At 45.7% G+C, this 72,089-nt stretch overlaps 1 long non-coding RNA gene and 1 pseudogene across 1 annotated transcript; one reads left to right on the top strand and one right to left on the bottom strand.

Moving 5' to 3' along the window:
• The first annotated feature begins 12,745 nt into the window (after nucleotides 1–12,745).
• LOC135054395 (5S ribosomal RNA) lies at nucleotides 12,746–12,864 on the top strand (annotated as a pseudogene).
• A 10,792-nt stretch (nucleotides 12,865–23,656) lies between these two features.
• LOC135049862 (uncharacterized) lies at nucleotides 23,657–28,174 on the bottom strand. Its single transcript, XR_010241501.1, has 2 exons — nucleotides 27,925–28,174; nucleotides 23,657–24,424 (listed from the first exon to the last, which is right to left on the bottom strand). It is a non-coding gene; the product is annotated as an uncharacterized LOC135049862 (long non-coding RNA).
• Between the last annotated feature and the right edge of the window lie 43,915 nt (nucleotides 28,175–72,089).

The following is a 72,089-nucleotide window of genomic DNA, read 5'->3' on the forward strand; positions in this document are numbered from 1 at the left end:
TCCCCTCATCAGGCTTTTGCAGAAGAAGCTGGAGGCATTGAAGAAGGAGCTAAAAGGGAGCGATTCCGCTAGGCATGTGGGACTTGTGGATGCAGCCCTTAATTCGCTTAACAAGGATTCACGGGTGGTCAATCTGTTGAAATCAGAGCACTACATTTTGGCCACCGTGCTCGATCCTAGATTTAAAGCCTACCTTGGATCTCTCTTTCCGGCAGACACAGGTCTGCTGGGGTTGAAAGACCTGCTGGTGACAAAATTGTCAAGTCAAGCGGAACGCGACCTGTCAACATCTCCTCCTTCACATTCTCCCGCAACTGGGGGTGCGAGGAAAAGGCTCAGAATTCCGAGCCCACCCGCTGGCGGTGATGCAGGGCAGTCTGGAGCGACTGCTGATGCTGACATCTGGTCCGGACTGAAGGACCTGACAACGATTACGGACATGTCGTCTACTGTCACTGCATATGATTCTCTCAACATTGATAGAATGGTGGAGGATTATATGAGTGACCGCATCCAAGTAGGCACGTCACACAGTCCGTACTTATACTGGCAGGAAAAAGAGGCAATTTGGAGGCCCTTGCACAAACTGGCTTTATTCTACCTAAGTTGCCCTCCCACAAGTGTGTACTCCGAAAGAGTGTTTAGTGCCGCCGCTCACCTTGTCAGCAATCGGCGTACGAGGTTACATCCAGAAAATGTGGAGAAGATGATGTTCATTAAAATGAATTATAATCAATTCCTCCGCGGAGACATTGACCAGCAGCAATTGCCTCCACAAAGTACACAGGGAGCTGAGATGGTGGATTCCAGTGGGGACGAATTGATAATCTGTGAGGAGGGGGATGTACACGGTGATATATCGGAGGGTGAAGATGAGGTGGACATCTTGCCTCTGTAGAGCCAGTTTGTGCAAGGAGAGATTAATTGCATCTTTTTTGGGGGGGGTCCAAACCAACCCGTCATATCAGTCACAGTCGTGTGGCAGACCCTGTCACTGAAATGATGGGTTGGTTAAAGTGTGCATGTCCTGTTTTGTTTATACAACATAAGGGTGGGTGGGAGGGCCCAAGGACAATTCCATCTTGCACCTCTTTTTTCTTTTCTTTTTCTTTGCATCATGTGCTGATTGGGGAGGGTTTTTTGGAAGGGACATCCTGCGTGACACTGCAGTGCCACTCCTAGATGGGCCCGGTGTTTGTGTCGGCCACTAGGGTCGCTAATCTTACTCACACAGCTACCTCATTGCGCCTCTTTTTTTCTTTGCGTCATGTGCTGTTTGGGGAGGGTTTTTTGGAAGGGCCATCCTGCGTGACACTGCAGTGCCACTCCTAGATGGGCCCGGTGTTTGTGTCGGCCACTAGGGTCGCTAATCTTACTCACACAGCTACCTCATTGCGCCTCTTTTTTTCTTTGCGTCATGTGCTGTTTGGGGAGGGTTTTTTGGAAGGGACATCCTGCGTGACACTGCAGTGCCACTCCTAGATGGGCCCGGTGTTTGTGTCGGCCACTAGGGTCGCTAATCTTACTCACACAGTCAGCTACCTCATTGCGCCTCTTTTTTTCTTTGCGTCATGTGCTGTTTGGGGAGGGTTTTTTGGAAGGGCCATCCTGCGTGACACTGCAGTGCCACTCCTAGATGGGCCCGGTGTTTGTGTCGGCCACTAGGGTCGCTAATCTTACTCACACAGCTACCTCATTGCGCCTCTTTTTTTCTTTGCGTCATGTGCTGTTTGGGGAGGGTTTTTTGGAAGGGCCATCCTGCGTGACACTGCAGTGCCACTCCTAGATGGGCCCGGTGTTTGTGTCGGCCACTAGGGTTGCTAATCTTACTCACACAGCTACCTCATTGCGCCTCTTTTTTTCTTTGCGTCATGTGCTGTTTGGGGAGGGTTTTTTGGAAGGGACATCCTGCGTGACACTGCAGTGCCACTCCTAGATGGGCCCGGTGTTTGTGTCGGCCACTAGGGTCGCTTATCTTACTCACACAGCGACCTCGGTGCAAATTTTAGGACTAAAAATAATATTGTGAGGTGTGAGGTATTCAGAATAGACTGAAAATGAGTGTAAATTATGGTTTTTGAGGTTAATCATACTTTGGGATCAAAATGACCCCCAAATTCTATGATTTAAGCTGTTTTTTAGTGTTTTTGGAAAAAAACACCCGAATCCAAAACACACCCGAATCCGACAAAAAAAATTCGGTGAGGTTTTGCCAAAACGCGTTCGAACCCAAAACACGGCCGCGGAACCGAACCCAAAACCAAAACACAAAACCCGAAAAATTTCAGGCGCTCATCTCTAGTTTCTACAACATAAAGCGCAGTGTCAAGGCGAAGATGGCCAAGGAGGCTAAATCAGCCCGCCAAACCGGGGGTGGACACCCCTTCCGTGCATCTTACCGTGATTGGGAGGAGCCTGTGCGTGCACTCGTTCCGCCAGAAGTGGTTATATTTTTTTATTTAAAAACAACATCTGTGCTTTGTCCTTAGTTGACTGAAATGTCTTGTAGCTAATTGTGGTTGTCAGTTTGTTCAATATTCTAATGTGTTGGTGATGTAGTGCAGGCCTGGCCAACCTGTGGCTCTCCAGCTGTTGTAAAACTACAAGTCTCATCATGCCTTGCCACAGTTTTGATATTAGGCAATGCTAAAACTGTGGCAGGGCATGCTGGGATATGTAGTTTCACTACATCTGGAGAGCCACAGGTTGGCCAGGCCTGATGTACTGTTATTCTCAATTATGTATTTTTTAAACCTTTGTATAGTTGTTTTTTTGTGGTTGCCTTGTCCTTTTTCTGGTGTTTTATGCCAAAAGTAAATGTTTGTAGGTGTATTTTAAAGAAGTGTTTTTTTTTTTAATTAAAAAAAAAATAATAATTTCATAGCATTTATATTTATTGTGTGTTGTTCAGGGTTGTCCTTTGTGTGCTTCATGTGTTTTTTCAGGCATATTTGGTTGTGATGTTTCCAAGTTTTCGCAGTTATTTGTGGCTAGTGTTTTATTGTTAGCATCAAAATTTGGGTGCTTAGCGTGCAATATTGTGGTTGTGTCAAGCTACAACGTTTTTTTTTAAGTTTTTTTTTTTACCGTTATTTGCGTCAGTTTATGGATTAGATTGCAAATTATACTCTAATTTAAATGATTCACACCCAATGAAATCAGGCTGAAAAGCATAAGCATTGTTTAGTTTACTTCTCAGCAGGTACCACATATGTTTACATCACAATAAGGAATTTGCATAAACATATCAACAAAATAGTATGTTCATAAGGACATTCTTCATATTTCTACAGTACGCCAGAGAAGCAGCACAGCCAGGCCTCATCCCACACTGCCAAGAGATGCAGATGGTGCCAATGCAGGTAAGATTTGACTGTAAACACATATTCTGCAAACACATAGAAACACAAAATGTTAATGTTTATCTTATCACATAGGCTCTTCTTCGGCAATTCCCCCTCCACTAAGGCACCCATCACAGGGCTCGGTTACTGTGGCTACGAGGCCACCCAAGAGACGGCGTCTTGAGGCAGAAGCTCCAGCACCAGCATCACCACCCCAACGGCGCATCTCCGCAGTGTCGGCCATGCCACCACTAGCTCTATTGGCCAGCCCACAAAGTGAGGAGCCACAATCCCCTCAGTTGTCTGGTGAGTAAACAACAATTACGTGGAAATAAGTTAACAAACAGTGGGGTAGATTTGTTAACCTGGAGAAGGCATAAGGAAGTGAAAAAACACTGATATGTGCAAGGTGAAAAAGGCAGCAGTACAAAAGAAACTCAAATGTTAATTTACATATTTGATCTGTTTGCCTTGTGCCTTTATCACCTTGCACATATCACTGGTTTTTCACTTCCTTATGCCTTCTCCAGGTTTATACATCTGCACCACTGTTAGTGCATAGCAAAAAATGTAACACAAATGACCAGTCATCCTTGCAATAATCAACAACAACAAGCAGATGGTGTTAAGGTATTTTTAGATTTTTAATTGTCAGATGTGATGTTGGCCATATCAACACATTTGTTTGTCATAATTTTTACCTAAAATTACTAGAGATGTGCACCGGAAATTTTTCGGGTTTTGTGTTTTGGTTTTGGGTTCAGTTCCGCGGCCGTGTTTTGGGTTCGAACGCGTTTTGGCAAAACCTCACCGAATTTTTTTTGTCGGATTCGGGTGTGTTTTGGATTCGGGTGTTTTTTTCAAAAAACCCTAAAAAACAGCTTAAATCATAGAATTTGGGGCTCATTTTGATCCCAAAGTATTATTAACCTCAATAACCATAATTTCCACTCATTTTCAGTCTATTCTGAACACCTCACACCTCACAATATTATTTTTAGTCCTAAAATTTGCACCGAGGTCGCTGGATGGCTAAGCTAAGCGACCCAAGTGGCCGACACAAACACCTGGCCCATCTAGAAGTGGCACTGCAGTGTCACGCAGGATGGCCCTTCCAAAAAATACTCCCCAAACAGCACATGACGCAAAGAAGAAAAAAAAGAAGCGCAATGAGGTAGCTGTGTGAGTAAGCTAAGCGACCCTAGTGGCCGACACAAACACCTGGCCCATCTAGGAGTGGCACTGCAGTGTCACGCAGGATGGCCCTTCCAAAAAACACTCCCCAAACAGCACATGACGCAAAGAAAAATTAAAGAAAAAAGAGGTGCAAGATGGAATTGTCCTTGGGCCCTCCCACCCACCCTTATGTTGTATAAACAGGACATGCACACTTTAACCAACCCATCATTTCAGTGACAGGGTCTGCCACACGACTGTGACTGAAATGACGGGTTGGTTTGGACCCCCACCAAAAAAGAATCAATTAATCTCTCCTTGCACAAACTGGCTCTACAGAGGCAAGATGTCCACCTCCTCCTCATCGTCCGATTCCTCACCCCTTTCACTGTGTACATCCCCCTCCTCACAGATTATCAATTCGTCCCCACTGGAATCCACCATCTCAGCTCCCTGTGTACTTTGTGGAGGCAATTGCTGCTGGTCAATGTCTCCACGGAGGAATTGATTATAATTCATTTTAATGAACATCATCTTCTCCACATTTTCTGGAAGTAACCTCGTACGCCGATTGCTGACAAGGTGAGCGGCGGCACTAAACACTCTTTCGGAGTACACACTTGTGGGAGGGCAACTTAGGTAGAATAAAGCCAGTTTCTGCAAGGGCCTCCAAATTGCCTCTTTTTCCTGCCAGTATACGTACGGACTGTGTGACGTGCCTACTTGGATGCGGTCACTCATATAATCCTCCACCATTCTTTCAATGGAGAGAGAATCATATGCAGTGCCAGTAGACGACATGTCCGTAATCGTTGGCAGGTCCTTCAGTCCGGACCAGATGTCAGCATCAGCAGTCGCTCCAGACTGCCCTGCATCACCGCCAGCGGGTGGGCTCGGAATTCTGAGCCTTTTCCTCGCACCCCCAATTGCGGGAGAATGTGAAGGAGGAGCTGTTGACCGATCAAGTTCCACTTGACTTGATAATTTTCCCACCAGCAGGTCTTTGAACCCCTGCAGACTTGTGTCTGCCGGAAAGAGAGATCCAACGTAGGTTTTAAATCTAGGATCGAGCACGGTGGCCAAAATGTAGTGCTCTGATTTCAACAGATTGACCACCCGTGAATCCTGGTTAAGCGAATGAAGGGCTCCATCCACAAGTCCCACATGCCTAGCGGAATCGCTATGTCTTAGCTCCTCCTTCAATGTCTCCAGCTTCTTCTGCAAAAGCCTGATGAGGGGAATGACCTGACTCAGGCTGGCAGTGTCTGAACTGACTTCACGTGTGGCAAGTTCAAAAGATTGCAGAACCTTGCACAATGTTGATATCATTCTCCACTGCGCTTGAGACAGGTGCATTCCACCTCCTTTGCCTATATCGTGGCCAGATGTATAAGCTTGAATGGCCTTTTGCTGCTCCTCCATCCTCTGAAGCATATAGAGGGTTGAATTCCACCTCGTTACCACTTCTTGCTTCAGATGATGGCAGGGCAGGTTCAGGCGTTTTTGGTGTTGCTCCAGTCTTCTGTACGTGGTGCCTGTACGAAGAAAGTGTCCCGCAATTCTTCTGGCCACCGACAGCATCTCTTGCACGCCCCTCTCGTTTTTTAAATAATTCTGCACCACCAAATTCAAGGTATGTGCAAAACATGGGACGTGTTGGAATTTGCCCAGATATAATGCACGCACAATATTGCTGGCGTTGTCCGATGCCACAAATCCACAGGAAAGTCCAATTGGGGTAAGCCATTCTGCGATGATCTTCCTCAGTTGCCGTAAGAGGTTTTCAGCTGTGTGCGTATTCTGGAAAGCGGTGATACAAAGCGTAGCCTGCCTAGGAAAGAGTTGGCGTTTGCGAGATGCTGCTACTGGTGCCGCCGCTGCTGTTCTTGCGGCGGGAGTCAATACATCTACCCAGTGGGCTGTCACAGTCATATAGTCCTGAGTCTGCCCTGCTCCACTTGTCCACATGTCCGTGGTTAAGTGGACATTGGGTACAACTGCATTTTTTAGGACACTGGTGAGTATTTTTCTGAGGTCTGTGTACATTTTCGGTATCGCCTGCCTAGAGAAATGGAACCTAGATGGTATTTGGTACCTGGGACACAGTACCTCAATCAAGTCTATAGTTGGCTCTGAAGTAATGATGGATACCAGAACCACGTTTCTCACCGCCCAGGATGCCAAGGCCTCAGTTATCCGCTTTGCAGCAGGATGACTGCTGTGATATTTCATCTTCCTCGCAAAGGACTGTTGGACAGTCAATTGCTTGGTGGAAGTAGTAAAAGTGGTCTTACGACTTCCCCTCTGGGATGACCATCGACTCCCAGCAGCAACAACAGCAGCGCCAGCAGCAGTAGGCGTTACACTCAAGGATGCATCGGAGGAATCCCAGGCAGGAGAGGACTCGTCAGAATTGCCAGTGACATGGCCTGCAGGACTATTGGCATTCCTGGGGAAGGAGGAAATTGACACTGAGGGAGTTGGTGGGGTGGTTTGCGTTAGCTTGGTTACAAGAGGAAGGGATTTACTGGTCAGTGGACTGCTTCCGCTGTCGCCCAAAGATTTTGAACTTGTCACTGACTTATGATGAATGCGCTGCAGGTGACGTATAAGGGAGGATGTTCCGAGGTGGTTAACGTCCTTACCCCTACTTATTACAGCTTGACAAAGGCAACACACGGCTTGACACCTGTTGTCCGCATTTCTGTTGAAATACTTCCACACCGAAGAGCTGATTTTTTTTGTATTTTCACCAGGCATGTCAATGGCCATATTCCTCCCACGGACAACAGGTGTCTCCCCGGGTGCCTGACTTAAACAAACCACCTCACCATCAGAATCCTCCTTGTCAATTTCCTCCCCTGCGCCAGCAACACCCATATCCTCCTCATCCTGGTGTACTTCAACACTGACATCTTCAATCTGACTATCAGGAACTGGACTGCGGGTGCTCCTTCCAGCACTTGCAGGGGGCGTGCAAATGGTGGAAGGCGCATGCTCTTTACGTCCAGTGTTGGGAAGGTCAGGCATCGCAACCGACACAATTGGACTCTCCTTGTGGATTTGTGATTTCGAAGAACGCACAGTTCTTTGCTGTGCTTTTGCCAGCTTAAGTCTTTTAATTTTTCTAGCGAGAGGCTGAGTGCTTCCATCCTCATGTGAAGCTGAACCACTAGCCATGAACATAGGCCAGGGCCTCAGCCGTTCCTTGCCACTCCGTGTGGTAAATGGCATATTGGCAAGTTTACGCTTCTCCTCCGACGATTTTAATTTAGATTTTTGAGTCCTTTTTTTACTGATCTTTTGTGTTTTGGATTTTACATGCTCTGTACTATGACATTGGGCATCGGCCTTGGCAGACGACGTTGATGGAATTTCATCGTCTCGGCCATGACTAGTGGCAGCAGCTTCAGCACGAGGTGGAAGTGGATCTTGATCTTTCCCTATTTTTGGAACCTCAACATTTTTCTTCTCCATATTTTAATAGGCACAACTAAAAGGCACCTCAGGTAAACAATGGAGATGGATGGATACTAGTATACTTATGGATGACGAGTGACTGACGACACAGAGGTAGCTACAGCCGTGGACTACCGTACTGCGTCTGCTAGTATAGAGATGATAATTAATGATATAAAAAAATATATATATAACTACTGTAGGTATATATAATATAATAACGGACCTGGTGGACACTGTCAGCAGACTGCTAAACTACTAGTATGAAGAAGATAGAAAAAAAAACCCCACCACAGGTAGGTAGGTATACAATTATGGACGAGTGACGACACAGAGGTAGGTACAGCCGTGGCCTAACGTACTGCGTCTGCTAGTATAGATAATATACTAAATATATTACTACTGTAGGTATATAATATAATGACGGACCTGGTGGACACTGTCAGCAGACTCCTAAACTACTAGTATGAAGAAGATAGAAAAAAAAACCCCACCACAGGTAGGTATACAATTATGGACGAGCACTGACGACACAGAGACAGCCACAGCCGTGGACTACCGTACTGCGTCTGCTAGTATAGATAATATACTAAATATATTACTACTGTAGGATTATAATGACGGACCTGGTGGACACTGTCAGCAGACTCCTAAACTACTAGTATGAAGAAGATAGAAAAAAAACCCCCACCACACGTAGGTAGGTATACAATTATGGACGAGCACTGACGACACAGAGATAGCCACAGCCGTGGACTACCGTACTGTGTCTGCTAGTATAGATAATATACTATATATATTACTACTGTAGGATTATAATGACGGACCTGGTGGACACTGTCAGCAGACTCCTAAACTACTAGTATGAAGAAGATAGAAAAAAACCCCCCACCACAGGTAGGTAGGTATACAATTATGGACGAGCACTGACGACACAGAGATAGCCACAGCCGTGGACTACCGTACTGCGTCTGCTAATATAGAGATGATAAAGATGATAGAGATTAAAAAAAAAAATATAACACTACTGTAGGTAAATATTTATATAATATAATGAATGACGGACCTGCTGGACACTGTCAGGAGAATGCGTTTATACTATAGAATTAAAAAAAAAAACACCACAGGAGTGTTTAACTTTTTCAGGCAGACAATATACTGGTGGTCACTGGCAGCAAAAGTGTGCACTGTACTCCTGCTATAACTGCACCCCAGTCTCCCCCACAATTCAGCTGTGTGAGCAGTGAGCACTCAGCACAGTCAGATAAACATAGATGATATATCATGCAGCACACTGAGGCTGAGCACAGATATGGTATGTGACTGTGTATCGTTTTTTTTCAGGCAGAGAACGGATTATAAATAAAACTGGTGGTCACTATCAGCAAAACTCTGCACTGTACTGAGTACTCCTAATGCTCCCCAAAATTAGTAAATCAAGTGTCTCTCTAATCTATTCTAAACGGAGAGGACGCCAGCCACGTCCTCTCCCTATCAATCTCAATGCACGTGTGAAAATGGCGGCGACGCGCGGCTCCTTATATAGAATCCGAGTCTCGCGAGAATCCGACAGCGGGATGATGACGTTCGGGCGCGCTCGGGTTAACCGAGCAAGGCGGGAGGATCCGAGTCTGCTCGGACCCGTGCAAAAAAGGCTGAAGTTCGGGCGGGTTCGGATTCCGAGGAACCGAACCCGCTCATCTCTAAAAATTACCAACATAAATGTTAAGTATCATCCAATTGTTTGGCATGGCCAACATCACCAGTTCTAAACATAGGGCACCTTAATACTTTTGCACCCATTGTTAATGTGTACATTTTAAACCACTATATTTGTTAACGTTTTGGGCAGACCACTGACTGGCTTGAACAATGTATGAGTGTATTGGTCAACACATTTATTGTATTGTGTGTGTTGTTCCAAAGGAAGCTTCATACCCAATATGTAAATGTTTTGTATTTATATTTTTGCGTTATTCGTGGTTGCACATTAATTATGGCTCATAGTACAATAATTAGCTCAAACTTTACCAAAATGAGTAGTGAACGTTAGATGCCACATATTTGTACAAAAAGGGCAACTACATAGTTTAGGCCACAATCTAATTCTCAATTGAAACATGAATATTATGAAGTAATGCATGTTGATGAAAACCTAAAGTAAGACCAATGCAAAATAATCTATAAATAGTGTCTGTCTTCAACCCCATACAGAACCAGCCATCATGACCGTGGATGACCAGCAGGAAACTGACCAGCAGGACACCTACACTCTACACCTGCAAGCCATAGATACGACCCAGCCAACCACGCCGCAGGACATACCTCAACCACCCCAAACATCCCACAGCCCCCAATTGATCACAACACCACCCCAGACACAAATGGAGACTGAGTTTTGGAACAGTTGGGCCACACAACAGGCGCAAAACTATGCGTGCCTGAAGACCCACAGCCAATACCTGGCAAGTCTGCCCCATCATCTGCCTAGACTGAGTCGCAACTCAGGCAGACTTATCGTTCAGGTGGGCAGAATTGCCAACTCAATGGAGCAGATGAGGGCAGACAACTCCTAAATGCAAGCCAATCTCCAACGCATCATGGATGAACAACAGCGGCAGCAACAAGCACTAATTCAGCTCATCCAAAACAACCAAATTATCAACGACAACCTGTCCCGAATAATAGCAAGCAACACTGCATCTAATACGCAACTGACTGCAAGCATCAATATACTCAGTCAAAGCCTTAATGTGTTAGCATCACACCAAGTCAGCTCTAGCTCGGGGACAACTACACCAAACCAGACCCCAGTTCAATCCCCAGTTAGACGCTCAAGTAGAACCAGGACCAACGAGTCAGCACAATCCTCGGCACCCAGCACACACAAAAAAAAAATAATCTGTCCTGCAGCGAATATTTTGTGAATTAGAATATTATGTTGATTTCCTACCCCAAAAATGGCTGTGTTGAAGGTAATAAATTGCTCACACGGAATATGTGTCTTGTTTCATTAGCTACAGAAACCACCTGCACATTAGTGTATAGGCCAAGATGTCTATTGGTCAAAATATATTGGCTGCCCCTAGGTGGCCATAGCTCAACGTGTGTGTAATCTATGGCACCCAGCACATTGTGCATGGCCAAAAGCTCAGAGAAAGATACCCTGAATGCATGCCACTGCGACTCCTGGGTAGGGAAGCAGAGAGAGGCATCTATGTGGCCATCCAAGACATACAAAACATGAGTGGACCTTCAGAAATTTAAGGTGAGTGTCATGACCTGTAATCAATACAATACTGTGTTCTATTACATTACAGAAGCACCACTTAGACATAGACGTGTATGTATATTTTAACACACCTGAATTAAATATTTCTAAAGGTGGCCTGTGAGATACTAATGACATCGACAGTCACAGGCTGCAAGCTGCCAGTAGGCAAAAAGTGCAACACAGCCAGGAGTTTGTGCAGGCCTGAGACAGAGCGAGAGCGTGCTGTCTCAGGGTATAGGTTAAGTTTGACAAGGGCAAACAGACAGAAAATTAAATTTACATTTATTCGGACCATCTGTATACATTGGTCAACAGGCAATTTGTTAACGTTTATTTGCACACTAAAAAAACAAGCCATGTCCAGCCTACGCGGAACCTGTACAACCTGATGACCATGTTAATTTTCCAGGACTTGGTTTATTGTAGCCTCATGGAGCAGTGTCAGGTATCCCCAGCAAACAAGAAAGCAGTACTACACACGGTAGCAGTGAGAGAGGAGAAAAATGTGTTTGGGACCCTTTTAAAGGACCAAAAAGTCAGGTGTGAGTAATGTTGAATTGGCAACACATGTAAACACGCTTCTCAAAAGCAGGTCTACTTTTTTTTAGGCTTTTTGTACGATTAGTATTTTTTCACGGCCGCACATGCATTTTCACGGAAGAGATTTCAAATACGAATGCTTAGTAAATGACCGAGTTTTATACCTAAACAGCTGCGTTTGACCGATGGTGAATTCATTCGTATTTTTTTCCTTTGACTTTCAAAAAAATACGAATGCCCTCATTACTGCCGTGATTTGAGTTTAGTAAATTCCCGAGATGACACTTTGAAGAAAAAACACCAACTCGGTCAAATCGGGACCTTAGTAAATATACCCCCTGTTCTCTTAGCTTATTTCAAGCATCTTGCAACAGTATTTTCATTGCAGCTTCAATTGACATTTGTTTATATCACAAAATCTTTCTTTTCTTCGTTGTGTTTTGCATACCTATTGATACTATATTTCTGTGCAACATTAGGAGTTCATTGAGTGTGTATAGGGATTATGCACACCCTGTCCTTTTACTTGTGATTTATCTCACCCTCTAACTATCAGCTATAGTCTCTATAGCCACTAATGGTTAATTAAGTATCTCTCTCATCTTCCTTAATACTTACCACAGCATTACCTATTAACCTAACAAGTTGTTGTTTTTTTTTTTTTGTGTGTTCATCCACACTGGTACCATTCACAGTATTTTCTGTGTGCTATTATTGGGATTTCCCTTAGTACTAGTGTTAAATTCCCATGTCAATAACACTTTCTTTTATGTCTTTTCTATTTCTATTTTTCCGGACTCTCACCAACGATTCAGAGTCTCCCATCTCTGTCTAACGCTGGCATTAGATCCATCTATTTCTTTTCCACTTCACTTTTCTGTTGCCATCCTCTTTCAATTTTCCGTGAACTCTCATCAGTGACTCCAAAGTGACTAAAATCACCCATGTACCACTCTACTACCATACCACACTGGAAACCCCCGAATCCATCCGATCTTGGAAGCTAATCAGTGTTGGGCTGAATCAGTACTCAGGTAGGAGACTCCTGAGGAAGATCCGGTGTAGTAGAGTATGATTATCATGTCCAGTGTTTAACACTGACAGCAGATTCACACCTTTCTCATTTTTTCTGCTCTTAATTTTATTCACTTATCACCTTCTTTTGGCGGCTCTTATTGTCTGACCGAACAGACGTCTTTGTATTATTGCGTAGGCTCAGGTGTGTGACATATATTTTTTTTTCATCATCAAATTTGATTAAATTATGTACTGGGATCAATCTGTGAATCTACCACATGCAGTATAATTCTCAATTAATTACCAAAGCATGGCAGACAGTAGTGATTTGTAAATTCTCACCAATCTTTATTGTCAATGTTGTTATTATCATTAATTGTGTTATCTTTAAATAATCAACCAAACTACTTATATATTTTACTAGGAATTTAATAAAACTTAATTAATTTTATATTCTTTTCATGATTCATTACTTCTATTGATTTGTCTATGATACAAAGAGTGCACCCACAAAAGAGTCTTTTCTTTCTCCTTCTGTGTCTGCAAAGCTTTACACTGACTCAGGGTGCACCACCAAATGTAGATCTGGATAGAAAATATTATTTTCTCAGATTCCATTATTCTATCTTGGTACTTAGAATTCATAATTGTATCTAGCCTGTGCGGTATGCTCCCATTGCTAACGTGTATTCCCTCTTATCTACCCACATTCAGTCCCTCACCCAATCCTGCTGCTTCCACCTCCGTATTATCTCCAGCATCAGCTGAAGCTAATATAACCCCTCATTCACCATCCCCTCCTCTCTCTCACCTGGAGCTGAAGCTAATAATACCCCTCATTCACCATCCCCTCCTCTCTCACCTGGAGCTGAAGCTAATAATACCCCTCATTCACCATCCCCTCCTCTCTCTCACCTGGAGCTGAAGCTAATAATACCCCTCATTCACCATCCCCTCCTCTCTCTCACCTGGAGCTGAAGCTAATAATACCCCTCATTCACCATCCCCTCCTCTCTCTCACCTGGAGCTGAAGCTAATAATACCCCTCATTCACCATCCCCTCCTCTCTCTCACCTGGAGCTGAAGCTAATAATACCCCTCATTCACCATCCCCTCCTCTCTCACCTGGATTACTGTAATCTATTCCTCTCTGGTGTTCCCAATAACCATCTCACCCACTCAGTCTACCCTTACCTGTGCTGGCCACCTCATTTTCCTCTCGTCGCTCTGCCTCTGCTGCTCACCTGTGCCAGGTACTCCATGGGCTCTCTATACCCCACAGAATTAAATGCAACTCCTCATACTCACTTACAAAGCCCTTACCCACTCTTCTCCCTACAGATCCCTTCTCAGCTCACCTTACACTCCCACCCACTTGTCTCTGCCAATGACTCCTCCACTGCTTCCCCCTGATCAGCTCTTGCCACTGGCATCTTCAGAATTTCTCCCCCTTTGTGTCCTCTTCTCCGGCAGAAAGGGGGTCATTTCCGAGTTGTTCGCTCGCTAGCTGCTTTTAGCAGCATTGCACACGCTAGGCCGCCGCCCTCTGGGAGTGTATCTTAGCATAGCAGAATAGCGAAAGAAAGATTAGCAGAATTGCTACTAAATATTTTCTTGCAGTTTCTGAGTAGCTCCAGACCTACTCCTAGATTGCAATCAGCTCAGTCCATTTAGTTCCTGGTTTGACGTCACACACACGCCCTGCATTCGGCCAGCCACTCTCCCGTTTCTCCAGACACTCCTGCATTTTTCCCTGACACACCTGCATTTTTTAGCACACTCCCGGAAAATGCTCAGTTACCACCCCGAAAGGCCCTTTTCCTGTCAATCATTTACCGCTCAGCAGTGCGACTGAAAAGCGCCGCACCAACAACAGCAAAACTGCTAAGTTTTTTGTTAAATAACTTTGCGCATGCGCGCTGCGTACCATGCTCATGCGCATTTAGCAACAAATCGCAGCATAGCGAAAATCGGCAACTAGCGAACAACTCGGAATGACCCCCAAAGACAGCTGTTGCTGCTGTAGTAGAGTTGTCTCCTCCCCTCCTATTATCTAGTACACGGGTTCTCAAACTCGGTTCTCAGGACCCCACACGGTGCATGTTTTGCAGGTCTCCTCACAGAATCACAAGTGACATAATTAGCTCCACCTGTGGACCTTTTAAAATGTGTCAGTGAGTAATACACCTATGCACTTGCTGCAGTGCCGTAACTAGGCATTTTAGCGCTGTGTGCAAGAAACGACAGTGGCGCCCCCCCATGTAAGACAGGGGCAGTGCGCGCCGTAGGCGCGTGAAAAATTTAGAGGGGCGTGGCTTCATGGAGAAGGGGCGTGGCCACAAAATAATAGCAATTCATACTACGGTGCACAGTAGTCTACATTATTCAAATTACGCTGCACAGTAGCACCACTACACCAGGTAGAGCCCCTTTTATACATTACAGCAGACAGCGTCCCCCTTTTGACACATTACAGCAGACAGTCCCCCTTTTTACACATTGCGGCAGACAGTGTCCCCTTTTTTACACATTACAGCAGACAGTGTCCCCTTTTTTAACATTACGGCAGACAGCGTCCCCTTTTTACACATTACAGCAGACAGCGTCCCCGTTTTTACACATAACGGCAGACGGTGTCCCCCTTTATACACATTGCGGCAGCCAGGCCCCCTTTTTACACATTACGGGAGCCAGTCCCCCTTTTTACACATTGCGGCAGCCAGGCCCCCTTTTTACACATTACGGCAGACAGTCCCCCTTTTTACACATTACGGCAGACAGTCCCCCTTTTTACACATTACGGCAGACAGTCCCCCTTTTTACACATTGCGGCAGCCAGTTCCCCTTTTTACACATTGCAGCAGCCAGTCCCCCTTTTTACACATTGCAGCAGCCAGGACCCCTTTTTACACAATGCAGCAGCCAGGACCCCTTTTTGCACAATGCGGCAGACGGTGTCCCCCTAAAAGAGAGAGAGAGAGAGACTTACCTGACAGGCTCCTCGTGCAGCTCCCTCGGTGCAGGCAGGTGAGAAGGAGGAGAAGGGAGGGGGAGCAGGGAGCCGCAGCAGCGCTATGTCATTGGTAGTAAGCGCCGCTGCAGCATCCCCCTCTCCTTCCGTATTGGCTGTCCGGCGCTGCTGTGGATGCTGGGATAGAGGAACCGCATCCCAGCATCCACAGCAGCGCTGGGCAGCCAATACGGAAGGAGAGGGGGATGCTGCAGCGGCGCATACTACCAATCAAATAGCGCTGCTGCGGCTCCAGTCCCCCTCCTTCCTCCTCCTTCTCTCCGCTGCTCAGCGCTTCTGTCTTCCCCTCCACAGCGCGGCGCACACAGCCGAGGCGGCATGTAATGAGTCAATTTGACTCATTACATGCCGCTGGCCGTTGCGCCCTCAGGGCAACTGCGCTGTGTGCCAAGCCCACTTGGCACACACGTAGTTACGGCCCTGACTTGCTGGGTTACCTGCAAAACATGCACTGTGTGGGGTCCTGAGGACCGAGTTTGAGAACCACTGATCTAGTATATTAGTAACGAGATGTGCTAGTCTGTAACCATGTTACATGTATAACCCCTATGGAGATTGCTGTGCAGCTCTGGCATGCTATATAAGTAAGCTGCCTACTGGCTCCAAGGCCTCAGACACATCCCCTCTTACCCCTGATAACATACACATAGGTACAGCACAGGGGGCAGGAAAGGTTATAATTACCCTCCTAACGGCTGAGGATTGCCCTGTGTATGCATCAGTGATAACCAACATAAACCTTATATAAAATAACGACACGGAGACATGAATTTGGCAGAAACTGTTATCTATTTATTTAAATGAGCTTTAAAGGCGTAAACTTAAAGCCATAAACCTAGCCGAGCAGAAGACATGAGTGGCCAGCCATGCAATCCTATCGCCCAGCAAACCTATAAGGGATGGAAAGAACCAGAGAAAAAGCTCAAACTGACACGTAAAATAGAAACAGTTCTGTTGGAAACATAATGAAATGAGGATCTGCCAAAAGAAAAAAAAATAGCATGGAAATTCCATGTAAACGAGCTTCAGGCCAATCGAAGCAACATATAGATACAATAGGATAGGAGGTAAAACAAATAAACGGGGGGGGGGAGGGGTCACACAAGTAAACTCGGCTAGAGGTAAAACTTAAAACCTGCTGAGGGACATATAATTAAAATCCAATTAGCCAAATCAAGTATAATTAAGCCAAATTAAGTCCGTCAGTCCAGGTAAAAAATTGTTAAATCCCTCTAAACTCCCACTGCCAACAGTGACGAGTAGCTAATCCCCGAGTAGGGAGGACAGGGGGAGACATACAAGACCAACAAACAGCGCAACAAGTCCTGCATGTACCTAAACGCTGCTAAGCCCTGCGCAAACTATCTAAACCCGCCGGAGCTTAGCCGCACCTAACAGCCTCTTGTCTAGTATACTTAGCAGAATGCTTCAATGCCCCGACCGCGCTAGTAGCAGAAGGTGTCAGCGAAGAGGAGGAGGAAGATCTATCATCATCGTCTGACTCCCCGGTGCCTCATCTCAGAGCCAAATTAAGGCTACGGGGGTCTGGGGAACTCAAGTGAAGTGGGCGCCCTGAGGACTGTGGCCGACTATTCACGATCCAACTGCAAGAATTACTAAAAGGAAGCGGGCAAATCCGCAGGGCCTGTCCTGCGCATGCACCCACATTTCCTGCGGGCTCCAGCAGAAAATGTGAACACCTCTGCATGTCAATCAGGCAGAGGCATTCGCGGGCGCGGGGTGTGTGTGTGTATGGTGTGTGTGTGTGTGTATATAATATGTGTGTGTGTCTGTGTTTGTATGTATGCTGTATGAATATGTATGCTGTGTGTATGTGTAGGCATGCTGCATGTATGCATGTATGCTGTGTGTGTTTGAATGCATGGTGTGTGTGTGTGTGTGTGTGTGTGTGTGTGTGTGTGTGTGTGTGTGTGTGTGTTTGTAGGTATGATGTGTGTATGTATGCTATATGTGTGTGTATTCATGATATGTGTGTTTGTAGGTATGCTGTGCATGTATGTATGTATGTATGTATATATGCTGTGTGCTGTATGGAAGTATGGTGTGTGTTTGTATGTATATATATATATATATATATGATCGCATGCTGACCACTGCCCATCGCAGGGCAAGGCCACCCAGTATGCTGACCGCCACCCACCCTCTCCCCTCGAGCAAGTTGAATTTTCGATTGGAAAGCAATTTCTGCTTGATCGCAAAAAATGGGTAGTCTCCTGCCGGCGCAGACCGCCGACATTTTTCTGATTGCAGCGGCTGTGTGACATCATGCAGCCATCCCGACTACGCCCCTGCCAAACTCCGTCCACCCCCCGTGGACGGAGTTTGGCAGGGGCGTAGTCGGGATGGCTGCATGATGTCACACAGCCGCTGCAATCAGAAAAATGTCGGCGGTCTGCGCCGGCAGGAGACTACCCATTTTTTGCGATCAAGCAGAAATTGCTTTCCAATCGAAAATTCAACTTGCTCGAGGGGAGAGGGTGGGTGGCGGTCAGCATACTGGGTGGCCTTGCCCTGCGATGGGCAGTGGTCAGCATGCGATCATATATATATATATATATATACATACAAACACACACCATACTTCCATACACGCACACAGCATATATACATACATACATACATACATGCACAGCATACCTACAAACACACATATCATGAATACACACACATATAGCATACATACACACATCATACCTACAAACACACACACACACACACACACACACACACACACACACACACACACACACACACCATGCATTCAAACACACACAGCATACATGCATACATGCAGCATACCTACACATACACACAGCATACATATTCATACAGCATACATACAAACACAGACACACACACATATTATATACACACACACACACACACACACACACCATACATACATACATAAATAGACAGCATACCTACAAACACACATAGCACGCACACACACATATAGACAGAGCATACCTAAACACACAGCATACCTACACATAGCATACACACACAGCATACATACATACATACTTACATACATACATACATACATACACACCGCATACCTACAAATACACACACATGCATACACAAACAAAATACAAAATTAACCAAAAGAGTAAGAGGAGAGTCACTGCTGGAGTCCATGTGAGCTGAGCTGCTACTGTACATGCTCAGTAGCTCCTGGCCTCAGCTGTGGGTGGGTGCAATGTATCCAATGCAGAGAGCTCTGCCAATCAGAGCTCTCTGTGAGGAGCAGCCAGGCAGGTGCTCTGATTGTGCATGGGGGTCGCCTGTCTGCTGCAGAGATGGAGATAAGGTTGTCTCCATCTCTGAAAAACAAATTGGTCCAGCACAGGGGGCCCCTGAGAGGCTATGGGGCCGGGTACCTGGGCCCTCCCTTAATCTGGCTGTGCCTCACCTGAAGTCTCGGGCGGACCAGCCACCGATGCCTCCGCCGAGAAAACAGCTTCATATTCTCTCAGCTCTTCATTAAACTATGAAAAATTTAAAGCCACCCCGGAAGCTGAAGCCACAGAGGTGAGCAAAAAGGGAGGAGAAACCACAGAAGGCGCCTTAGTATACTCTGCCTTAGCCAATCAGCGCTGGTTGCATCATAGACACCGCCCCTGTATGACATCAGAGGCCAGGCAGGAGCCAAATAATACAATAAACCATTCCTCCTATGGCGCTGCACAATGAAGTAGCACAAGATAGCACAAAATAGGTCACCAACCTATAACAACATATTGAAAAGAAAAAGGGTACAACATCACTTGCGCTTTAAAATGTCCCTAACTTTTGTTGAGCCTCAATGTGGTGATTTCACAATAGAGGCAAAGGATCTAATGTCCGATGGTAATCACATAGAAACAAGAAAATCCCACAATAGTGTAATACTTCAAATAAACACAGCTCCACCAGTCGGTGATACAAGGAAGGGAAGAGTGTGTGGAAGGTCCCAATCCAATTAGAAGTCTCTCATTCCTTTACGTTGACACCCAAAGTGGTGATCGATGCAAACTTGAGCAGATTTTTACAGGTATGCTTACTTGTAACAAATAGGTGCGACGCACATAAAGGTTTCTTTGGACTTCTGTAGTTACTATGACTGGATAATAATAGAGACTGATGTCTCAAATAACATATATATGGAACCAGAAAGGACCGTATTCTAATCCAAAAGTATTTATTAGAAGTGATAAATACATACAATTGGACAAGACAACTGTACCATAATGATGTTATATACAATCCACTGGAAGATGTGACCCGGGTATCAATACGCAGTGGGTTCAGAAATATGGATTTTGGTTGTCAGACCAATAACAAACACTGTTTCTATACATTTCAATGGTGTGCGGCGTCTTTATCAAGATGACAACAGTGTTATAAGCACCGATGTCTGATAGCAGTTTGTTTGAAGAAATCTCCTGGAGGATTGACAGGAGCTTTGGAAGGCACAACACTTTGGGGGGGTGCCCAGCATTTCTGGAGATGCTGGGCTGCCCCTGCTGGGACCAAAGAAGACGGACGGCATGGAAGAAAGAAGAAGGGATTCCGGCAGCCGGAGAGTGAAGAGGATACTGCGGTAGCAGTTCCTGAGGCCGCGGAAGAGGCCTGAATACGCTGCTATCAACAAAGAAGATCATCAGCGCCGCCTGAATGCAGAGAAGGGGCGGCAGCCAAAGACATAAGTTGAGGACCGGGAAGCTCTTCTCCAAAAGGATAGGTAGGCCCTCAGTGAGACACGCAAGTCACCCCCTTCCCCACTAGACCACCAGATTTTGGGCATTAGGCCCTTGGGGTCAAATCAGACACTAGGCCTGTGACGCACTAGGTGGGCCCTTTGGCCCAGGGCGCAGAGGTCAAGCACTAGGCCTGTGGACCAGTTCAGGCTTAGGCCTCTGGGCATGTCAGAGAGCACTAGGCCCTATCAGTTAAGTGTGGCCCCCATAGGTGTATAAGGTGACTCTGGGCATTAGGCCCAGGTCACCCAACCTGCCCCATGGTAGGCAGATACTAGGCCCATTGCTAAAAGTCAGGCTTTAGACCTTTGGCCAGATAAGGGGTACTAGGCCCTATTAGTTTGCATGCCCACAAGTAGGCAGGCCCATAGGCCTGAACCGCATATAAGGAGTAATGCTGGGCGCTTGGCCCAGGTCACCAGAAAAGACTCTGCAAAGGATAGGAGTTGGCAGTTCCTGAGGCTGCGGAAGAGGCCTGAATGCGCTGCCATCAAGAAAGAAGACCTCCAGCACCGGCTGAACATGGAGAAGGGTCGGCGGCCAAAGACAGAAGTTAAGGATCGGGCAGCGCTTCTCCAATGGGGTAGGTAGGCTCACAGTGAGGCGCGCAAGTCACCCCTTTCGCCACTAGACCATCAGATTTTGCATTAGGCCCATGGGGTCAAAATCAGACACTAGGCCTGTGGCGCACAAGGCGGGCCCTTTGGCTCAGGGTGCAGAGATCGCGCACTAGGCCTGTGGATCAGTTCAAGCTTAGGCCTGTGGGCATGTTAGAGGGCACTAGGCCCTATCAGTTAAGTGTGGCCCCTGTAGGTGTATAAGATGACTGGGCATTATGCCCAGTTCACCCAACCTGCCCCATGGTAGCAGGCACTATGCACTATGCGCATGGCTAAAACTCAGGCCTTAGGCCTGTGGCCAGTTAAGGGGTAGTAGGCATTATTAGATTGAGTGCCCACAAGTAGGCAGACCCATAGGCCTGAGCCGCATATAAGGCCCAGGTCACCATAAAAGACACTGTAAAGGGGAGGAGTTGGCTAAAGAAAGGGGAGGAGTCAGGATAAATAATTACCCCCACTAAAAGTAAAGTCTAGATCTGCCCCTGCATCGTGTCCAAGATGAGTGGATGGAGGCCAGCCCTGCCACTGCATGTAGAGACAGCCCAGCCCATCTCACAGCCAAGCAACGCTCATCTGACCTGGACCTGGACACAGATGTATTGTAGGACCTGGACACAGAAGTATTGTAAGTAAACCTTTGAATGACGTTGCCTGCAGCCACTTCATTGCTTTTCTCTATTGCCTCCCCAAACACCCACTATCTCCGTGCCACCCTCTCCCTACCACTCAGTATCACCCTGTCACCCACATTCATCCTGTCATCCTCTCCCTGTTACTGTCACCCTCTCCCTGTCACCCAGTATCTCCATGCCACTTTCTCCCTGTCACCCTCTCCCTGATACTATCGCCCTGCCACCCTGTCACTGTCACCCATTATCTTAATACTACTATCTCCCTACCACTCACTATCAACCTGTCACTGTCACCCTCTCCCTGTCACCAGTTATCTCCATGCCACCCTCTCCCTGTCACCAATTATCTCCATGCCACCCTTTCCTGTCACTATCACCCTGTCACCCTCTCCCTGACACTCCCTATCACCCTTTCACCCTCTCCCTGACACTCCCTATTACCCTGTCACCCTCTCCCTGACACTCACCCTCACGCTGTCACCCTCTTCCTGCCACTCACCATCACCCTGTCAAACACTTTCTGCCACTCCCTATCACCCTGTCACCCTCTCCCTGCCACTCACCATCATCCTGTCACCCTCTCCCTGCCACTCACCATCACCCTGTCACCCTCTCCCTGCCACTCACCATAACCCTGTCACCATCTCCCTGCCACTCACTATCACCCTCTCCCTGTCTCTCACCATCTCCCTCTTACCAACGGTCTCCTTCTCACCCACTACCTCCCTGTCACCCTCTCCATGTCAATTTCTCCCTGTCACCCTTTGCCTTTTGCTATAACCAACCCACCGCCTCTCCATCACCATCTACCTCTCCTTGTCTCCCTCTGCATTCCTTTGTCACCCTATGCTTCTCCCCATCACCCTCTGCCTTCCCCATCACCCTTTGATTTCCAATGTCTCCCTATACCTCTTTCCGTCACCCAGAGCCTCTCCCCGCTGTCACCAACTGCATCTCCCGTAGGGCGGAGGAGGGGGGCCCAGAGAATATTTTTGCACATGGGCCCACCACTCTCAAGTTCTGCCACTGATGTTGGACCCATTTTTTTGGCATGAAGAGGCCTGAGGGTTACTCAGATGACCGATGCTCATGCAGATGGTACAATGCTTAGAACAGCAGCAGATCAGAGAAGCCATTATGCGATGTCTGTTTGTACAAGATGCCTCTTTTGCCATTAGTATATTTTCATTCAGCAGCTGCCTTCATAGACACAGCTACTGTATGATCTGCATCCATCTCTGAATCAGGCCCTGGTGAATTCTGTGTGCATGGCATCTATGCTATGCAGAGCAGGGGTGAGAGTGCTCCCCCTAATTCCCCACCACCCCGTAACAGTGTGCCCCGTGGGTAAGACAGCCATACAGTTCCCGAAAAGTGGGACTATCCTGTCCAAAGTAGGATGGCTGTGGGGTATGCATAGGATTCCCCCAGTGCCACACATAAGATGGCCACTGGCCGGTAGGCGCACAGTGGGCCTGATTCATATGTGGACGGAGGAGCTATTGCGCTGCTTACATGGAAGCAGGCCGAGTGACCCAAGGAGTCACGCAAGTCAGCCACCTCATCTACTATGAAGGAGTTAGAAAATCTCCAACCTCAGACGGAGCTCTTAACCCCATCCCTCCCCAACAACGGCGGCGACACAAATCCATTTTGAGAAACTGAGGCTGTTACCTCCCGTTCCCCGTCCTCAAACAGCATCAGACCATCAATCACTGATAATCTAATACCGTATTATGACTAACGCCATAGACCTGTACTGCACATGCATGGGTCCGGCACATGTGCAAGGTACCAAACATCAGTACTTGACTGCATGTTCCGCTACAGCGTCGAGACCTAAATCAGGCCCAGTGTGGTGATGGAGTTTGAGGCTGCAGCCTAGGCTGCAGGAGGGTGGTAGGAGTACAGGAGATATAGTAGTCGGCTGCTGGAACTGGACAGAATGGCGGAGATGGTATGGAATGGAGAGATTTAGATGTTCCTCTTCCTGCTGTACTCAGTGGATCAGGCACACGACCGGCCTCAGGATGCACTCTCTGCGGCAAACAGGACAACTGAGATTTGTTGCAAACCACTGTGAGATGAAGCTTGGATGATACCTGTGGCTGCAGGACAGGACAATCACTGGCTCCCCTTCTTCGTACTCCATCAGACAGATAGCACACGATTGTGCTGCTTCATCCTCTGCAATGGTGGTAATTTGGAATCCGTAGATCTCTTCCACCATGTCCAGGAGATTCTGCTCGTCAATCTCGATCATCATGGCCGGGAGATTCTACCCGTTGATCTCAATCACCATGGCTGGAAGATTCTGCTCGTTCTCAGCTGGTTGCTGGGAGCTTGGACCAGGGCGAGGATCTGAGCTTGGTCTGTCCGTTGTTGCTACCGGAGGAGTAGGAAGAGGAGAGCGGCTTCGGTGTCTGTGCTCCCTCCGAGGTCTCTGTAGCCGTGGAGATGTTTCTCCGCTCGATGGATGTTCCTGGGTGTTCGGACGAGATCTTCTTATACCTCTGCGTCGCTCAGACCGCAGCCTCTCCTCAAACACGGTCTGGGATGACTCATCTGAAAAGATATACCTTTATATAGTAGCCATAATAATTACCTATAGATAACATGGACCAATCAATTGTTGATCAATAATTTGAGTTACATCAATAATAATACAAATATCATAATATTTTGGTATATCATTGATAGTGTTACACTGTAAGAGGCTGTCAGAATAAGAGTAGTTTAATTTATTGTAGTTAGAAGAGAGTGTTGGTAGAGGTACAGGTGGGAAGGGAGAAGGATGGGGGAGTGCTGGCATGACAAATCATTAAGAAAGTGATAAAATATCAGACCTAAGCAGGGGATATAGTGGAGGAGGCCTCGTTGTGACAAACCCGAGGTGCCCAAATATATGCAAACTGGCTGGGGTGCTCAGACAGGATGCTATAAATGTATTCCAGGTGTAGATTTTCCAAATAAGGATGAGTAGAGCAGAGAAGGAAGGCAGCGCTGGATGTTTCTAATGAGCACAGTACAATTAGCTGCATTTAGCTGCATGAGTGAGTACTGCTGTGTGTGTCTGCAGCGGAGTAGGGAATGGTATGGTAATACCAGTGACTGTAACATTCAGACGATCAGTCGCTGACCAGAACCCTGTGATTTTCAGACAGATCTGCCATAAGTATCCCAAGGAGCTCCTATAACATCTATGAGTGGTCGGAGGGAAAATAAATGAATGGCACCAGAGGAACGAGTGCGGCTCAGAGTGGAGATTGGGCTAGATGTGAGGGTGCATTAGTGGGGGTAGAATAGGTGTGAGGGTAATGAAGAGATGGGAATAAGGGTGTGAGGGCTGTGGGAGAGTCTGGTCTACGTCCCGCATGCTTGCACCTCATGTCATCTGTCTGTCGTGCCTTCCTTCTAGATTGTTAGCTCCTCAGAGCAGGGCCTTCTTTCCTCTTGTTGTCAAAACCCTTTCCTACTCAGCGACCATCTTTAGTGGCTTTTCTCCTGCTGGTAAAGGCTCATCTCTATCTATGGCCACCAGCTCCTAGTAGTACGCTGATCACTGGCTCACTACTTACATCTAAGCTGTATTATGTTTTGAGAGTTGTGGTGCTCTTTGTTACCTGTACTCTATTTTTGTTATTTATTTACTGTAATGTTACATTTTGTCTCCCTGTACTGTCCTTTGTACAGCGCTGCAAAACACTTGTGGCGCCTTATAAATAAAAAATAATAATAATAATGATAATAATAATAATAATAATAATAGCCTGTAAGGAACTATATAAGTGGGTAGCGGAAAAGGAAAAACACTTTTTAAAAAAAACATCTAAAAAACTGAACTAGTCTTTAAATTAAAACATGCTGAGGACTGAGCTTTAATGGTTCAAGTCTGTGTTTCTTATACTTGATCCTCAGCACCCCTAACAGGTCATGTTTTCCAGACCTCCTAAGTCTCCCAAGACTGTGTAAGTTAGGAATGAATGTGCTGTAACTTTTGTAATGTGACAGACACAGCGAGTGATGAGCCCACCTGTGCCCCAGCTAGGGGGTCTGCAGCACATGGCCTGTCAGCGGTCCTGAGGGCTGAGTATGAGAAACCCCTTACATCATACAATGACTTGGTGATTTTGTGAACTCTGAGACTCTGTTCAGCTGCTGGACCCAGAGCTCAGCTGTCAGCTCCTATTTCTCCCTCTGCATTAGTTCCCCATCACTGCGTCGCTCCTCGCTAGTCTGCACCATGACCTGCTTTGTTCCCTGCGCCAGCGCACTCTCAGGCCTGCATAAGCAGAAACACCTCACACCCACAATTTATCCGGGCATATCCTCTATCTCACCCTGCACCTTCTCATGGCTGCTGGTGACATCTCACCCAACCCTGGACCCCGTACACTCCCCACTATCTGCTCACTCTCCTCTTTCCACCCCAAAACTTTCCATCCAGCTCATGCATGCAATCCCTCCAACCTGACCCACATATCTCCCATACTCTGTATAGTACATAAACCATAGACCTCAGATTCACATTACAGTTTCCAGATCGTAGACTGTTGGTTGATAAAATTGGTTGGTAAAGTTAAAAATGTATTGAGATAATTTGCGAGGGGGGCTCCGAGATTTCGGCTGCCTAGGGACCTCCATAGGGTTTAATTCTGCACCACTCACACCCGTCTATTTAATCCCTCACACCCCATTGCCAGTTCATTTTGATACTCAGAGCACATTGCATTGTCATCAGACTGCGTCACCTCCCCCTATTGGTCCAGCAACTGAAGAGAGATGGCAGCTCAATAGATCCTACATTAGCCTTGTTTTATGTGTGATCCCAGATCCTCAGCACCAGTGTGTTATTTCTGAATAGTACCCATAAGTGCCAAATGGTTTGTATATATATATATATATATATATATATATATATATATATATATGTGTGTGAGAATAAGAGAGTGTGAGGCAGGGCATAGAGATAATGTGCAGCTAAGGCCCCATTTAGTACATCAGCTATCACAAAACAAAAAATAATTCACAGATTCAATGATCCCCCCATTTACAGATTTCCCAATCCACCAATCTGCCCCCATACATTACAGATATTGTTTAGTGATTGCAAATCATTTTCATCAAATACAGATCTGCTGTATCTGGAAAGGCTCATCATGTTACTAGTAACGGTCTGCAAATCTGCTGATTGTTACCATACACTAGCGATCTACAGCATTAACTTGATCTTTGAAATTCAACATGTTTAAAAACCTGATTTACCAATCACTGGTCAGAATTTGTGATCCCCATATATTGTAGATTTTGTTTACACAATGATCTACAAAATGACAAATTGCCCTAATTTATTACTGATGCATGGAGGCCACATCTCCAACTGCCACCCGCATGGTACACAGGGTAACATAGCATGGGGGGATATTTATCAGTGCTTGGAGAGAGATAAATCAGCAGCCAATCAGCTTCTACCGGTCATCATTCAAATCCAGCCTGTAACATGGCTGATTGGCTAGTACTTTATCTCTATCCACTATATCACTTTAAGTCTAAGGCTTGGTATATCCCCCCCCCCCGACTGTAAAATGACAGTTAGTAGCTGATTGGTTGGTACATTGGGGTCTATGTATAAAGCCTGAGATACAGTGGATGGAGATAAAGTACCAGTAAATCAGCTCCTAACTGACATGTTATAAGCTGTGTTTTAGAAATGATTGGTAGTTTATCTCCATTCACTTTATCTCTCTCCAAGTCTTAAATACATAGACCATTTTATCTCTCTCCAAGCTTTCATGAATCTCCCACAAAGTGTAAGGCAGGACATATAACTAATGTGCAGCTAACTCCAACTGCCGCCCACATGCCACACAGGGTGAGAGGACATAGCAGAGATTTATCACAGCTTGGAGAAAGGGAATGTGGGGAGAGATAAAGTACCAGCCAATCAGCTCCTAACCATCATTTTAATGACAGTTGGAAGCTGATCGCTTGGTACTTCATCTCTCTCCAATCTTTGATAAACCTTCCCCTTAGATTGGAATCACTGCCCCAAAAATCTCACTTACCATGATCTCCTTGACGGCTCCATGTTCGCTGGTCCTCCTGGAGCCGCCGTAGTTCCCTCCGGCTCATCTCCAGATGTTAAATAAATCCACCAAATAGAAAAAATAAAATAAAAAAAATGTTCAGGAAAAGCACAGATATTATTGTGTTCTGAACAACAATAATAAACGCTGGAAGTATAACACTAGCTGCGAAAGCACACTAGCTCGCTCTTCCAAGGCAAGACTATAGTATCAGCCACCAGAGCTTCAACTGTCAACTGCCACTGATGCTGCTGTGCACTGGGCTCTTATACCTGTCCATAGACAAATGGCCGACCTGCAGCCAGGCGGCCATATTTCTTACTGGCATGGAGAAAACCAGCTACTGAGTATCTGTATTATCATGAATTTTACTGCTGACTAGCTTACACAATATTTCTTCAAACTTTCCAATGAAACCCCACTCACTACCCCATAAGCACAACCCCCTGTTCGGTCACAAATTGGGACTGTTTGGATGTAATAATGACAGTGCGAACGAAAGGATCGCAGAGCGGCTACAAAATAATTTTGTGCAGTTTCTTAGTAGCTTCAGACCTACTCAGCGCTTGCGATCACTTCAGACTGTTCAGTTCCTGTTTTGATGTCACGAACACGCCCTGCGTTCGCACAGCCACGCCTGCGTTTTTCTGAACACTCCCTGAAAACCGTCAGTTGACACCCAGAAACGCCGACTTCATGTCAATCACTCTGCGGCAGGCAGTGCGACAGAAAAGCATCGCTACACCCTGTGAGATGTAACAGTCCGTTTTAAGTTACAAAGTTAAATAAAACCTAAAAAATATATAAAAGCAATTCACAATGGAACAAATCCTATATGTAAAATTCCATCACCATAATACAAACAGCCTTTCTTGTATAGTATGACGTGTCTTTTTAAAAGACTGCTGCACTATTATTATTATTATTATTATTATTATTTGTGCATATCCCTCCTTTGTGCAAGCTTGTGCGGGGCAGCACACTTATTCAGGTTTCCTTCAGAAAAAGGACAATATATACTGTACCTGCAACAAACCTGGGATTACTTGGCAAATCAGATTCCACTGGAAGCTTGAAGCTCAGTATTTTTATTAGAGATGTGCACCGGAAATTTTTCAGGTTTTGTGTTTTGGTTTTGGATTCGGTTCCGCGGCCGTGTTTTGGATTCGGACGCGTTTTGGCAAAACCTCCCTGAAAATTTTTTGTCCGATTCGGGTGTGTTTTGGATTCGGTTTTTATTTACAAAAAAACAGCCAAAAACAGCTTAAATCATAGAATTTGGGGCTCATTTTGATCCCATAGTATTATTAATCTCAATAACCATAATTTCCACTCATTTTCAGTCTATTCTGAACACCTCACACCTCACAATATTATTTTTAGTCCTAAAATTTGCACCAAGGTCGCTGGATGGCTAAGCTAAGCGACCCAAGTGGCCGACACAAACACCTGGCCATCTAGGAGTGGCACTGCAGTGTCAGGCAGGATGGCACTTAAAAAAAATAGTCCCCAAACAGCACATGATGCAAAGAAAAAAAGAGGTGCACCAAGGTCACTGGATGGCTAAGCTAAGCGACCCAAGAGGCCGACACAAACACCTGGCCCATCTAGGAGTGGCACTGCAGTGTCAGGCAGGATGGCACTTCAAAAAAATAGTCCCCAAACAGCACATGATGCAAAGAAAAAAAGAGGCGCACCAAGGTTGCTGTGTGACTAAGCTAAGCGACACAAGTGGCCGACACAAACGCCTGGCCCATCTAGGAGTGGCACTGCAGTGTCAGACAGGATGGCACTTCAAAAAAATAGTCACCAAACAGCACATGATGCAAAGAAAAAAAGAGGCTCACCAAGGTTGCTGTGTGACTAAGCTAAGCGACACAAGTGGCCGACACAAACACCTGGCCCATCTAGGAGTGGCACTGCAGTGTCAGACAGGATGGCACTTCAAAAAATAGTCCCCAAACAGCACATGATGCAAAGAAAAAAGAGGTGCAATGAGGTAGCTGTGTGACTAATCTAAGCGACCCAAGTGGCCGACACAAACACCTGGCCCATCTAGGAGTGGCACTGCAGTGTCAGACAGGATTGCACTTCAAAAAAATAGTCCCCAAACAGCACATGATGCAAAGAAAAAAAAAGGCGCAATGAGGTAGCGTGTGACTAAGCTAAGCGACCCAAGTGACTGACACAAACACCTGGCCCATCTAGGAGTGGCACTGCAGTTTTATAGCGAGAGGATGAGTGCTTCCATCCTCATGTGAATCTGAACCACCAGCCATGAACATAGGCCAGGGCCTCAGCCGTTCCTTGCCACTCCGTGTCGTAAATGGCATATTGGCAAGTTTACGCTTCTCATCAGACGCTTTCAATTTTGATTTTTGGGTCATTTTACTGAACTTTTGTTTTTTGGATTTTACATGCTCTCTACTATGACATTGGGCATCGGCCTTGGCAGACGACGTTGATGGCATTTCATCGTCTCGGCCATGACTAGTGGCAGCAGCTTCAGCACGAGGTGGAAGTGGATCTTGATCTTTCCCTATTTTAACTTCCACACTTTTGTTCTCCATTTTTTAATGTGTGGAATTATATGCCAGTATCAATAGCAATGGCCTACTACTATATATACTGCGCACAACTGAAATGCACCACAGGTATGGATGGATAATATACTTGACGACACAGAGGTACGTAGAGCAGTGGCCTTCCGTACCGTACTGCTATATACTGGTGGTCACTGTCAGCAAACTGCAAAACTAAAATGCACCACAGGTATAGAATCTAGATGGATAGTAAACTTGGCGACACAGAGGTAGGTAGAGCAGTGGCCTTCCGTACCGTGCTGCTATATATACTGGTGGTCACTGTCAACAAACTGCAAAACTAAAATGCACCACAGGTATAGAATCTAGATGGATAGTATACTTGACGACACAGAGGTAGGTAGAGCAGTGGCCTTCCGTACCGTACTGCTATATATACTCGTGGTCACTGTCAGCAATCTGCAAAACTAAAATGCACCACAGGTATAGGATCTAGATGGATAGTATACTTGACGACACAGAGGTAGGTAGAGCAGTGGTCTTCCATACCGTACTGCTATATATACTGGTGGTCACTGTCAGCAAACTGCAAACTTAAATGCACCACAGGTATAGAATCTAGATGGATACTATACTTGACGACACAGAGGTAGGTAGAGCAGTGGCCTTCCGTACCGTACTGCTATATATACTGGTGGTCACTGTCAGCAAACTGCAAAACTAAAATGCACCACAGGTATAGAATCTAGATGGATAGTATACTTGACAACACAGAGGTAGGTAGAGCAGTGGCATTCCGTACCGTACTGCTATATATACTGGTGGTCACTGTCAGCAAACTGCAAAACTAAAATGCACCACAGGTATAGAATCTAGATGGATAGTATACTTGACGACACAGAGGTAGGTAGAGCAATGGCCTTCCGTACTGTACTGCTATACATACTGGTGGTCACTGTCAGCAAACTGCAAAACTAAAATGCACCACAGGTATAGAATCTAGATGGATAGTATACTTGACGACACAGAGGTAGGTAGAGCAGTGGCCTACTGTACCGTACTGCTATATATTATATACTGGTGGTCAGCAAACTGTGCAAAACTTAAATGCACCACAGGTATGGATGGATAGTATACTTGACGACACAGAGGTAGGTAGAGCAGTGGCCTACTGTACCGTACTGCTATATATTATATACTGGTGGTCAGCAAACTGTGCAAAACTGAAATTCACCACAGGTATGGATGGATAGTATACTTGACGACACAAAGGTAGGTAGAGCAGTGGCCTTCTGTACTGTACTCCTATATATTATATACTGGTGGTCAGCAAAATTATGCACTGTACTCCTACTATATACTACAATTCAGCACAGATATGGAGCGTTTTTCAGGCAGAGAACGTATAATACTGGTGGTCACTGGTCAGCAAAACTCTGCACTGTACTCCTCCTATATAATACTGCTGGTCCCCAGTACCCACAATAAAGCAGTGTGAGCACAGATATATGCAGCACACTGAGCACAGATATGGAGCGTTTTTCAGGCAGACAAAGTATACTGGTGGTCACTGGTCAGCAAAACTCTGCACAATACTCCTCCTATATAATACTGCTGGTCCCCACTCCCCACAATAAAGCAGTGTGAGCACAGATATATGCAGCACACTGAGCACAGATATGGAGCGTTTTTCAGGCAGACAACGTATACTGGTGGTCACTGGTCAGCAAAACTCTGCACTGTACTCCTCCTATATAATACTGCTGGTCCCCAGTCCCCACAATAAAGTAGTGTGAGCACAGATATATGCAGCACACTGAGCACAGATATGGAGAGTTTTTCAGGCAGACAACGTATACTGGTGGTCACTGGTCATCAAAACTCTGCACTGTACTCCTCCTATATAATACAGCTGCTCCCCAGTCCCCAAAATTAAGCAATAAGCACAAATATTATTAATAAACGGAGAGGACGCCAGCCACGTCCTCTCCCTAACATTTCCAATGCACGAGTGAAAATGGCGGCGACGCGCGGCTCCTTATATAGAATCCGAATCTCGCGAGAATCCGACAGCGGGATGATGACGTTCGGGCATGCTCGGAATAACCGAGCCATACGGGAGAATGTGAGTATGCCTCGGACCCGTGTAAAATGGGTGAAGTTCGGGGGGGTTCGGTTTCCGAGGAACCGAACCCGCTCATCACTACTATCCATCCATACCTGTGGTGCATTTAAGTTTTGCACAGTTTGCTGACCACCAGTATATAATATATAGCAGTACGGTACAGTAGGCCACTGTTCTACCTACCTCTGTGTCGTCAAGTATACTATCCATCTAGATTCTATACCTGTGGTGCATTTTAGTTTTGCAGTTTGCTGACAGTGACCACCAGTATATATAGCAGTACGGTATGGAAGGCCACTGCTCTACCTACCTCTGTGTTGTCAAGTATACTATCCATCTAGATTCTATACCTGTGGTGCATTTTAGTTTTGCAGTTTGCTAACAGTGACCACCAGTATATATAGCAGTACGGTACGGAAGGCCACTGCTCTACCTACCTCTGTGTCGTCAAGTATACTATCCATCTAGATTCTATACCTGTGGTGCATTTTAGTTTTGCAGTTTGCTGACAGTGACCACCAGTATATATAGCAGTACGGTACGGAAGGCCACTGCTCTACCTACCTCTGTGTCGTCAAGTATGCTATCCATCAAGATTCTATACCTGTGGTGCATTTTATTTTTGCTGTTTGCTGACAGTGACCACCAGTATATATAGCAGTACGGTACGGAAGGCCACTGCTCTACCTACCTCAGTGTCGTCAAGTATACTATCCATCTAGATTCTATACCTGTGGTGCATTTTAGTTTTGCAGTTTGCTGACAGTGACCACCAGTATATATAGCAGTACGGTACGGAAGGCCACTGCTCTACCTACCTCTGTGTCGTCAAGTATACTATCCATCTAGATTCTATACCTGTGGTGCATTTTAGTTTTGCAGTTTGCTGACAGTGACCACCAGTATATATAGCAGTACGGTACGGAAGGCCACTGCTCTACCTACCTCTGTGTCGTCAAGTATACTATCTAGAGATGTGCACCGGAAATTTTTCGGGTTTTGTGTTTTGGTTTTAGGTTCGGTTCCGTGGCCGTGTTTTGGGTTCGAACGCGTTTTGGCAAAACCTCACCGAATTTTTTTTGTCGGATTCGGGTGTGTTTTGGATTCGGTGTTTTTTTCAAAAAACCCTAAAAAACAGCTTAAATCATAGAATTTGGGGGTCATTTTGATCCCAAAGTATTATTAACCTCAATAACCATAATTTACACTCATTTTCAGTCTATTCTGAACACCTCACACCTCACAATATTATTTTTAGTCCTAAAATTTGCACCGAGGTCGCTGGATGACTAAGCTCAGCGAATCAAGTGGCCGACACAAACACCTGGCCCATCTAGGAGTGGCACTGCAGTGTCACGCAGGATGGCCCTTCCAAAAAACACCCCCCAAACAGCACATAACGCAAAGAAAAAAAGAGGCGCAATGAGGTAGCTGTGTGAGTAAGCTAAGCGACCCTAGTGGCCGACACAAACACCTGGCCCATCTAGGAGTGGCACTGCAGTGTCAGGCCGGTTGGCCTTCCAAAAAATACTCCCCAAACAGCACATGATGCAAAGAAGAAAAAAAAGAGGCGCAATGAGGTAGCTGTGTGACTAAGATCAATGACCCTAGTGGCCGACACAAACACCTGGCCCATCTAGGAGTGGCACTGCAGTGTCACGCAGGATGGCCCTTCCAAAAAATACTCCCCAAACAGCACATGACGCAAAGAAGAAAAAAAAGAGGCGCAATGAGGTAGCTGTGTGACTAAGATAAGCGACCCTAGTGGCCGACACAAACACCTGGCCCATCTTGGAGTGGCACTGCAGTGTCACGCAGGATGGCCCTTCCAAAAAATACTCCCCAAACAGCACATGACGCAAAGAAGAAAAAAAAGAGGCGCAATGAGGTAGCTGTGTGACTAAGCTAAGCGACCCTAGTGGCCGACACAAACACCTGGCCCATCTAGGAGTGGCACTGCAGTGTCACGCAGGATGTCCCTTCCAAAAAATTAAATTAAGAAAAATTAATTAATTAATTAAATTAAGAAAAATTAAAGAAAAAAGAGGTGCAAGATGGAATTGTCCTTGGGCCCTCCCACCCACCCTTATGTTGTATAAACAGGACATGCACACTTTAACCAACCCATCATTTCAGTGACAGGGTCTGCCACACGACTGTGACTGAAATGACGGGTTGGTTTGGACCCCCACCAAAAAAGAAGCAATTAATCTCTCCTTGCACAAACTGGCTCTACAGAGGCAAGATGTCCACCTCATCATCATCCTCCGATTCATCACCGTGTACATCCCCCTCCTCACAGATTATCAATTCGTCCCCACTGGAATCCACCATCACAGCTCCCTGTGTACTTTGTGGAGGCAATTGCTGCTGGTGAATGTCTCCACGGAGGAATTGATTATAATTCATTTTAATGAACATCATCTTCTCCACATTTTCTGGAAGTAACCTCGTACGCCGATTGCTGACAAGGTGAGCGGCGGCACTAAACTCTCTTTCGGAGTACACACTTGTGGGAGGGCAACTTAGGTAGAATAAAGCCAGTTTGTGCAAGGGCCTCCAAATTGCCTCTTTTTCCTGCCAGTATACGTACGTACTGTCTGACGTGCCTACTTGGATGCGGTCACTCATATAATCCTCCACCATTCTTTCAATGGTGAGAGAATCATATGCAGTGACAGTAGACGACATGTCCGTAATCGTTGGCAGGTCCTTCAGTCCGGACCAGATGTCAGCATCAGCAGTCGCTCCAGACTGCCCTGCATCACCGCCAGCGGGTGGGCTCGGAATTCTGAGCCTTTTCCTCGCACCCCCAGTTGCGGGAGAATGTGAAGGAGGAGATGTTGACAGGTCGCGTTCCGCTTGACTTGACAATTTTCTCACCAGCAGTTCTTTGAACCCCTGCAGACTTGTGTCTGCCGGAAAGAGAGATACAACGTAGGTTTTAAATCTAGGATCGAGCACGGTGGCCAAAATGTAGTGCTCTGATTTCAACAGATTGACCACCCGTGAATCCTTGTTAAGCGAATTAAGGGCTCCATCCACAAGTCCCACATGCCTAGCGGAATCGCTCTGTGTTAGCTCCTCCTTCAATGTCTCCAGCTTCTTCTGCAAAAGCCTGATGAGGGGAATGACCTGACTCAGGCTGGCAGTGTCTGAACTGACTTCACGTGTGGCAAGTTCAAAAGGTTGCAGAACCTTGCACAACGTTGAAATCATTCTCCACTGCGCTTGAGACAGGTGCATTCCACCTCCTATATCGTGGTCAGTTGTATAGGCTTGAATGGCCTTTTGCTGCTCCTCCAACCTCTGAAGCATATAGAGGGTTGAATTCCACCTCGTTACCACTTCTTGCTTCAGATGATGGCAGGGCAGGTTCAGGTGTTTTTGGTGTTGCTCCAGTCTTCTGTACGTGGTGCCTGTACGCCGAAAGTGTCCCGCAATTCTTCTGGCCACCGACAGCATCTCTTGCACGCCCCTCTCGCTTTTTAAATAATTCTGCACCACCAAATTCAAGGTATGTGCAAAACATGGGACGTGCTGGAATTTGCCCAGATTTAATGCACACACAATATTGCTGGCGTTGTCCGATGCCACAAATCCACAGGAGAGTCCAATTGGGGTAAGCCATTCTGCGATGATCTTCCTCAGTTGCCATAAGAGGTTTTCAGCTGTGTGCGTATTCTGGAAAGCGGTGATACAAAGTGTAGCCTGCCTAGGAAAGAGTTGGCATTTGCGAGATGCTGCTACTGGTGCCGCCGCTGCTGTTCTTGCGGCGGGAGTCAATACATCTACCCAGTGGGCTGTCACAGTCATATAGTCCTGAGTCTGCCCTGCTCCGCTTGTCCACATGTCCGTAGTTAAGTGGACATTGGGTACAACTGCATTTTTTAGGACACTGGTGAGTCTTTTTCTGAGGTCTGTGTACATTTTCGGTATCGCCTGCCTAGAGAAATGGAACCTAGATGGTATTTGGTACCGGGGACACAGTACCTCAAACAAGTCTATAGTTGGCTCTGCAGTAATGATGGATACCGGAACCACGTTTCTCACCGCCCAGGATGCCAAGGCCTCAGTTATCCGCTTTGCAGCAGGATGACTGCTGTGATATTTCATCTTCCTCGCAAAGGACTGTTGGACAGTCAATTGCTTGGTGGAAGTAGTAAAAGTGGTCTTACGACTTCCCCTCTGGGATGACCATCGACTCCCAGCAGCAACAACAGCAACGCCAGCAGCAGTAGGCGTTACACTCAAGGATGCATCGGAGGAATCCCAGGCAGGAGAGGACTCGTCAGAATTGCCAGTGACATGGCCTTCAGGACTTTTGGCATTCCTGGGGAAGGAGGAAATTGACACTGAGGGAGTTGGTGGGGTGGTTTGCGTGAGCTTGGTTACAAGAGGAAGGGATTTACTGGTCAGTGGACTGCTTCCGCTGTCGCCCAAAGTTTTTGAACTTGTCACTGACTTATGATGAATGCGCTGCAGGTGACGTATAAGGGAGGATGTTCCGAGGTGGTTAACGTCCTTACCCCTACTTATTACAGCTTGACAAAGGCAACACACGGCTTGACACCTGTTGTCCGCATTTCTGTTGAAATACTTCCACACCGAAGAGCTGATTTTTTTGGTATTTTCACCAGGCATGTCAATGGCCATATTCCTCCCACGGACAACAGGTGTCTCCCCGGGTGCCTGACTTAAACAAACCACCTCACCATCAGAAATTTTCTTGTCAATTTCCTCCCCAGCGCCAGCAACACCCATATCCTCCTCATCCTGGTGTACTTCAACACTGACATCTTCAATCTGACTATCAGGAACTGGACTGCGGGTGCTCCTTCCAGCACTTGCAGGGGGCGTGCAAATGGTGGAAGGCGCATGCTCTTCACGTCCAGTGTTGGGAAGGTCAGGCATCGCAACCGACACAATTGGACTCTCCTTGTGGATTTGTGATTTCGAAGAACGCACAGTTCTTTGCTGTGCTTTTGCCAGCTTAAGTCTTTTCATTTTTCTAGCGAGAGGCTGAGTGCTTCCATCCTCATGTGAAGCTGAACCACTAGCCATGAACATAGGCCAGGGCCTCAGCCGTTCCTTGCCACTCCGTGTGGTAAATGGCATATTGGCAAGTTTACGCTTCTCCTCCGACGATTTTATTTTAGATTTTTGAGTCCTTTTTTTACTGATATTTTGTGTTTTGGATTTTACATGCTCTGTACTATGACATTGGGCATCGGCCTTGGCAGACGACGTTGATGGAATTTCATCGTCTCGGCCATGACTAGTGGCAGCAGCTTCAGCACGAGGTGGAAGTGGATCTTGATCTTTCCCTATTTTTGGAACCTCAACATTTTTGTTCTCCATATTTTAATAGGCACAACTAAAAGGCACCTCAGGTAAACAATGGAGATGGATGGATACTAGTATACTTATGGATGACGAGTGACTGACGACACAGAGGTAGCTACAGCCACCACAGGTAGGTATACAATTATGGACGAGCACTGACGACACAGAGGTAGCTACAGCCGTGGACTATCGTACTGCGTCTGCTAGTATAGAGATGATAATGATATAAAAAATATATATATATATCACTACTGCAGGTATATATAATATAATGACGGACCTGCTGGACACTGTCAGCAGACTCCTAAACTACTAGTATGAAGAAGATAGAAAAAAAACCCCACCACAGGTAGGTATACAATTATGGACGAGCACTGACGACACAGAGGTAGCTACAGCCGTGGACTACCGTACTGCGTCTGCTAGTATAGAGATGATAATGATATAAAAAATATATATATATTACTACTGCAGGTATATATAATATAATGACGGACCTGCTGGACACTGTCAGCAGACTCCTACTACTAGTATGAAGAAGATAGAAAAAAAAACCCACCACAGGTAGGTATACAATTATGGACGAGCACTGACGACACAGAGGTAGCTACAGCCGTGGACTACCGTACTGCGTCTGCTAGTATAGAGATGATAATGATATAAAAATATATATATATCACTACTGCAGGTATATATAATATAATGACGGACCTGCTGGACACTGTCAGCAGACTCCTAAACTACTAGTATGAAGAAGATAGAAAAAAAAACCCCACCACAGGTAGGTATACAATTATGGACGAGCACTGACGACACAGAGGTAGCTACAGCCGTGGACTACCGTACTGCGTCTGCTAGTATAGAGATGATAATGATATAAAAAATATATTTATCACTACTGCAGGTATAGATAATATAATGACGGACCTGCTGGACACTGTCAGCAGACTCCTAAACTACTAGTATGAAGAAGATAGAAAAAAAAACCCCACCACAGGTAGGTATACAATTATGGACGAGCACTGACGACACAGAGGTAGCTACAGCCGTGGACTACCGTACTGCGTCTGCTAGTATAGAGATGATAATGATATAAAAAATATATATATATCACTACTGCAGGTATATATTATATAATGACGGACCTGCTGGACACTGTCAGCAGACTCCTAAACTACTAGTATGAAGAAGATAGAAAAAAAAAACCCACCACAGGTAGGTATACAATTATGGACGAGCACTGACGACACAGAGGTAGCTACAGCCGTGGACTACCGTACTGCGTCTGCTAGTATAGAGATGATAATGATATAAAAAATATATATATATTACTACTGCAGGTATATATAATATAATGACGGACCTGCTGGACACTGTCAGCAGACTCCTACTACTAGTATGAAGAAGATAGAAAAAAAAACCCCACCACAGGTAGGTATACAATTATGGACGAGCACTGATGACACAGAGGTAGCTACAGCCGTGGACTACCGTACTGCGTCTGCTAGTATAGAGATTAAAATGATATAAAATATATATATATATCACTACTGCAGGTATATATAATATAATGACGGACCTGCTGGACACTGTCAGCAGACTCCTAAACTACTAGTATGAAGAAGATAGAAAAAAAACCCCCACCACAGGTAGGTATACAATTATGGACGAGCACTGACGACACAGAGGTAGCTACAGCCGTGGACTACCGTACTGCGTCTGCTAGTATAGAGATGATAATTATATAAAAAATATATATATATATCACTACTGCAGGTATATATAATATAATTACGGACCTGCTGGACACTGTCAGCAGACTCCTACTACTAGTATGAAGAAGATAGAAAAAAAAAACCCACCACAGGTAGGTATACAATTATGGACGAGCACTGATGACACAGAGGTAGCTACAGCCGTGGACTACCGTACTGCGTCTGCTAGTATAGAGATGATAATGATATAAAAAATATATATATATCACTACTGCAGGTATATATAATATAATGACGGACCTGCTGGACACTGTCAGCAGACTCCTAAACTACTAGTATGAAGAAGATAGAAAAAAAAAACCCACCACAGGTAGGTATACAATTATGGACGAGCACTGACGACACAGAGGTAGCTACAGCCGTGGACTACCGTACTGCATCTGCTAGTATAGAGATGATAATGATATAAAAAATATATATATATCACTACTGCAGGTATATATAATATAATGACGGACCTGCTGGACACTGTCAGCAGACTCCTAAACTACTAGTATGAAGAAGATAGAAAAAAAACCCCCACCACAGGTAGGTATACAATTATGGACGAGCACTGACGACACAGAGGTAGCTACAGCCGTGGACTACCGTACTGCGTCTGCTAGTATAGAGATGATAATGATATAAAAAATATATATATATCACTACTGCAGGTATATATAATATAATGACGGACCTGCTGGACACTGTCAGCAGACTCCTACTACTAGTATGAAGAAGATAGAAAAAAAAACCCCACCACAGGTAGGTATACAATTATGGACGAGCACTGACGACACAGAGGTAGCTACAGCCGTGGACTACCGTACTGCGTCTGCTAGTATAGAGATGATAATGATATAAAAAATATATATATATCACTACTGCAGGTATATATAATATAATGACGGACCTGCTGGACACTGTCAGCAGACTCCTAAACTACTAGTATGAAGAAGATAGAAAAAAAAACCCCACCACAGGTAGGTATACAATTATGGACGAGCACTGACGACACAGAGGTAGCTACAGCCGTGGACTACCGTACTGCGTCTGCTAGTATAGAGATGATAATGATATAAAAAATATATATATATCACTACTGCAGGTATATATAATATAATGACGGACCTGCTGGACACTGTCAGCAGACTCCTAAACTACTAGTATGAAGAAGATAGAAAAAAAAACCCCACCACAGGTAGGTATACAATTATGGACGAGCACTGACGACACAGAGGTAGCCACAGCCGTGGACTACCGTACTGCGTCTGCTAATATCGAGATGATAAAGATGATAGAGATGAACAAAAAAAATATAACACTACTGCAGGTAAATATTTATATAATATAATGAATGACGGACCTGCTGGACACTGTCAGCAGAATGCGTTTATAGAATAAAAAAAAAACACCACAGGAGTGTTTAACTTTTTCAGGCAGACAATATACTGGTGGTCACTGGTCAGTCACACTGGCAGCAAAAGTGTGCACTGTACTCCTGCTATAACTGCACCCCAGTCTCCCCCACAATTCAGCTGTGTGAGCAGTGAGCACTCAGCACAGTCAGATATACATAGATGATATTATCATGCAGCACACTGAGGCTGAGCACAGATATGGTATGTGATTGTGTATCGTTTTTTTTCAGGCAGAGAACGGATTATATTAAATAATAAATAAAACTGGTGGTGGTCACTAGTAACTATCAGCAAAACTCTGCACTCTGAGTACTCCTAATGCTCCCCAAAATTACTAAGTTAGTAGTAAATCAACTCAAGTGTCTCTCTCTATTCTAACGGAGAGGACGCCAGCCACGTCCTCTCCCTATCAATCTCAATGCACGTGTGAAAATGGCGGCGACGCGCGGCTCCTTATATAGAATCCGAGTCTCTCGATAGAATCCGAGCCTCGCGAGAATCCGACAGCGGGATGATGACGCTCGGGCGCGCTCGGGTTAACCGAGCAAGGCGGGAAGATCCGAGTCTGCCTCTGACCCGTGTAAAAAGGCTGAAGTTCGGGGGGGTTCGGATTCCGAGGAACCGAACCCGCTCATCTCTAATACTATCCATCTAGATTCTATACCTGTGGTGCATTTTAGTTTTGCAGTTTGCTGACAGTGACCACCAGTATATATAGCAGTACGGTACGGAAGGCCACTGCTCTACCTACCTCTGTGTCGTCAAGTATACTATCCATCAAGATTCTATACCTGTGGTGCATTTTAGTTTTGCAGTTTGCTGACAGTGACCACCAGTATATATGGCAGTAAGGTACGGAAGGCCACTGCTCTACCTACCTCTGTGTCGTCAAGTATACTATCCATCTAGATTCTATACCTGTGGTGCATTTTAGTTTTGCAGTTTGCTGACAGTGACCACCAGTATATATAGCAGTACGGTACGGAAGGCCACTGCTCTACCTACCTCTGTGTCGTCAAGTATACTATCCATCTAGATTCTATACCTGTGGTGCATTTTAGTTTTGCAGTTTGCTGACAGTGACCACCAGTATATATAGCAGTACGGTACGGAAGGCCACTGCTCTACCTACCTCTGTGTCGTCAAGTATACTATCCATCTAGATTCTATACCTGTGGTGCATTTTAGTTTTGCAGTTTGCTGACAGTGACCACCAGTATATATAGCAGTACGGTACGGAAGGCCACTGCTCTACCTACCTCTGTGTCGTCAAGTATACTATCCATCTAGATTCTATACCTGTGGTGCATTTTAGTTTTGCAGTTTGCTGACAGTGACCACAAGTATATATAGCAGTACTGTACGGAAGGCCACTGCTCTACCTACCTCTGTGTCGTCAAGTATACTATCCATCTAGATTCTATACCTGTGGTGCATTTTAGTTTTGCAGTTTGCTGACAGTGACCACCAGTATATATAGCAGTACGGTACGGAAGGCCACTGCTCTACCTACCTCTGTGTCGTCAAGTATACTATCCATCTAGATTCTATACCTGTGGTGCATTTTAGTTTTGCAGTTTGCTGACAGTGACCACCAGTATATATGGCAGTACGGTATGGAAGGCCACTGCTCTACCTAGCTCTGTGTCGTCAAGTATACTATCCATCTAGATTCTATACCTGTGGTGCATTTTAGTTTTGCAGTTTGCTGACAGTGACCACCAGTATATATAGCAGTACGGTACGGAAGGCCACTGCTCTACCTACCTCTGTGTCGTCAAGTATACTATCCATCTAGATTCTATACCTGTGGTGCATTTTAGTTTTACAGTTTGCTGACAGTGACCACCAGTATATATAGCAGTACGGTATGGAAGGCCACTGCTCTTCCTACCTTTGTGTCGTCAAGTATACTATCCATCTAGATTCTATACCTGTGGTGCATTTTAGTTTTGCAGTTTGCTGACAGTGACCACCAGTATATATAGCAGTACGGTACGGAAGGCCACTGCTCTACCTACCTCTGTGTCGTCAAGTATACTATCCATCTAGATTCTATACCTGTGGTGTATTTTAGTTTTGCAGTTTGCTGACAGTGACCACCAGTATATATAGCAGTATGGTACGGAAGGCCACTGCTCTACCTACCTCTGTGTCGTCAAGTATACTATCCATCTAGATTCTATAGCTGTGGTGCATTTTAGTTTTGCAGTTTGCTGACAGTGACCACCAGTATATATAGCAGTACGGTACGGAAGGCCACTGCTCTACCTACCTCTGTGTTGTCAAGTATACTATCCATCTAGATTCTATACCTGTGGTGCATTTTAGTTTTGCAGTGGTCCTATTTATAGCCATAATGAATAAAATGCAAAATAATTTGCATATATGAAAATGACTTTGCCACTTAGCCTGTGATTGCAGATGATCTAGTGTATGCTCTGTCTGCCTGCTTGGCTGACATATAAGATTGAGTGAATAGTGATTGGGATACGGTTGGTGTAATAAGCAAGAAAATATAACTTTCTAAAGAATTATATAGTTTCCTTAATTCTAAAGGTGTATCATATAATCAGTGGCGGTTCTTGCCACGGGCAAGCGGTACTTTTGCCCGGGGCGCCGCCTTCCGGAGGGCGCCGCACCAGGGCAAGATACGCCACTGTGCCCTCTGCAGTGCCCTGCTGTACCCCCCCGCTTTGAAGGGAACCAGACGCGTAGCGTCTAGTTTCCCTTCATTGAAAGGACCTTAGTTGTGCGGTGCGCGATGACGTCATCGCGCACCGCACAGCAAAGGTCCTCTCCATGAAGGGAAACTAGACGCTACGGTCTAGTTTCCCTTCGTGTAGAGGACCTTTGCTGTGCGATGCGCGATGACATCATCGCGCACCGCACAGCATAGTGGCACAGACACTAGGGGTCATAATTGACCTCTAGTGTCTATGCTGTTCTATGGGAGAGACGTAATAACGTCTCTCCCATAGATCGAAGAGAAGAGAGAGGGGAGAAGAGCGGTGCCACCGGCGGAGGGGGTCTGGATCAGGAACGGGGATGGTAAGTATTCTTTTTATTTATTTATTTCCTTGCAGCGTCGTGACCACGCCCCCAATTGAAGCCACGCCCCCATATTTTGCCCGGGGCGCTACAACTCTTAGAACCGGCCCTGCATATAATGTGCTCATAATATTTAATTTTATTTCCTTGTAACTTACCCTTTGATGCTGGACATGCCCACTATCTGGAAAGTATTGGGGGGAGGGTGCTGCTGCCATGACCCATGGCTAGACCTTACACCTCTGGTGCTGCCCATGTGGGGACACTAGTACAAATTTTTCCAAGGCCGCTTTTTCTTTCCAATCCGGCCCTGGGCCGCAGTGTCCTGCAGGTGAGAGGGGGGGGGGGGGGGGGTTAGTTGGAAGGCCCCCTTTCACTTAGTGAATAGGTGCTGAGTCTAGTCTGACATGCTGAGGGAGAGAGGGCACAGCCAGCAGCGCCCAGAGCGCTGGCCATGCACCCCAATGAGGTTTGCTAGCATTCATGGTATTTCTTTGAAGCCACGCCCCTTTTACCTATAATAGACTCTCTTTTCGGGGTGTGCTAAGTTTGGTTTCAATGATTTTGGGAGGTATGCATTTCTATTATGCATAATATTGAATAGTAATGAACCTGTGTAAATTGTAACAAATAAAAGCTTTGCATGTTCATGTGCAGCAGGCTTTTTGGAGTGAAAGCTAATTGTGAATATATTCACTGTGTAATGGCTGGCTTTGCTGTAAGACATGAAGTTAACTTTTTAATTACTGTACTTAAAACAAACAACTTTTGTGCGGACAGTCAGTTATTTCCATTTCAATATGTCTCAAAAACAAATAAATCAATCAACTGGTCCATCAGGGGGTTTCTGGTAGAGATGAGCGGGTTCGGTTTCTCTGAAACCGAACCCGCACGAACTTCATGTTTTTTTCACGGGTCCGAGCAGACTCGGATCCTCCCGCCTTGCTCGGTTAACCCGAGCGCGCCCGAACGTCATCATGACGCTGTCGGATTCTCGCGAGACTCGGATTCTATATAAGGAGCCGCGCGTCGCCGCCATTTTCACACGTGCATTGAGATTGATAGGGAGAGGACGTGGCTGGCGTCCTCTCCATTAGAAATTAGATTAGAAGAGAGAGAGAGATTGTGCAGAGTCAGACAGAGTTTACCACAGTGACCAGTGCAGTTGTTGTTAGTTAACTTTTATTTATTTTAATATAATATATCCGTTCTCTGCTATATCCGTTCTCTGCCTGAAAAAAAACGATACACAGCAGCAGCCAGTCACACAGTGTGACTCAGTCTGTGTGCACTCAGCTCAGCCCAGTGTGCTGCACATCAATGTATAAAAGGCAAAGCTTATAATAATTGTGGGGGAGACTGGGGAGCACTGCAGGTTGTTATAGCAGGAGCCCCCAGGAGTACATAATATTATATTAATTTAAAATTAAACAGTGCACACTTTTGCTGCAGGAGTGCCACTGCCAGTGTGACTAGTGGTGACCAGTGCCTGACCACCAGTATAGTAGTATATTGTTGTATGTATTGTATACTATCTCTTTATCAACCAGTCTATATTAGCAGCAGACACAGTACAGTGCGGTAGTTCACGGCTGTGGCTACCTCTGTGTCGGCAGTCGGAACTCGGCAGGCAGTCCGTCCATCCATAATTGTATTACAATATATACCACCTAACCGTGGTATTTTTTTTTCTTTCTTTATACCGTCGTCATAGTGTCATACTAGTTGTTACGAGTATACTACTATCTCTTTATCAACCAGTGTACAGTGCGGTAGTTCACGGCTGTGGCTACCTCTGTGTCGGCAGTCGGCAGGCAGTCCGTCCATCCATAATTGTATTATTATTATAATATATACCACCTAACCGTGGTTTTTTTTTCATTCTTTATACCGTCATAGTGTCATACTAGTTGTTACGAGTATACTACTATCTCTTTATCAACCAGTGTACAGTGCGGTAGTTCACGGCTGTGGCTACCTCTGTGTCGGCAGTCGGCAGGCAGTCCGTCCATCCATAATTGTATTATTATTATAATATATACCACCTAACTGTGGTATTTTTTTTTCTTTCTTTATACCGTCGTCATAGTGTCATACTAGTTGTTACGAGTATACTACTATCTCTTTATCAACCAGTGTACAGTGCGGTAGTTCACGGCTGTGGCTACCTCTGTGTCGGCAGTCGGAACTCGGCAGGCAGTCCGTCCATCCATAATTGTATTACAATATATACCACCTAACCGTGGTATTTTTTTTTCTTTCTTTATACCGTCGTCATAGTGTCATACTAGTTGTTACGAGTATACTACTATCTCTTTATCAACCAGTGTACAGTGCGGTAGTTCACGGCTGTGGCTACCTCTGTGTCGGCAGTCGGCAGGCAGTCCGTCCATCCATAATTGTATTATTATTATAATATATACCACCTAACCGTGGTTTTTTTTTCATTCTTTATACCGTCGTCATAGTGTCATACTAGTTGTTACGAGTATACTACTATCTCTTTATCAACCAGTGTACAGTGCGGTAGTTCACGGCTGTGGCTACCTCTGTGTCGGCAGTCGGCAGGCAGTCCGTCCATCCATAATTGTATTATTATAATATATACCACCTAACCGTGGTTTTTTTTTCATTCTTTATACCGTCGTCATAGTGTCATACTAGTTGTTACGAGTATACTACTATCTCTTTATCAACCAGTGTACAGTGCGGTAGTTCACGGCTGTGGCTACCTCTGTGTCGGCAGTCGGCAGGCAGTCCGTCCATCCATAATTGTATTATTATTATAATATATACCACCTAACCGTGGTTTTTTTTTCATTCTTTATACCGTCGTCATAGTGTCATACTAGTTGTTACGAGTATACTACTATCTCTTTATCAACCAGTGTACAGTGCGGTAGTTCACGGCTGTGGCTACCTCTGTGTCGGCAGTCGGCAGGCAGTCCGTCCATCCATAATTGTATTATTATTATAATATATACCACCTAACCGTGGTTTTTTTTTCATTCTTTATACCGTCGTCATAGTGTCATACTAGTTGTTACGAGTATACTACTATCTCTTTATCAACCAGTGTACAGTGCGGTAGTTCACGGCTGTGGCTACCTCTGTGTCGGAACTCGGCAGGCAGTCCGTCCATCCATAATTGTATTATATACCACCTAACCGTGGTTTTTTTATACCACCTAACCGTGGCAGTCCGTCCATAATTGTATACTAGTATCCAATCCATCCATCTCCATTGTTTACCTGAGGTGCCTTTTAGTTCTGCCTATAAAATATGGAGAACAAAAAAGTTGAGGTTCCAAAATTAGGGAAAGATCAAGATCCACTTCCACCTCGTGCTGAAGCTGCTGCCACTAGTCATGGCCGAGACGATGAAATGCCAGCAACGTCGTCTGCCAAGGCCGATGCCCAATGTCATAGTACAGAGCATGTCAAATCCAAAACACCAAATATCAGAAAAAAAAGGACTCCAAAACCTAAAATAAAATTGTCGGAGGAGAAGCGTAAACTTGCCAATATGCCATTTACCACACGGAGTGGCAAGGAACGGCTGAGGCCCTGGCCTATGTTCATGGCTAGTGGTTCAGCTTCACATGAGGATGGAAGCACTCAGCCTCTCGCTAGAAAAATGAAAAGACTCAAGCTGGCAAAAGCAGCACAGCAAAGAACTGTGCATTCTTCGAAATCCCAAATCCGAATTCCGAGCCCACCCGCTGGCGGTGATGCAGGGCAGTCTGGAGCGACTGCTGATGCTGACATCTGGTCCGGACTGAAGGACCTGACAACCATTACGGACATGTCGTCTACTGTCACTGCATATGATTCTCTCACCATTGATAGAATGGTGGAGGATTATATGAGTGACCGCATCCAAGTAGGCACGTCACACAGTCCGTACTTATACTGGCAGGAAAAAGAGGCAATTTGGAGGCCCTTGCACAAACTGGCTTTATTCTACCTAAGTTGCCCTCCCACAAGTGTGTACTCCGAAAGAGTGTTTAGTGCCGCCGCTCACCTTGTCAGCAATCGGCGTACGAGGTTACATCCAGAAAATGTGGAGAAGATGATGTTCATTAAAATGAATTATAATCAATTCCTCCGCGGAGACATTGACCAGCAGCAATTGCCTCCACAAAGTACACAGGGAGCTGACATGGTGGATTCCAGTGGGGACGAATTGATAATCTGTGAGGAGGGGGATGTACACGGTGATATATCGGAGGATGATGATGAGGTGGACATCTTGCCTCTGTAGAGCCAGTTTGTGCAAGGAGAGATTAATTGCTTCTTTTTTGGTGGGGGTCCAAACCAACCCGTCATTTCAGTCACAGTCATGTGGCAGACCCTGTCACTGAAATGATGGGTTGGTTAAAGTGTGCATGTCCTGTTTTGTTTATACAACATAAGGGTGGGTGGGAAGGGCCCAAGGACAATTCCATCTTGCACCTCTTTTTTCTTTTATTTTTCTTTGCGTCATGTGCTGTTTGGGGAGGGTTTTTTGGAAGGGACATCCTGCGTGACACTGCAGTGCCACTCCTAGATGGGCCAGGTGTTTGTGTCGGCCACTAGGGTCGCTAATCTTACTCACACAGCTACCTCATTGCGCCTCTTTTTTTCTTTGCGTCATGTGCTGTTTGGGGAGGGTTTTTTGGAAGGGACATCCTGCGTGACACTGCAGTGCCACTCCTAGATGGGCCCGGTGTTTGTGTCGGCCACTAGGGTCGCTTATCTTTCTCACACAGTCAGCTACCTCATTGCGCCTCTTTTTTTCTTTGCGTCATGTGCTGTTTGGGGAGGGTTTTTTGGAAGGGACATCCTGCGTGACACTGCAGTGCCACTCCTAGATGGGCCAGGTGTTTGTGTCGGCCACTAGGGTCGCTAATCTTACTCACACAGCTACCTCATTGCGCCTCTTTTTTTCTTTGCGTCATGTGCTGTTTGGGGAGGGTTTTTTGAAAGGGACATCCTGCGTGACACTGCAGTGCCACTCCTAGATGGGCCCGGTGTTTGTGTCGGCCACTAGGGTCGCTTATCTTTCTCACACAGTCAGCTACCTCATTGCGCCTCTTTTTTTCTTTGCGTCATGTGCTGTTTGGGGAGGGTTTTTTGGAAGGGACATCCTGCGTGACACTGCAGTGCCACTCCTAGATGGGCCAGGTGTTTGTGTCGGCCACTAGGGTCGCTAATCTTACTCACACAGCTACCTCATTGCGCCTCTTTTTTTCTTTGCGTCATGTGCTGTTTGGGGAGGGTTTTTTGGAAGGGACATCCTGCGTGACACTGCAGTGCCACTCCTAGATGGGCCCGGTGTTTGTGTCGGCCACTAGGGTCGCTAATCTTACTCACACAGCTACCTCATTGCGCCTCTTTTTTTCTTTGCGTCATGTGCTGTTTGGGGAGGGTTTTTTGGAAGAGACATCCTGCGTGACACTGCAGTGCCACTCCTAGATGGGCCCGGTGTTTGTGTCGGCCACTAGGGTCGCTGAGCTTAGTCATCCAGCGACCTCGGTGCAAATTTTAGGACTAAAAATAATATTGTGAGGTGTAAGGTGTTCAGAATAGACTGAAAATGAGTGTTAATTATGGTTATTGAGGTTAATAATACTATGGGATCAAAATGACCCCCAAATTCAATGTTTTAAGATGTTTTTTAGGGTTTTTTGAAAAAACCACCCGAATCCAAAACACACCCGAATCCGACAAAAAAAATTCGGTGAGGTTTTGCCAAAACGCGGTCGAACCCAAAACACGGCCGCGGAACCGAACCCAAAACCAAAACACAAAACCCGAAAAATTTCAGGCGCTCATCTCTAGTTTCTGGGTATTAGGACCCCCCCCCCCCCCCCACACACACACACACACACCCACACCCACGAGTAGGTCAGGATCAGTGGCAGATTTTACCTATGGGCTGCAGGACTTTCAGGGTCAGTGAGCCAAATGCAGTACGTGACTGCACTGACTTTATGGTGACTGGCAGTGATTTCCTATTGGATGTCATACCTGTCAGTCACAGACACATAGGCAGTCCTACTGGGAGGTGTTTCCTTCCTCTGGGACTGCCAGACCGGGCTGTGATAAGCAGAGAGCTGGCTTTCTGTAGGAAGTCACTCCCTTCCTTGGACGCAGCTCAGTATGGCATCTATGGGTTGCAGCTGATGCAGTTCATAGAAGCTGGGGGGTTGCACATGCACAGTCGCACCATGGCAGCTACACATGCGCAGGTCCTGGCACCTGCGGTATCCATTGCCAGGTGCTGGGACCTTGGGCTTGTGGCTGGCTGTCTCCTCTCCTAAACGTAAGTAGGAGATGCCGCTTGTCAGGATTACAGAACTTCTTCACTGGTCTGGAACATAATTATTTTATTTTTCAGATTTCCAGTACCTTCAGTAATAGTGTGCCAATATTAAGTAATCTGTTACAAACCTTATATTTTTGCTACAGTATTTTCGTGCATGTGCTTTAAAGACATTACAAAGTTGATTGATAGACCTCGTAAATATACTGAAAATAGTTTCCAAGATTAGTGTGGCAATGACAGATGTTTTTACTCTGATACGCAGGAAATAGAAGTGCTTCATAAAATACATGAAATAAAGTAAAATTAAAAGAAACACTGACATACAGGTTTTTAATCAGTTTTTATTTATCTTGAAAGGTTTAAAAATGGTGCAATAAATACATATACTGCCAGTTCTGAGAGTGGTTGCTAACAAACAGTAAACCAGCCTGCAGTGCCAGTAGCGGTAAACGGGAGGCAATCAATTTGCTGGCTGTTAGGATCCCAGCAGCCAGGATACCGACGCTGGAATCCCGACACCTGTCAATGCCGACAGCCGGAATACTGGCTCAGAAGGGCTATTCCCACTCGTGGGTGTCAACGACACCCATAGAGTAGGAATATATCCTGTGGCAAGCACAGCGAGCCACCGAGCCTGCAAGGGGACCCGTATCGCTTGTCCCACTGTTGGCATTCTAACAGCCGTCATCCCGTCCGCTAGGAATACATATGTATTCTGTGGTAAACAAGTCTCGTAGAAGAAACAGATTTATCTATGTCACATGCTAAAACATCTTTCAGCAAACATTTCACTTACACTGTTAATTAAAGAGCTTGTTAAACAATTCATCAGGGATATCTTTCAGTGTATGTAATATAGAAATAAAGATAAAACAAAGTTTCTAGTACACAATTCCATTTATTTTTGGTTGTAGAATATACCATTAAAGCCTTTACTTTTGTCAGCTAAAGATGTGCCCTTGTATACTGTGGCTTTGGTTTTGACAAACAGCCCCTCTCAGACCCGGACATCTTTTTTACTCAAAATATGCATCTTATTGTCATAAATAAAACAACTGGGAGTGATAATACTACATTGCTAGATTGCACTGATCAATTTGATATGCTATATTTGTACATCTGTGTGTGACTGCATCTGAATCAGTATACAAAGTGCTGTGATGCAGTAGTCATGCTTTTTTCTTATGCCAAGTTCCGTTGTGCAAGAAAAAAGGGGAGTGTACTGACCGCACAGATCTCTAGGCAAATCCAAATAATATGAAAGCGTACTTTACAGCCCAATTCCGACCCAGACATGCAGCTTTAATGTTAAACTTCTGGAAAGGTTGGTGGTGCTCCCTGAGAGTAGCAATACTGATACAAAAAAAGAATACCAAAGGAGAATGGTACTAGACTCTCCAATTTTGGGGAACTTGTGTCTGTAGCCAGATTAAACCCAAAATGTAGTGGACAAAATTACATAAAACTTAACTTTTATTAGTGGTAAAAAGGGGGGGGGGGGGGAGAAGAACAAGCGCCTTATGGTGTAGTAAATTCTTACAAGTGCGATTCGACACACAGAAGATAATGGTTGTGTACCGGATATAAACTTTGTTAAAATCCTATCAATCTCCACTTGGGCTTTGTTTCTCACCGTCAGATTTATATAAGTATCAAGCACATCACAACGGTCTCTATCCAGATACTTCCGATCAATGGTGCCAAGTTCCTCTGCTAGTTTTGGTGCTCTTTCCTGTGGAGAGCAGGGAGCTGTCCCAGGACAGTGTGGTGGGGTAGGCAGCACTGTGTAGGCACATGAGGAGCAGACTGCAGGACCAGGAAGAGGTAAGCTGGGCTGTGTGTTACATGCAGTCCACATGAAAGAGCACCAAAGCCAGCAGAGGAACTTGGCACCATTGATCAGAAGTATCTGGATAGAGACCGATGTGATGTGCTTGATACTTATATAAATCTGACGGTGAGAACCATAGCCCAAGTGGAGATTGATAGGCTTTTAACAAAGTTTATATCCGGTACACAACCATTATCTTCTGTGTGTCGAATCACACTTCTAAGAATTTACTACACCATAAGGCGCTTGTTCTTCTCCCCCCCTTTTTACAGAAATATTGCCATACACCATATGGTTCTTTGAAGAACCGAGCAGCCACCCTGAAGAGTGGAAGGTGTTCTTAAAGGACTAAGTAGCCTAAAAAACTCTAAACTTCCTCCCTGTGTGGAAGGTAAAAGGACATTGGGGGTAAATCCAAGTTGATCGCAGCAGGAAATTTTTTAGCAGTTGGGCAAAACCATGTGCACTGCAGGGGAGGCAGATATAACATTTGCAGAGAGAGTTAGATTTGGGTGTGGTGAGTTCAATCTGCAATCTAAATTGCAGTGTAAAAATAAAGCAGCCAGTGTTTACCCTGCACAGAAACAAAATAACCCACCCAAATCTAAAGGGGGGTACACACGGAGAGATCCGTGCTTAAAATCTAAGCAATCTTGCTAGATTGCTTAGATTTTAAGCACGGATCTGCCGTGTGTATGCCCTCCAGCGATAGCGAGGCGCGGCCCCGCGCATCGCTATCGCCGATGCTAGATTGAGCCTGCATGCAGGCTCAATCTAGCGAGTCGCTCACTTCACCGTTGTGTGAAGTGAGCGGCCCCCCGTCGGCTTTCCCCCTCGCTCAGCACATCGCGCTGTGCTGAGCGGGGGGAGAGATGTGTGCTGAGCGGTCTGTGTTAAGATCGCTCAGCACACATCTCTCCCGTGAGTACCCCCCTTTACTCTCTCTGCAAATGTTATATCTGCCCCCCCTGCAGTGCACATGGTTTTGCCCAACTGCTAAAAAATTTCCTGCTGCGATCAACTTGGAATTACCCCCATTATTAACAAGATTTGGTTTGAACTTATCTTTTAGACAAGTGATTTACACAACTGTCGAACTGTAGATGAGCGCACTGATCTATACATTTGTCTGTTTTTATTTAGAGATGAGCGCCGGAAATTTTTCGGGTTTTGTGTTTTGGTTTTGGGTTCGGTTCCGCGGCCGTGTTTTGGGTTCGACCGCGTTTTGGCAAAACCTCACCGAATTTTTTTTGTCGGATTCGGGTGTGTTTTGGATTCGGGTGTTTTTTTCAAAAAACCCTAAAAAACAGCTTAAATCATAGAATTTGGGGGTCATTTTGATCCCAAGGTATTATTAACCTCAAAAACCATAATTTCCACTCATTTTCAGTCTATTCTGAAGACCTCACACCTCACAATATTATTTTTAGTCCTAAAATTTGCACCGAGGTCGCTGTGTGAGTAAGATAAGTGACCCTAGTGGCCGACACAAACACCGGGCCCATCTAGGAGTGGCACTGCAGTGTCACGCAGGATGTCCCTTCCAAAAAACCCTTCCCAAACAGCACATGACGCAAAGAAAAAAAGAGGCGCAATGAGGTAGCTGACTGTGTGAGCAAGATAAGCGACCCTAGTGGCCGACACAAACACCGGGCCCATCTAGGAGTGGCACTGCAGTGTCACGCAGGATGTCCCTTCCAAAAAACCCTCCCCAAACAGCACATGACGCAAAGAAAAAAAGAGGCGCAATGAGGTAGCTGACTGTGTGAGTAAGATAAGCGACCCTAGTGGCCGACACAAACACCGGGCCCATCTAGGAGTGGCACTGCAGTGTCACGCAGGATGTCCCTTCCAAAAAACCCTCCCCAAACAGCACATGACGCAAAGAAAAAAAGAGGCGCAATGAGGTAGCTGACTGTGTGAGCAAGATAAGCGACCCTAGTGGCCGACACAAACACCGGGCCCATCTAGGAGTGTCACTGCAGTGTCACGCAGGATGGCCCTTCCAAAAAACCCTCCCCAAACAGCACATGACGCAAAGAAAAATAAAAGAAAAAAGAGGTGCAAGATGGAATTGTCCTTGGTCCCTCCCACCCACCCTTATGTTGTATAAACAGGACATGCACACTTTAACCAACCCATCATTTCAGTGACAGGGTCTGCCACACGACTGTGACTGATATGACGGGTTGGTTTGGACCCCCCCCCCAAAAAAGAAGCAATTAATCTCTCCTTGCACAAACTGGCTCTACAGAGGCAAGATGTCCACCTCATCATCATCCTCCGATATATCACCGTGTACATCCCCCTCCTCACAGATTATCAATTCGTCCCCACTGGAATCCACCATCTCAGCTCCCTGTGTACTTTGTGGAGGCAATTGCTGCTGGTCAATGTCTCCACGGAGGAATTGATTATAATTCATTTTAATGAACATCATCTTCTCCACATTTTCTGGATGTAACCTCGTACGCCGATTGCTGACAAGGTGAGCGGCGGCACTAAACACTCTTTCGGAGTACACACTTGTGGGAGGGCAACTTAGGTAGAATAAAGCCAGTTTGTGCAAGGGCCTCCAAATTGCCTCTTTTTCCTGCCAGTATAAGTACGGACTGTGTGACGTGCCTACTTGGATGCGGTCACTCATATAATCCTCCACCATTCTTTCAATGTTGAGAGAATCATATGCAGTGACAGTAGACGACATGTCCGTAATCGTTGTCAGGTCCTTCAGTCCGGACCAGATGTCAGCATCAGCAGTCGCTCCAGACTGCCCTGCATCACCGCCAGCGGGTGGGCTCGGAATTCTGAGCCTTTTCCTCGCACCCCCAGTTGCGGGAGAATGTGAAGGAGGAGATGTTGACAGGTCGCGTTCCGCTTGACTTGACAATTTTCTCACCAGCAGGTCTTTCAACCCCAGCAGACTTGTGTCTGCCGGAAAGAGAGATCCAAGGTAGGCTTTAAATCTAGGATCGAGCACGGTGGCCAAAATGTAGTGCTCTGATTTCAACAGATTGACCACCCGTGAATCCTTGTTAAGCGAATTAAGGGCTCCATCCACAAGTCCCACATGCCTAGCGGAATCGCTCCGTGTTAGCTCCTCCTTCAATGTCTCCAGCTTCTTCTGCAAAAGCCTGATGAGGGGAATGACCTGACTCAGGCTGGCAGTGTCTGAACTGACTTCACGTGTGGCAAGTTCAAAGGGCATCAGAACCTTGCACAACGTTGAAATCATTCTCCACTGCACTTGAGACAGGTGCATTCCACCTCCTATATCGTGCTCAATTGTATAGGCTTGAATGGCCTTTTGCTGCTCCTCCAACCTCTGAAGCATATAGAGGGTTGAATTCCACCTCGTTACCACTTCTTGCTTCAGATGATGGCAGGGCAGGTTCAGTAGTTTTTGGTGGTGCTCCAGCCTTCTGTACGTGGTGCCTGTACGCCGAAAGTGTCCCGCAATTCTTCTGGCCACCGACAGCATCTCTTGCACGCCCCTGTCGTTTTTTAAAAAATTCTGCACCACCAAATTCAAGGTATGTGCAAAACATGGGACGTGCTGGAATTTGCCCATATTTAATGCACACACAATATTGCTGGCGTTGTCCGATGCCACAAATCCACAGGAGAGTCCAATTGGGGTAAGCCATTCTGCGATGATCTTCCTCAGTTGCCGTAAGAGGTTTTTAGCTGTGTGCGTATTCTGGAAAGCGGTGATACAAAGCGTAGCCTGCCTAGGAAAGAGTTGGCGTTTGCGAGATGCTGCTACTGGTGCCGCCGCTGCTGTTCTTGCGGCGGGAGTCCATACATCTACCCAGTGGGCTGTCACAGTCATATAGTCCTGACCCTGCCCTGCTCCACTTGTCCACATGTCCGTGGTTAAGTGGACATTGGGTACAACTGCATTTTTTAGGACACTGGTGAGTCTTTTTCTGACATCCGTGTACATTCTCGGTATCGCCTGCCTACAGAAGTGGAAACTAGATGGTATTTGGTTAACGGGGGCACACTGCCTCAATAAATTGTCTAGTTCCCTGTGAACTAACGGCGGATACCGGACGCACGTCTAACACCAACATAGTTGTCAAGGCCTCAGTTATCCGCTTTGCAGCAGGATGACTGCTGTGATATTTCATCTTCCTCGCAAAGGACTGTTGGACAGTCAATTGCTTACTGGAAGTAGTACAAGTGGGCTTACGACTTCCCCTCTGGGATGACCATCGACTCCCAGCAGCAACAACAGCAGCGCCAGCAGCAGTAGGCGTTACACGCAAGGATGCATCGGAGGAATCCCAGGCAGGAGAGGACTCGTCAGAATTGCCAGTGACATGGCCTGCAGGACTATTGGCATTCCTGGGGAAGGAGGAAATTGACACTGAGGGAGTTGGTGGGGTGGTTTGCGTGAGCTTGGTTACAAGAGGAAGGGATTTACTGGTCAGTGGACTGCTTCCGCTGTCGCCCAAAGTTTTTGAACTTGTCACTGACTTATTATGAATGCGCTGCAGGTGACGTATAAGGGAGGATGTTCCGAGGTGGTTAACGTCCTTACCCCTACTTATTACAGCTTGACAAAGGGAACACACGGCTTGACAAATGTTGTCCGCATTTCTGGTGAAATACCTCCACACCGAAGAGCTGATTTTTTTGGTATTTTCACCAGGCATGTCAACGGCCATATTCCTCCCACAGACAACAGGTGTCTCCCCGGGTGCCTGACTTAAACAAACCACCTCACCATCAGAATCCTCCTGGTCAATTTCCTCCCCAGCGCCAGCAACACCCATATCCTCCTCATCCTGGTGTACTTCAACACTGACATCTTCAATCTGACTATCAGGAACTGGACTGCGGGTGCTCCTTCCAGCACTTGCAGGGGGCGTGCAAATGGTGGAAGGCGCATGCTCTTCACGTCCAGTGTTGGGAAGGTCAGGCATCGCAACCGACACAATTGGACTCTCCTTGTGGATTTGGGATTTCGAAGAACGCACAGTTCTTTGCGGTGCTTTTGCCAGCTTGAGTCTTTTCAGTTTTCTAGCGAGAGGCTGAGTGCTTCCATCCTCATGTGAAGCTGAACCACTAGCCATGAACATAGGCCAGGGCCTCAGCCGTTCCTTGCCACTCCGTGTGGTAAATGGCATATTGGCAAGTTTACGCTTCTCCTCCGACAATTTTATTTTAGGTTTTGGAGTCCTTTTTTTACTGATATTTGGTGTTTTGGATTTGACATGCTCTGTACTATGACATTGGGCATCGGCCTTGGCAGACGACGTTGCTGGCATTTCATCGTCTCGGCCATGACTAGTGGCAGCAGCTTCAGCACGAGGTGGAAGTGGATCTTGATCTTTCCCTAATTTTGGAACCTCAACATTTTTGTTCTCCATATTTTAATAGGCACAACTAAAAGGCACCTCAGGTAAACAATGGAGATGGATGGATACTAGTATACAATTATGGATGGACTGCCGAGTGCCGACACAGAGGTAGCTACAGCCGTGGACTACCGTACTGTACTGTGTCTGCTGCTAATATAGACTGGATGATAATGAGATGTAGTATGTATAAAGAAGAAAGAAAAAAAAACCACGGGTAGGTGGTATACAATTATGGATGGACTGCCGAGTGCCGACACAGAGGTAGCTACAGCCGTGGACTACCGTACTGTACTGTGTCTGCTGCTAATATAGACTGGATGATAATGAGATGTAGTATGTATAAAGAAGAAAGAAAAAAAAACCACGGGTAGGTGGTATACAATTATGGATGGACTGCCGAGTGCCGACACAGAGGTAGCTACAGCCGTGGACTACCGTACTGTACTGTGTCTGCTGCTAATATAGACTGGATGATAATGAGATGTAGTATGTATAAAGAAGAAAGAAAAAAAAACCACGGTTAGGTGGTATACAATTATAGATGGACTGCCGAGTGCCGACACAGAGGTAGCTACAGCCGTGGACTACCGTACTGTACTGTGTCTGCTGCTAATATAGACTGGATGATAATGAGATGTAGTATGTATAAAGAAGAAAGAAAAAAAAACCACGGGTAGGTGGTATACAATTATGGACGGACTGCCGAGTGCCGACACAGAGGTAGCTACAGCCGTGAACTACCGTACTGTACTGTGTCTGCTGCTAATATAGACTGGTTGATAAAGAGATGTAGTAGTATGTATGTATAAAGAAGAAAGAAAAAAAAACCACGGGTAGGTGGTATACAATTATGGACGGACTGCCGAGTGCCGACACAGAGGTAGCTACAGCCGTGAACTACCGTACTGTGTCTGCTGCTAATATAGACTGGTTGATAAAGAGATGTAGTAGTATGTATGTATAAAGAAGAAAGAAAAAAAAACCTCGGGTAGGTGGTATACAATTATGGACGGACTGCCGAGTGCCGACACAGAGGTAGCTACAGCCGTGAACTACCGTACTGTGTCTGCTGCGACTGGATGATAAATAATGATATAAAAAATATATATATATCACTACTGCAGCCGGACAGGTATATATATTATATAATGACGGACCTGCTGGACACTGTCTGTCAGCAGAATGAGTTTTTTATAGAATAAAAAAAAAAACACCACACAAGTGAAGTCACACGACGAGTGTTTAACTTTTTCAGGCAATCACACAATATAGTATACTACTAACTATACTGGTGGTCAGTGTGGTCAGGTCACTGGTCAGTCACACTGGCAGTGGCACTCCTGCAGCAAAAGTGTGCACTGTTTAATTTTAATATAATATGTACTCCTGGCTCCTGCTATAACCTATAACTGGCACTGCAGTGCTCCCCAGTCTCCCCCACAATTATAAGCTGTGTGAGCTGAGCACAGTCAGATATATATACATAGATGATGCAGCACACTGGGCTGAGCAGTGCACACAGATATGGTATGTGACTGAGTCACTGTGTGTATCGTTTTTTTCAGGCAGAGAACGGATATATTAAATAAAACTGCACTGTCTGGTGGTCACTGTGGTCAGTCACTAGTAAACTCTGCACTCTCTACACTTCTACAGTACTCCTAAACTCCAGTAAATCAGGTCAATCTCTCTCTCTCTCTCTCTCTTCTAATCTAAATGGAGAGGACGCCAGCCACGTCCTCTCCCTATCAATCTCAATGCACGTGTGAAAATGGCGGCGACGCGCGGCTCCTTATATAGAATCCGAGTCTCGCGAGAATCCGACAGCGTCATGATGACGTTCGGGCGCGCTCGGGTTAACCGAGCAAGGCGGGAAGATCCGAGTCGCTCGGACCCGTGAAAAAAAACATGAAGTTCGTGCGGGTTCGGATTCAGAGAAACCGTACCCGCTCATCTCTATTTTTATTAGTGGTCATCATATAAAATTTGGAGTGGTTGGACTCCTTATCACTAAAAGGCGAAATATAGACAGACACAATATACACACATGTAACACAACATAATTAAATGTGTACATGTTCATGCATTTTCCACTGGGCCTCAGCCCAAATCATAAACATATGCAAAATGTATGGTTGTCAGAGAGACAGGCAAGGCCTTATGGTATGTTTCAGGGTTCTGCTGCCCCGTATGTGCTACCGCATTGGATACGGGGCGAGTGAGTTGTTCCTCTTGTGAGCAAGCCTCCTGACGGCAAAACGTACGTTAAGGAAGGAGCTTAACAGGCTTCCCGCTGACTGTGCACAGCGTGTCGCCCGTAGTACAGGTCATGTATAAAATATCCCTTTGATTATTTTTCATGGTTGTCTTTGCCATTGGGCTTTTTGCTACTGGCTGCTGAATATACTGCATATGTAATATAAGTCACAGGCATAACCAAATAGCCACAGCTAAGAGGAATTATATCGGTTAATTGTGGAATTGAGGTTTGGGAAGGTGCATTTAATCTTTGAACTAATACCTATAGCAATGTCAAAGGACACTGCTGATACTCTTTCTCACCTGTACACTTTTAATTATGTTGTGTTACATGTGTGTATATTGTGTTTGTCTATATTTCGCCTTTTAGCGATAAGGAGTCTAACCACTCCAAATTGTATATGATGACCACTAATAAAAGTTAAGTTTTATGTAATTATGTCCACTACATTTTGGGTTTAATCTGGCTACAGACACGAGTGCCCTAAAATAGGAGAGTCTAGTACCAAGTTCCGTTGTGCTTAATCTGCGACTTTGTACTTGTTTAAAACTAATTCCTATGCGGTTAGAGGGGGTCATTCCGAGTTGATCGCTCGCTAGCTGTTTTTAGCAGCCGTGCAAACTCATAGTTGCCACCCACCGGGGAGTGTATAGCTCCTGTGCAAGGGTGCGATCGCTTTTGCAGCCGAGAGATGAAAACACAGTTTGTGCAGTTTCTGAGTAGCTCAATACTTACTCAGCCACTGCGATCACTTCTGCCTGTTCAGTCCCAGAATTGACGTCAGACACCCGCCCTGAAAACACCTGGACACGCCTGCGTTTCTCCAACCACTCCCTGAAAATGGTCAGTTGACACCCAGACACGCCTCCTTCCTGACAATCTCCTTGTGAACACCCGTGCAAATGGATTCGTCGTAGAATCCATCGCTGGGCGCCGATCCGCTTTGCACTCGTACGATGCGCCTGCACATTGCAGTGCATAAAAATGTGCGAAAATCCGCAGCGTGCGATCAGGACGGAATGACCCCCAAAGTCTCAACCCAGCATCTCTTGTACACTTTGCATGGTCTTTTACAAGTCTGTGATGCAAATAAAATACAACATTTTTAAAAGAAAATGTTACGTTGCACCTCTCAAAGAATTTCAGTCATGCCTGGCGTCTCAAGTCTTATGGCATATGGACTCTGGGAGAGGGGAAGGGGGGGGGGGGGGGGTTAGAGTTACTAAAATGCAGGTTTTTAGAAGCGGAGATGGTGCTCATAGTAATCAGATTCTACTTATCATTTATATAGCACCTTTTTTAGAAGATATTAGCTAGAATCTGATTGGTTGTTTTTGACATGGGGGTCATTCCGAGTTGTTCGCTCGTTGCCAATTTTCGCAACGGAGCGATTAAGGCAAAAATGCGCATGCGCATGGTACGCAGGGCGCATGCGGTAAGTATTTTAGCACAAAACTTAGTAGATTTACTCACGTCCGAACAAAGAATTTTCATCGTTGAAGTGATCGGAGTGTGATTGACAGGAAATGGGTGTTTCTGGGTGGAAACTGGCCGTTTTCTGGGAGTGTGCGGAAAAACGCAGGCGTGTCAGGGAAAAACGCGGGAGTGTCAGGGAAAAACGCGGGAGTGTCTGGCCGAACGCTGGGCGTGTGTGTGACGTCCAACCAGGAACGAAACGACCTGAGCTGATCGCGATCTGTGAGTAGGTCTGGAGCTACCCAGAAACTGCTAAGAATTTCCTATTTGCAATTCTGCTAATCTTTCGTTCGCTATTCTGTTAAGCTAAGATACACTCCCAGAGGCCGGCGGCCTAGCGTGTGCAATGCTGCTAAAAGCAGCTAGCGAGCGAACAACTCGGAATGAGGGCCATCATCTCCAATTCTGCAAACTGGAACTTTAATAAATATACCCCTAGGTGTATGAGGATACACCTGTATTTAGGTATGTTTAATCATATTTACAATACAAACAATAGTCTTAATAAATTAAGATTAGCAGTATGATTTTCTTATGGTTCAATTAATATAGTCAAGAGATATTTTGGTTCTTTATAGTAAGCCATCATAAGTCTGTGTGGTCTGCATTATAAAGCCAACAGATATTTCAGGACTATTATTTTATAGTTTCCTGCAGAACAAAGTTGACATTGAATAATAGGCACTAATATGCATTATGTATTGACCAGCATTCATGGGAATGTTCCTTGTATTTTTCATAGACCACTTAAGTAATTTTGGTATGTAAATAACTTTTTTAAGATGCTCTCTGTATTGTATATCAGTCCATAAAATGCACTAGGGTGCTCTCTGTACAGAGATGTGCACCGGAAATTTTTCGGGTTTTGTGTTTTGGTTTTGGGTTCGGTTCCGTGGCCGTGTTTTGGGTTCGAACGCGTTTTGGCAAAACCTCACCGAATTTTTTTTGTCGGATTCGGGTGTGTTTTGGATTCGGGTGTTTTTTTCAAAAAACCCTAAAACACAGCTTAAATCAAAGAATTTGGGGGTCATTTTGATCCCAAAGTATTATTAACCTCAATAACCATAATTTCCACTCATTTTCAGTCTATTCTGAACACCTCACACCTCACAATATTATTTTTAGTCCTAAAATTTGCACCGAGGTCGCTGGATGACTAAGCTCAGCGACCCTAGTGGCCGACACAAACACCTGGCCCATCTAGGAGTGGCACTGCAGTGTCACGCAGGATGGCCCTTCCAAAAAACACTCCCCAAACAGCACATGACGCAAAGAAAAAAAGAGGCGCAATGAGGTAGCTGTGTGACTAAGCTCAGCGACCCTAGTGGCCGACACAAACACCTGGCCCATCTAGGAGTGGCACTGCTGTGTCACGCAGGATGGCCCTTCCAAAAAACACTCCCCAAACAGCACATGACGCAAAGAAAAAAAGAGGCGCAATGAGGTAGCTGTGTGAGTAAGCTAAGCGACCCTAGTGGCCGACACAAACACCTGGCCCATCTAGGAGTGGCACTGCAGTGTCACGCAGGATGGCCCTTCCAAAAAACACTCCCCAAACAGCACATGACGCAAAGAAAAATGAAAGAAAAAAGAGGTGCAAGATGGAATTGTCCTTGGGCCCTCCCACCCACCCTTATGTTGTATAAACAGGACATGCACACTTTAACCAACCCATCATTTCAGTGACAGGGTCTGCCACACGACTGTGACTGAAATTACGGGTTGGTTTGGACCCCCACCAAAAAAGAAGCAATTAATCTCTCCTTGCACAAACTGGCTCTACAGAGGCAAGATGTCCACCTCATCATCATCCTCCGATTCATCACCGTGTACATCCCCCTCCTCACAGATTATCAATTCGTCCCCACTGGAATCCACCATCACAGCTCCCTGTGTACTTTGTGGAGGCAATTGCTGCTGGTGAATGTCTCCATGGAGGAATTGATTATAATTAATTTTAATGAACATCATCTTCTCCACATTATCTGGAAGTAACCTCGTACGCCGATTGCTGACAAGGTGAGCGGCGGCACTAAACACTCTTTCGGAGTACACACTTGTGGGAGGGCAACTTAGGTAGAATAAAGCCAGTTTGTGCAAGGGCCTCCAAATTGCCTCTTTTTCCTGCCAGTATACGTACGGACTGTCTGACGTGCCTACTTGGATGCGGTCACTCATATAATCCTCCACCATTCTTTCAATGGGGAGAGAATCATATGCAGTGACAGTAGACGACATGTCCGTAATCGTTGTCAGGTCCTTCAGTCCGGACCAGATGTCAGCATCAGCAGTCGCTCCAGACTGCCCTGCATCACCACCAGCGGGTGGGCTCGGAATTCTGAGCCTTTTCCTCGCACCCCCAGTTGCGGGAGAATGTGAAGGAGGAGATGTTGACAGGTCGCGTTCCGCTTGACTTGACAATTTTCTCAACAGCAGTTCTTTGAACCCCTGCAGACTTGTGTCTGCGGGAAAGAGAGATCCAAGGTAGGTTTTAAATCTAGGATCGAGCACGGTGGCCAAAATGTAGTGCTCTGATTTCAACAGATTGACCACCCGTGAATCCTTGTTAAGCGAATTAAGGGCTCCATCCACAAGTCCCACATGCCTAGTGGAATCGCTCAGTGTTAGCTCCTCCTTCAATGTCTCCAGCTTCTTCTGCAAAAGCCTGATGAGGGGAATGACCTGACTCAGGCTGGCAGTGTCTGAACTGACTTCACGTGTGGCAAGTTCAAAAGGTTGCCGAGCTTTGCACAACGTTGAAATCATTCTCCACTGCGCTTGAGACAGGTGCATTCCACCTCCTATATCGTGCTCAGTTGTATAGGCTTGAATGGCCTTTTTTTGCTGCTCCTCCAACCACTGAAGCATATAGAGGGTTGAATTCCACCTCGTTACCACTTCTTGCTTCAGATGATGGCAGGGCAGGTTCAGGCATTTTTGGTGTTGCTCCAGTCTTCTGTACGTGGTGCCTGTACGCCGAAAGTGTCCCGCAATTCTTCTGGCCACCGACAGCATCTCTTGCACGCCCCTCTCGTTTTTTAAATAATTCTGCACCACCAAATTCAAGGTATGTGCAAAACATGGGACGTGCTGGAATTTGCCCATATTTAATGCACACACAATATTGCTGGCGTTGTCCGATGCAACAAATCCACAGGAGAGTCCAATTGGGGTAAGCCATTCTGCGATGATCTTCCTCAGTTGCCGTAAGAGGTTTTTAGCTGTGTGCGTATTCTGGAAAGCGGTGATACAAAGCGTAGCCTGCCTAGGAAAGAGTTGGCGTTTGCGAGATGCTGCTACTGGTGCCGCCTGCTGCTACTGGTGCCGCCGCTGCTGTTCTTGCGGCGGGAGTCAATACATCTACCCAGTGGGCTGTCACAGTCATATAGTCCTGAGTCTGCCCTGCTCCACTTGTCCACATGTCCGTGGTTAAGTGGACATTGGGTACAACTGCATTTTTTAGGACACTGGTGAGTCTTTTTCTGAGGTCTGTGTACATTTTCGGTATCGCCTGCCTAGAGAAATGGAACCTAGATGGTATTTGGTACCGGGGACACAGTACCTCAAACAAGTCTATAGTTGGCTCTGCAGTAATGATGGATACCGGAACCACGTTTCTCACCGCCCAGGATGCCAAGGCCTCAGTTTTCCGCTTTGCAGCAGGATGACTGCTGTGATATTTCATCTTCCTCGCAAAGGACTGTTGGACAGTCAATTGCTTGGTGGAAGTAGTAAAAGTGGTCTTACAACTTCCCCTCTGGGATGACCATCGACTCCCAGCAGCAACAACAGCAGCGCCAGCAGCAGTAGGCGTTACACGCAAGGATGCATCAGAGGAATTCCAGGCAGGAGAGGACTCGTCAGAATTGCCAGTGACATGGCCTGCAGGACTATTGGCATTCCTGGGGAAGGAGGAAATTGACACTGAGGGAGTTGGTGGGGTGGTTTGCGTGAGCTTGGTTACAAGAGGAAGGGATTTACTGGTCAGTGGACTGCTTCCGCTGTCGCCCAAAGTTTTTGAACTTGTCACTGACTTATGATGAATGCGCTGCAGGTGACGTATAAGGGAGGATGTTCCGAGGTGGTTAACGTCCTTACCCCTACTTATTACAGCTTGACAAAGGCAACACACGGCTTGACAAATGTTGTCCGCATTTCTGTTGAAATACTTCCACACCGAAGAGCTGATTTTTTTGGTATTTTCACCAGGCATGTCAATGGCCATATTCCTCCCACGGACAACAGGTGTCTCCCCGGGTACCTGACTTAAACAAACCACCTCACCATCAGAATCCTCCTTGTCAATTTCCTCCCCAGCGCCAGCAAGGAACTGGACTGCGGGAGCTCCTTCCAGCACTTGCAGGGGGCGTGCAAATGGTGGAAGGCGCATGCTCTTCACGTCCAGTGTTGGGAAGGTCAGGCATCGCAACCGACACAATTGGACTCTCCTTGTGGATTTGTGATTTCGAAGAACGCACAGTTCTTTGTGCTTTTGCCAGCTTAAGTCTTTTCATTTTTCTAGCGAGAGGCTGAATGCTTCCATCCTCATGTGAAGCTGAACCACTAGCCATGAACATAGGCCAGGGCCTCAGCCGTTGCTTGCCACTCCGTGTGGTAAATGGCATATTGGCAAGTTTACGCTTCTCCTCCGACGATTTTATTTTAGATTTTTGAGTCCTTTTTTTACTGATATTTTGTGTTTTGGATTTTACATGCTCTGTACTATGACATTGGGCATCGGCCTTGGCAGACGACATTGATGGAATTTCATCGTCTCGGCCATGACTAGTGGCAGCAGCTTCAGCACGAGGTGGAAGTGGATCTTGATCTTTCCCTATTTTTGGAACCTCAACATTTTTCTTCTCCATATTTTAATAGGCACAACTAAAAGGCACCTCAGGTAAACAATGGAGATGGATGGATACTAGTATACTTATGGATGACGAGTGACTGACGACACAGAGGTAGCTACAGCCGTGGACTACCGTACTGCGTCTGCTAGTATAGAGATGATAATGATATAAAAAATATATATATATCACTACCGCAGGTATATATAATATAATGACGGACCTGCTGGACACTGTCAGCAGAATCCTAAACTACTAGTATGAAGAAGATAGAAAAAAAAAACCCCACCACAGGTAGGTATACAATTATGGACGAGCACTGACGACACAGAGGTAGCTACAGCCGTGGACTACCGTACTGCGTCTGCTAGTATAGAGATGATAATGATATAAAAAATATATATATATCACTACTGCAGGTATATATAATATAATGACGGACCTGCTGGACACTGTCAGCAGACTCCTAAACTACTAGTATGAAGAAGATAAAAAAAAAACACCACCACAGGTAGGTATACAATTATGGACGAGCACTGACGACACAGAGGTAGCTACAGCCGTGGACTACCGTACTGCGTCTGCTAGTATAGAGATGATAATGATATAAAAATATATATATCACTACTGCAGGTATATATAATATAATGACGGACCTGCTGGACACTGTCAGCAGACTCCTAAACTACTAGTATGAAGAAGATAGAAAAAAAAAACCCACCACAGGTAGGTATACAATTATGGACGAGCACTGACGACACAGAGGTAGCTACAGCCGTGGACTACCGTACTGCGTCTGCTAGTATAGAGATGATAATGATATAAAAAATATATATATATCACTACTGCAGGTATATATAATATAATGACGGACCTGCTGGACACTGTCAGCAGACTCCTAAACTACTAGTATGAAGAAGATAGAAAAAAAAAAACCACCACAGGTAGGTATACAATTATGGACGAGCACTGACGACACAGAGGTAGCTACAGCCGTTGACTACCGTACTGCGTCTGCTAGTATAGAGATGATAATGATATAAAAAAAATATATATATCACTAATGCAGGTATATATAATATAATGACGGACCTGCTGGACACTGTCAGCAGACTCCTAAACTACTAGTATGAAGAAGATAGAAAAAAAACCCCCACCACAGGTAGGTATACAATTATGGACGAGCACTGACGACACAGAGGTAGCTACAGCCGTGGACTACCGTACTGCGTCTGCTAGTATAGAGATGATAATGATATAAAAAATATATATATCACTACTGCAGGTATATATAATATAATGACGGACCTGCTGGACACTGTCAGCAGACTCCTAAACTACTAGTATGAAGAAGATAGAAAAAAAAACCCCACCACAGGTAGGTATACAATTATGGACGAGCACTGACGACACAGAGGTAGCTACAGCCGTGGACTACCGTACTGCGTCTGCTAGTATAGAGATGATAATGATATAAAAAATATATATATATCACTACTGCAGGTATATATAATATAATGACGGACCTGCTGGACACTGTCAGCAGACTCCTAAACTACTAGTATGATGAAGATAGAAAAAAAAAAAACCACCACAGGTAGGTATACAATTATGGACGAGCACTGACGACACAGAGGTAGCTACAGCCGTGGACTACCGTACTGCGTCTGCTAGTATAGAGATGATAATGATATAAAAAAATATATATATATCCCTACTGCAGGTATATATAATATAATGACGGACCTGCTGGACACTGTCAGCAGACTCCTAAACTACTAGTATGAAGAAGATAGAAAAAAAAACCCACCACAGGTAGGTATACAATTATGGACGAGCACTGACGACACAGAGGTAGCTACAGCCGTGGACTACCGTACTGCGTCTGCTAGTATAGAGATGATAATGATATAAAAAAATATATATATATCACTACTGCAGGTATATATAATATAATGACGGACCTGCTGGACACTGTCAGCAGACTCCTAAACTACTAGTATGAAGAAGATAGAAAAAAAAAACCCACCACAGGTAGGTATACAATTATGGATGAGCACTGACGACACAGAGGTAGCTACAGCCGTGGACTACCGTACTGCGTCTGCTAGTATAGAGATGATAATGATATAAAAAATATATATATATCACTACTGAAGGTATATATAATATAAAGACGGACCTGCTGGACACTGTCAGCAGACTCCTAAACTACTAGTATGAAGAAGATAGAAAAAAAAACCCCACCACAGGTAGGTATACAATTATGGACGAGCACTGACGACACAGAGGTAGCCACAGCCGTGGACTACCGTACTGCGTCTGCTAATATAGAGATGATAAAGATGATAGAGATGAACAAAAAAAATATAACACTACTGCAGGTAAATATTTATATAATATAATGAATGACGGACCTGCTGGACACTGTCAGCAGAATGCGTTTATAGAATTAAAAAAAAAAACACCACAGGAGTGTTTAACTTTTTCAGGCAGACAATATACTGGTGGTCACTGGTCAGTCACACTGGCAGCAAAAGTGTGCACTGTACTCCTGCTATAACTGCACCCCAGTCTCCCCCACAATTCAGCTGTGTGAGCAGTGAGCACTCAGCACAGTCAGATATACATAGATATATCATGCAGCACACTGAGGCTGAGCACAGATATGGTATGGAGCGTTTTTTTCAGGCAGAGAACGGATTAAAAAAAACTAGCAAAACTCTGCACTGACTGTACTCCTCCTAACAGCTCTCCCCAATCCTCCCCACAATAAGCTAAGCAGCAATCAGATCAACTAACTACTAACAGTAACTATAAACGGAGAGGACGCCAGCCACGTCCTCTCCCTATCAATCTCAATGCACGTGTGAAAATGGCGGCGACGCGCGGCTCCTTATATAGAATCCGAGTCTCGCGATAGAATCCGAGCCTCGCGAGAATCCGACAGCGGGATGATGACGTTCGGGCGCGCTCGGGTTAACCGAGCAAGGCGGGAAGATCCGAGTCTGCCTCGGACCCGTGTAAAAAGGCTGAAGTTCGGGGGGGTTCGGATTCCGAGGAACCGAACCCGCTCATCACTAGTACAGTATATGGATTATTAGAATGTTTTGCTTGTATTTCCTAGGATAAACATGTCCACATTAGGCACACACCTTTTCCCATTTTGTCACGCTATTTGAAGAGCCCGGACTGCTTGCTTGTGATTGTTCCTGTACACAAGTTGCCAAGCTGCTCCTGACTAAGGGCCAAATTCATAGCTGATCATAGATGTGCAAAAAATCTCTGACATGAGGGGGGACGTCCGGCACAGGGCAAGTCCACTCCGCATGCCTGGCCCTCCCCCACCTCCCCCCGCAGAGGTGCAAAAGCATTGCACAGCAGTGATGCTTTCGCACCTTGCAAGTAGCTCCCTGCCTACACAGCCTAGTTGCCGAGGCAGGTGGCTACCCACCATGTTTTTGGTCGCAGCAGCTGTGTGTGAAGTCACGCAGCCGCCATTATCCACCCCACAAAGGGTCTGGACACACCCGCGTTGTGCGGACCGCGCCCCCCAATGCTGCCGACATGCCCCGCCAACGCCTTTGCCTGTCAATCAGAGGCGATCAAACCAGTGATATGCCTTCACATCACATGTTTTGCGCATGTGCAGTGCAGCTGCTGTGCGTCCGCACACAGAACAGGGCTTCAGACGGCAAACACTGCCACTTTATATATGAAGCTTAATATGTAAATGTCATGTAGATAAAAATTTTAAAATACTTACCTCCTATTTTTGTTGAGTAAATACATTTTTACTATTAGTTTATACATAATTTCTATTGGAAACCATGTTATTTGCAGGGACCAGGGTTGGTAGAACATGCACACATCCTGATCATTTGCTCATGAATCTTAACTGGTCTTCCCAAAATGAGACTCTCACCACTACAATCCATTCTGAATGCAGCTGCGAGGCTAATCTTCCTCGATAGACGTTCATCGTCTGCAGATCCACTCTATCAGTCCCTCCACTGGTTACCTGTATTCTACCGTATTCAATATAAAATACTTTTACTCACACACAAGGCCATTAACCAAACTTCACCAACGTACATCACTTCGCTTAGCTCAAAATATCTCCCAACCCGACCTCTTCGCTCTTCACAAAATCTGTGTCTCATCCACACTAATTACTCGCTCCCACTCACGATTGCAGGACTTTCATCTGGCTGCACCCACTCTGTGGAATGCCCTACCACATACAATAAGACTCTCCTCTAGTCTCCAAACCTTCAAGCGTTCCCTGAAAACTCACCTCTTCAGGCAAGCGTATCAAATTCCAGAACCGCCCACATAACTTTCATAAACCTTCCTATCAAATTGCAGCCACTCTGCACAGTCCACAGATATCCTCACATGTCTTCTCATCCTTCCTCTCGACCCCGGTCCGTCATTGCTGTATGACCATATCATACAGCCCACCAAGAACCTTTGCAATCTGGTGGACAACTATGCAATAGATAGCACCTATCCTTGTGTATCCATACCTATTTCCCTATAGATTGTAAGCTTGCGAGCAGGGCCTTCCTACCTCTATGACTGTTTGTTATTACTAGAGATGAGCAGGTTCAGTTCATCGAGATATGAACCTCCCCGAACTTCACCTATTTTACACGGTTCCGAGGCAGCCTCGGATCTTCCCGCTTTGCTCGGTTAACCCGAGCGCGCCCGAACGTCATCATCCTGCTGTCATATTCTCGCGAGATTCGTATTCTATACAAGGAGCCGCGCGTTGCCGCCATTTTCACTCGTGCTTTGGAGATGATAGCGAGAGGACGTGGCTGCGTTCTCTCAGTTTCTGCTCAGTGTGCTGCAAATATCTGTGCTCCGTGTGCTGGAAATATCTACGTTCTCTGCCTGAAAAACGCTCCATATCTGTGCTGCATTGTAGTATATAGTAGAAGGACAGTGCAGAATTTTGCTGACCACCAGTATATATATAGCAGTAAGGTACAGTAGTCCATTGCTCTTCCTCTGTGTCGTCAAGTATACTATCCATCCATACCTGTGCTGCATTTTAGTTGTGCACAGTGTATAGTAGGAGGACAGTGCAGAATTTTGCTGACCACCAGTATATATATAGCAGTACGGTACAGTAGTCCATTGCTCTACCTCTGTGTCGTCAAGTATACTATCCATCCATACCTGTGCTGCATTTTAGTTGTGCGCAGTATATAGTAAGAGGACAGTGCGGAATTTTGCTGACCGCCAGTATATATATAGCAATACGGTACAGTAGTCCATTGCTCTACCTCTGTGTCGTCAAGTATACTATCCATATCTGTGCTGCATTGTAGTTGTGCGCAGTATATAGTAGGAGGACAGTGCAGAATTTTGCTGACCACCAGTATATATATAGCAGTACGGTACAGTAGTCCATTGCTCTACCTCTGTGTCATCAAGTATACTATCCATATCTGTGCTGCATTGTAGTTGTGCGCAGTATATAGTAGGAGGACAGTGCAGAATTTTGCTGACCACCAGTATATATATAGCAGTACGGTACAGTAGTCCATTGCTCTACCTCTGTGTCGTTAAGTATACTATCCATCCATACCTGTGCTGCATTTTAGTTGTGCGCAGTATATAGTAGGAGGACAGTGCAGAATTTTGCTGACCACCAGTATATATATAGCAGTACGGTACAGTAGTCCGTTGCTCTACCTCTGTGTCGTCAAGTATACTATCCATCCATACCTGTGCTACATTGTAGTTGTGTGTAGTATATAGTAGGAGGACAGTGCAGAATTTTGCTGACCACCAGTA

Source organism: Pseudophryne corroboree, chromosome 2 (genome assembly GCF_028390025.1).
Source record: "Pseudophryne corroboree isolate aPseCor3 chromosome 2, aPseCor3.hap2, whole genome shotgun sequence".
NCBI lineage: Eukaryota > Metazoa > Chordata > Amphibia > Anura > Myobatrachidae > Pseudophryne > Pseudophryne corroboree.